The 63,640-nt window shown below is 46.4% G+C and overlaps 2 protein-coding genes across 4 annotated transcripts in view; both read left to right on the top strand.

Annotated features, from left to right (window-relative positions):
• Positions 1–4,192: 4,192 nt before the first annotated feature.
• On the top strand, positions 4,193–32,322 carry tnfaip1 (tumor necrosis factor, alpha-induced protein 1 (endothelial)). Of its 3 annotated transcripts, none has more exons than XM_084314171.1 (8): positions 4,193–4,399; positions 4,850–4,918; positions 5,062–5,423; positions 7,042–7,214; positions 20,590–20,673; positions 21,174–21,226; positions 27,239–27,434; positions 31,745–32,322. In XM_084314171.1, exons 3-8 carry the CDS (start codon positions 5,177–5,179, stop codon positions 31,970–31,972), a joined length of 981 nt encoding a protein of 326 aa, XP_084170297.1. In that variant the 5' UTR covers positions 4,193–4,399; positions 4,850–4,918; positions 5,062–5,176; the 3' UTR covers positions 31,973–32,322. The 3 variants fall into 3 exon arrangements, with proteins under 3 accessions (XP_084170297.1, XP_084170299.1, XP_084170298.1); XM_084314173.1 differs by having other exon boundaries at positions 4,850–4,966; XM_084314172.1 differs by having other exon boundaries at positions 4,193–4,405.
• A 7,793-nt stretch (positions 32,323–40,115) lies between these two features.
• LOC311224555 (small G protein signaling modulator 2-like) overlaps positions 40,116–63,640 on the top strand; it is a 264,091-nt gene continuing 240,566 nt past the window's right edge. Inside the window, exon 1 of the mRNA XM_084309586.1 lies at positions 40,116–40,211. Coding sequence (XP_084165712.1) covers positions 40,152–40,211 — 60 coding nt within the window. The 5' untranslated portion in view covers positions 40,116–40,151. The remainder of the gene's footprint in view (positions 40,212–63,640) is intronic.

Genomic DNA, 63,640 nt, shown 5'->3' with positions numbered 1-63,640 from the left:
TAAGGTACCGTTTACCTCCACCATCTGTTCCCTCCCCTCAAGGTAGGATTGCATCCAGCTCACTGATAGACTGTCACTCATGTTAATTGTTTTATTTATATGATGCATTGTATCCTGTTACAAAAGGTCAATATAGATCACGTCTTGTTGTTGGATCAGGATGTGTTTTGAACTTGTGATTGATTCTCAAACTAGTAATAATTAAACCTTCAACGTTCAAGTTCTGTGACTTTTATTTTGAAGGTTAAGTTACGAAATTGTTCCGGAAGCGTGTTTGCCGGAAAAGCTTCGCCGCGCCATGTTGGCTTTTTGTAGTTTTTAGTGCCCGACTGCCCGGCGTCTCTACAATTCGTAGCCGCATTTCTGCAGACCCCTCTCTGATTGGTTGAACTCCATTTTTGCAGACCCCTCCCATTTCTGCAGACCCCTCTCTGATTGGTTGAGCGAAGCCCCTCTCTGATTGGCCCCCCGCATGAGCCGAGACAGGCTCCTCTAGCCAGGAGTCGAAACTCCGTTAACTCCAGAGAGAGAGGCTGAACGCAATTTATACGCATGGAAGTATTGATTACGCCATAACGAATCATTAAAAGATATATACCGTTAACTGGAATATGTTGTGTGTGCCTTTACACATGTTGGATAGGATTATGTAATTGGTTTGTATAGCGTCGCGTATAACGTTATTTCGCGTGACTTCACGGTTTATTCACATTTCACAATTCATCGTCTTGTTTACATCAGGGTCCCCCATGTTCAATTCATGATAACATATATGACATACAGGTAGACAGATGGACAGTACTGCTACATCTAGACATTTATGATATACCAGATTTTGAACTTGTGGTAGGCCTAGACATTTTCAATTCATCGTCTTGTTTACATCAGGGTCCCCCATGTTCAATTCATGATAACATATATGACATACAGGTAGACAGATAGACAGTACTGCTACATCTAGACATTTATGACATACCAGATTTACAAATACAGTACTGTTTGTGATACAAAAAGAGTCCAGAAAAGAAAGGCTATACATTTGACGTAGAAACTGTACATTGGAGGAGGTTGGGTGGGTGGGGGGGACTATACATTGCTTCTTCTAAGTGTCTATGCTTTTTTTTGTCAGTATTTACTGGCTTTCAAAAAAATAACATCTTGTTGCTTGTGTGTTGAAGGACTTTTACCGAAGGGTTACACATATCATGTCTGCACCTACAGACGTGCGGTGAACCCATCCTGGACCTGCGTTGACCATACCTCTTTTGAGGCCACTGTGCGAATGACTCACCAGTCTGAGGAGGAGATCCTGGTGTGGGCAAGGTCGATGCAGGTCACCTGGAGAGTGGCCCATACATATATGTCATATATGTTATCATGAATTGAACATGGGGGACCCTGATGTAAACAAGACGATGAATTGAAAATGTCTAGGCCTACCACAAGTTCAAAATCTGGTATGTCATAAATGTCTAGATGTAGCAGTACTGTCCATCTGTCTACCTGTATGTCATATATGTTATCATGAATTGAACATGGGGGACCCTGATGTAAACAAGACGATGAATTGAAAATGTCTAGGCCTACCACAAGTTCAAAATCTGGTATGTCATAAATGTCTAGATGTAGCAGTACTGTCCATCTGTCTACCTGTATGTCATATATGTTATCATGAATTGAACATGGGGGACCCTGATGTAAACAAGACGATGAATTGAAAATGTCTAGGCCTACCACAAGTTCAAAATCTGGTATGTCATAAATGTCTAAATGTAGCAGTACTGTCCATCTGTCTACCTGTATGTCATATATGTTATCATGAATTGATAATTGGTTTTGATAGTTTATCAGTGAGCTGGATACAATCCTACCTGGAGGGGAGGGAACAGATGGTGGAAGTAAACGGTACCCTATCCCCCCCCCTCACAGTGAGCTGTGGTGTTCCACAAGGAAGCATACTAGGACCGCTACTATTCCTAATTTATGCAAATGACATGTCGTCAGCTTGTGACTGCAACTTGTTCCTGTTTGCGGACGACTCAGCCCTGCTGGTCTCTGACAAGAACAAGTTACAGGTTGAAAAAGCCCTCAGCTCGGAACTAGGCAAAATCTGCATATGGCTCGCCGACAACAAACTATCATTACACATGGGCAAAACAGAGTCCATTCTCTTCGGTTCAAATAACAAACTCAGCAAGACCGACGGCTTCTCGGTTACAGTGGGTGACAATATTATCACAAGGAAAGATGAAATTACCTACCTGGGTTCCATCCTAGAGGCTAATCTTTCCTGTGACAAAATGGCATCCAATGTAATAAAAAAAGTCAACCAACGAACGCGATTCTTGTACCGGATCTCCTCTCTGGTAAACAAGAATACCCTGAAGACTCTAGCAGGAGCACTCATTCAAGGGTACTACGACTATGCTTGCACCTCATGGTACCAAAGCACCTCAAAGGCACTAAAAAACAAATTACAAACATCTCAAAACAAGCTAGTCAGACTACTACTTGACCTGACTCCTAGAACCCACCTCACCCCTGCCCACTTTGACAACCTAGGATGGCTTAGAGTAGACGACAGAGTACAGCAACTTGCAATGGGCCTGGTCTACAAGATACACTACGCGACCAAGGTACCCATGTACATGTCAAAATACTTCCCAAAGGTCAGTGAATACCACGATCACAACACCAGAGGGAGCTCCACAAATCATGTAAAACCCAGATTCGGCTCAAACAAGGGACTAAACACGTTTCGCAATTATGCCACATCAATGTGGAACGCCCTGCCTAAAGCTGTAAAGGAATGTGAATCACTACCCACCTTCAAAAACACTCTCAAAAAACACCTACGTGAGACTGCAATTCGAAACTGGCCCCTACAAATGTCCTAACCTAGTTGTACAGTAAATGACCAAGTAAGGCTTTGTCAATATTCCAATGTACAGTGTAAAATGTGTGTGTGTCCCCTACCCAACCCCCCCCCCCCCCACCTCCAATGTACAGCCCTCACCCAACCCCACCCCACCAACCTCCTCCAATGTACAGTTTCTACGCCAAATGTATATACACTCCTTTTCTGGACACTTTTGTATCACAAACAGTACTGTATTTGCAAATCTGATATGTCATAAATGTATAGATGTAGCAGTACTGTCTATCTGTATGTCATGTATGTCATATATGTTATGATGAATTGAAAATGGGGGACCCTGGTGGAAACAAGACGAAAGTCTTTCTCTGGTCTGCATCCCCTTAACAATTGTATGTATTGAGATGTACTGTACTGTACCCATTCTGCAATCTGTTAATAAACTTTTCAATCAATCAATCAACATGGGGGACCCTGATGTAAACAAGATGATGAATTGAAAATGTCTAGGCTAATAAACAACTTGTGACAAATAACTCTTGACTTGACCACCAGCCTCTCTCTCTTAAGGCATTAACTGGGTTAATTAATCTAAATGTTATATTGTAACTGTCTAGTTATTGATTGATTGAATTGATTGAAAACTTTATTAACAGATTGCAGAATGGGTATACAGTACACAGTACAGCTCAATACATACAATTGTTAAGGGAATGCAGACCCCAGAGAAAGACTTTCGTCTTGTTTACATCAGGGTCCCCCATTTTCAATTCATCGTAACATATGACATACAGATAGACAACTGGGTTAATCTAAATGTTACATTGTACAGTAAGTGGGGAGTGTAAACAAGTTGACCGCTGGCTGTGTTGTGAAATGTGAATAAACCGTGAAGTCACGCGAAATAACGTTATACGCGACGCTATACAAACCAATTACATAATCCTATCCAACATGTGTAAAGGCACACACAACATATTCCAGTTAACGGTATATTTTTTTAATGATTCGTTATGGCGTAATCAATACTTCCATGCGTATAAATTGCGTTCAGCCTCTCTCTCTGGAGTTAACGGAGTTTCGACTCCTGGCTAGAGGAGCTTGTCTCGGCTCATGCGGGGGGCCAATCAGAGAGGGGCTTCGCTCAACCAATCAGAGAGGGGTCTGCAGAAATGGGAGGGGTCTGCAAAAATAGAGTTCAACCAATCAGAGAGGGGTCTGCAGAAATGCGGCTACGAATTGTAGAGACGCGACTGCCCGTCCTCTGGTGGAGTACCGTGTTGATGATGTTTGCTCATTAGCCAGCAGGTTAAATATTTGCCGTCAGCCAAATGACGAGCTTGATGATACTAGCAAGTTAAGCTTGTTAGCTAAACAAACGTTACCTTTAATGATGAGATACGTCCAACAATGGCAACTAAATGAGCTAACCGTTAGCTAGGATAACGTTGACTAACGTAGGTTAGCGTTAGCTCGTTACTGTTAGATCCAACGTTGCCAACAAACAAAAACACGACACAAAAGGTGCGGGTGAGTTACTTTGATCGTAACGCTAGCTAGCGAGCTAAGTTAACCTAACGACAGATTGGCATCAGTATAATGAAACCAGCTACCGTAGCTAACGTTGAGTAAAGTGCTCCAAAGTTCTAACATGCTCGCCACGAGTATGTTCTGTGTTAGTTCAGCCAGGCATGGACCCCGTCTGTCACCCAGGGAAAGGCCCACAACGTTACTTAGACATGGTTAACGTTAGCATCACTAGCTGTCTAGCTAAGTTACATTAGACTTTTGAGAAGTTTAGTTGGCTTGGCTCCACTAGTGCCTTTGTGGTGGAGAGCAACACATCTGGCAGTACCAAATATACAGCAGCCATGGCCACTACCAGTGGTCACCACTACACTAGTAATATCTGTCCTTTTTTCTCATAGCAGTCCCCCCCCCCCCCTCTCTCTCTTCTGTTCCCTTCTGATCTAGTTTCCTGTCCAGCCCCAGCCACATTCCATTCCAGGGGAAAGGGAAGTAAGAGGGGACGATACCGATTGGGTGTGTGTGGCTTCCTCCCTTCTATTGTGGGGCATGCTCCTAGCTACCGTGCGTTCTCCTTGACTACTGTAACTGTGTTTCATCAAACATTCCTATTTTAGCGTTGTACCAAAGGATGCTGTCTCTCTCTCTCTCGCCGGCAGGTACTGTAATGATCTGGAGCGGCGCGAGGCTGTAGTGGCCTCCCCGGGAGCCGGCACCACGGCGGGGGACCTGCGTCCCTCTGTCTGCACGGTGGTCATCTATCTCCAGAGGGACATGTCCGGGGAGAGCTGCCTGCACCGGCTTCACTCCCAGGCCGACTCCCGCTCCCCGACCCCCCCTCTGGCCTGTCCCAAGACCAAGACCTGCAGCTACAGAGGAGCCGGGGGCCTGGGGAGCAAGTATGTGCGCCTCAACGTGGGGGGCACCCTGTTCTACACCACGCTGTCGGTGCTGACCCGGCACGACTCCATGCTGAAGGCCATGTTCAGTGGCAAGAAGGAGGTCTTCACGGACAGAGAAGGTGAGCACAGTGACGGGGTACTTTTCATTCAGACGGAACTATGTTTTAGTTCTGAGAGAGGCACAACATTTCATAACACACAAATCTGGTGTCAAGGTTTCTGATGGTTCTGTAAAAGTGTGGGACGTACTATTTGATGTGATGTACTATGATGTAATATTTCATGTGATGTACTATGATGTACAGTACTATCTCATGTGATGTACTATTTCATGTGATGTACTATGATGTAATATTTCATGTGATGTGATGTGATGTACTATGATGTACAGTACTATCTCATGTGATGTACTAATGATGTACTATTTCATGTGATGTACTATGATGTAATATTTCATGTGGTGATTTATGTCCGATCATCTCTAAATCGCAAACTAATATCATAATTTTGATTGATCTCCTTCATCCTGTGGTGTATGTCTTTCCTGACAGAAATATGTCTTTCAGAACCCAGTGGTTTGAATAGCATGCTTTTGATAATCCATCCCTTCTCAAAAAACAGATATGAACGGTAAATGGACTGCATATATATATATATATACACACACAACTATTATCCGAACAGACGAACACACACATGTGATGGGCGACACATAAGAACACACACACACACACATGCATTTTGTTTTTGGGGTCGCAGATAAAATGTCTTCTCTGCACTTGACCCATCCCGTTGTCCTTCCCCAAGGGAAGCCGGGAGCAGACATGGGTTGCAGCCTGGGGCGTCTTCATCAGGGATCTGTTCTGCATGTTTGTCCATTGGGTTTATCTCTGTTTTCTGGAGGGGAAACCCTTGCGAGCACGGGGAGACGACATGCAAACTCCACAAAAAAAAAGGCCTAGGAGATACATCACCTGGGTACCTGGAAACCCGGCAACCTGGTCCCCAAGAATACTTTTGTACAAAATGCTTCTTACTGTCTCTGGAGCGCAACAGTAAGAAGCATTTTGTACAAAAGTATTCTGTACTTCTGTATGACAACTATTAAAGAAACTTGAAACAAGCAGGAGTTTAACCCAGGACCTTCTTGCTGTGAGACCACCGTGCTGCTGTAACATCGACAGGTTCACACAAGGTTCTTGAAGTGCTTAAAGTGCTTAATTTTGACCAAAAAAAGTCAAGGCCTGGAATTCCTTAAACAGCCAATTTTTTTTAACAAGGTGCTTAAAAAGTCCTTGAAATTCAAATCAACCATTCATTGAAAGTTTTGTTCATCCATGATAAAATTGTTCTGAATCAAGAAATTAATCTTTCATTTAAAGTGTAACTAATTGTCGGAAATTTGTTTTTTTTAAGCCATAAATATTGGATCCGATTTTGTTTTCTATAAAAACAGCATTTAAACGTGAATTGTATCCCTTAAAATGAAAAATTGCTTGGAAAAAGTACTTGAAAGTCCTTGAATTTAATTTTGCAATGTCTGTGGGAACCCTGCGTCGATATCGCCAAAATGAAGCGTCCACATGGCTACTCAGAATTGTTGTTGGTAGTGACAATCATTGACCTCCACCAGGCCAGAACAAGTACCTCCTAACCATCATCACAGACTGAAGGCCTTATGCTGGTGTGTGTGTCCGTTATTTGAACAACTGTTGCCGTCTGCTCTGCTCTGCCCAGGCTGGATCCTGATCGACCGCTGTGGGAAGCACTTCGGCAGCGTCCTGGACTACCTGAGGGACGAGGGCAGCGTCTCCCTGCCCAAGGGACGCCAGGCGGTGCTGGAGCTGCTGGCCGAAGCCAAGTATTACCTCCTGGAGGGCCTGGTGGAACTCTGCCAGGGCAGCCAGCAGGTCAGCAGAGCACACGGCACCCACACATGGGGGGGCATGGGCATGACATACAGTATAATTATCATAATGGTTTCACCCATCAGTATTCTTCAAGTACTGATATTCCTATTTACATGTTTCAGTATAATATAATAGTTTCACACATCAATACTCTTCAAAGTGACTATATTCTTATTTACATGTTTCAGTATAATATAACAGTTTCACACATCAATACTGTAACTGAGGGGTTACAAAACCCTGACTGTATTAAAGATTGTGATAGATTAAACTAGAGCCATATGAAATCCGCGTTCACGGAATCGCGGACGGAATCGCGGAATTAACCAATAAAAATGGAATCAACTGCAAAACGTGGAATATTGCAGAATTTGGCCTAATCTGGACTGAAATTTCGTTTTTGGGTGGAACGTTTGGTGTACACGCGACCGGGGAGGCGGGGACGCTACAGCGTGTTACACACAACACAGCCGCCGTGCTCAAGCGTCTGGCTGCTTGTGTTAACATCGTCAAGAAGCTAAACTATTCCACAATAAGCCCTCAATTCAGAGCAGAACAGTATCCTAATGACTTTTATGCCTCCGGTGATAAGGTGTTTTGCTAATTCTGTTTAATGCAAACGACTGCCCTTTATAAACTAAATACACTTAAATAGCTATGTAACGTTATAGGACTATCTATGGAAATGATAGCTTCTAGAAGTTCTAGCTAAATCTGGTGCACCCATCAATTTGTTTAATGCAAACGATTGTCATTATACACTGCCCTTTATAATCTAAATAAACTTAAATAGCTATGAAACGTTACATTACATAGGACTATAGATGGAAATGATAGCTGCTTGCTAAATCTAGTGCACCCATCCATTTGTTTAATGCAAACTATTGTCATTATACACTGCCCTTTATAATCTAAATAAACTTAAATAGCTATGAAACGTTACAGTACATAGGACTATAGATGGAAATGATAGCTTCTTGCTAAATCTGGTGCACTCATCCATTTGTTTAATGCAAACGTTTGCCATTATACACTGTCCTTTATAAACGAAATAAACTAAACTAAAGGTGCCTAAATTATGCATTACTATATTTCATCACAATATAATAGATATAGCTAGGTTACTGACATTGTCATTGTGATAATGTCAGTAGTAGCTAGCTGTATCTATTGTTTACACTTGAAATATGTATTTTTATTTTGTCACAATATTAATTGAAAAATATTGTGTAAAATTGAACTGTATTTCTGAGTTGAAGCACTTAAAAACATTAAATGGACTGTTATATCTTATTCAATTGTGGACATTTATTCATTCCCACTTATTAGACACTATTTCTGATGGTAAAATGAGCATAAAAGGCAAAATACAGAATTCTGAAATATTAAAACGGAAAAAATGGAATTTGGGAAAAAATTAAATGGAATTTGGAAAATAATAAAACGGATTTCATATGGCTCTAGATTAAACCACTGCTAGTTATGTACTTTAATTACTGGCCAGTCAGTACATCAAATATAGATAGTGAACACCCACAAGAACACGGCATTGACACAGAAATAGTATTTGAGGGTAATTTATTATTATTAGGCAACGTTAGGTTACAGAATGAGAATTAGGGTCGCGCTTGTATGGCGAAGAATATACGTAAAGTCAGTCAAGAGCATAAGTCACTAAGAATAGCAGGAATCCTACGATGGGTCTAAGTTGACGCCACCTGTTGTATAGTAGCAATTATATAGGGCAACACTGGTACCGACTGGAGACGATGGGTTCCCTCCGGGGTGTAAGGCCTGGAGGGTAGAGGAATGTTCGGGTACTCCGTCTGATTCAATGAGGAATAAAGAGACTCCAGGTACAGGAGTCGGTCCTTGTAAACTCCCTTGATCAGCAGCAAAAGCAATAGTTGTAATCCAAATGCCCGACAGCATTGATGACAGCTAGCCAGCCCCGTCCACGAGGCAGGCCCGAGTTGTAATCCTCACGAGGTTAAATCCCAAACGATAGTGGAAATCAACGATGCTCTTCTCCGGTGGTCACGTCCCAAATCAATATAATCCAACCAGGAATGGTTCTGCAATCGCCGACGCCGATTCTCCTGTGTACATGTCCAACGGTTCTCCGCCTAGGACTCCTCGGGTGTGGGCGACGTATTTAGGCCACACAGCCTGGTTAAGTACACTAGCTAAAGACACGACGAACCGCTGGGTAATGCTACACACGAAAGAACTGTGGCCGCACGATATACAATAAATGATCTACTATTTACTTCACATTAGATTAAGTCGAACTCAACGTTACTTCATTAAACTCTGACACTTTACCATTCTATTCGCACGCGGTTCTCAACGCTCTGTCTAGACGCAAGGTTGCTCACTTCACTGTTTACCGAACTTGATGAAACGGCTACTTAGACGAACTGCTGCTGTTCGCACATGCGCCAATATATATACTTAAGTGAATATCTAGTCCCAACCTCAGTCCTTGTCTCGTATTACTACGCTGACTCCGGGCATGTTCTGACATGCCTGCAGTTGTCTTTGAACTTGCCGTTGGGGGCTTGCGTGCTGGCGCCTGGGGGCGCTGTCCAATAGGAGAGCGAATATTACTCTGGTCTGAACGCAGGTAAAGGGATATTCCGTGTATATATATAAATAATATACAAAGTATATCAAACGATAAAGGGATATTCTCAGTTTAATCTGGCCCTTCACAACAAATACTCTTCAAAGTGACTATTCTTATTTACATGTTTCAGTATAATATAACAGTTTCACACATCAATACTCTTCAAGTAAAGATATTCTTATTTACATGTTTCAGTATAATATAATAGTTTCACACATCAATACTCTTCAAGTAAAGATATTCTTATTTACATGTTTCAGTATAATATAATAGTTTCACACATCAATACTCTTCAAAGTGACTATATTCTTATTTACATGTTGTCAGTATAATATAATTTCACCCATCCATATTCTTCAAGTACCAATATTCTTATTTAGATGTTTCAGTATACTATCTTAATCATTTCACACATCAATGCTCTTCAAAGTAATTACAGTATATTCTTATTTACGTGTTTCAGTATGATATCGTAATTTCACCCATCAGTATTCTTCAAGTATAGATATTCCTATTTACTTGTCAAGGCTGTATAAGGAAGATTAGTTCAGCTTTTTTACTGCAGTAAATCGGTAATGAATCAAATCAAATGACAGCATCTGATATCTGTGCACCATGAGCAGGTTGGGCATCAAAAAACACCCTTCCCTAAATGTGCTTTCATTCAAGAAAGAAATGTATTCGAAAAAAATATATTGTTTTCGAACTTCTATCGAATTTGAAGTATTGGAACCTGTGCCAAACATTTTCCAACGATAACCAACTCTAATTGTAAAAGGATGAACGGATCACAATATTATCGCATTATGCTTGAAGTATTGTGATATCTTACCCAGCACCTTCTGGCTATTTCTACAGGAGGTTGACATCAAGCGCTAACACAAGGATATTGTTTGTCTCTAAACGGGTATTGTTGCTTGAGGATTCACAGCTTGTTTTGGATCACTCAAAAACGACCACGGCTCGCAGTCCTCCGCAGACCTTGTTGCCCACCACTACACGGCTCACAGTCCTCCGCAGACCTTGTTGCCCACCACTACATGGCTCAGTCCTCCGCAGACCTTGTTGCCCACCACTACATGGCTCAGTCCTCCGCAGACCTTGTTGCCCACCACTACATGGCTCAGTCCTCCGCAGACCTTGTTGCCCACCACTAGAGTTGTTCCGATACCGATACCAGTATCGGAAATGCCGCCGATACTGCCTAAAATGCTGGTATCGGTATCGGCGAGTACACGTAAATTCTAGCCTCCGATCCCATGATGTAATAAATGCAGGGGGAGTCCTGCGGAGAGTGAGGATTATAAAATGAACATGTTTTAAAGTGTGATGCTGTGTCATTTTAACAGCAGATACACTTTCTTAAATTCCATTGTCCCCGACAGTGCGGTGTGACGGGGAGCTCGGACGGGAATCGGGATGTGTTTGGCTGGTGTTATGATAGCATTAGCTGGAAAGATAGCTAGTTGGAACAACATCCGCTTTAACGTTACATCAAATCAGATGATCGCCTGTCCTTTCTCCAGGACCTAACACTGTCCGTGACCGTCTATCAACAATAATGCACCCACGGTGAATTGTATTTAAGTTAAGTAGCTACGGACTAGCGTTAGCTGACTATTACTAACGTTATCAAATGTCAATGCGGGAAGACGAGCTAGGTCAGTTAGCTTAGCTTGATAACGTTACCGTGTCTAAAGTTGGTGCTACTCATAATCCAGCAATAATGGCTGCAGACCTGCAAGCAAAGTACAGCAAGTGCCAAAGGATAAGAGTCTGAGGCGGAGTTTCAAAAGAGAATGTTGAATATTTATTTTGCATCAAAAATCACAAAATGAACGTTCTATATGCCTCTAGCTTACAGACTGAATAGGGTATATCTGCAGAGCCACTTAGTAGCGAGTGCAACACCGTTTAATGTCCGTGTGGATCATTGGAGTAGGGTATATCTGCAGTGCTGCAGCCCATACTCATTGATTAATGATACTAATACAAATCTATACAATCACCTGTTGTTGACTAAATACCATACGTTCTAGTTATTACTAAAAAACAGTATAACAGTATCTGAAAAAAAAAAAAAGGTATAATTTATATAATTTTTTTTTTTTTTTTTTTTATGCACTGGTATCGGATAAATATCGGTATCGGCCGATACCCAAAGCTTAGGTATCGGAATCGGATCGGAAAGGGAAAAATGGTATCGGAACATCTCTACCCACCACTACATGGCTCAGTCCTCCGCAGACCTTGTTGCCCACCACTACATGGCTCAGTCCTCCGCAGACCTTGTTGCCCACCACTACACGGCTCTCAGTCCTCCGCAGACCTTGTTGCCCACCACTACACGGCTCTCAGTCCTCCGCAGACCTTGTTGCCCACCACTACACGGCTCTCAGTCCTCCGCAGACCTTGTTGCCCACCACTACACGGCTCACAGTCCTCCGCAGACCTTGTTGCCCACCACTACACGGCTCACAGTCCTCCGCAGACCTTGTTGCCCACCACTACACGGCTCTCAGTCCTCCGCAGACCTTGTTGCCCACCACTACATGGCTCAGTCCTCCGCAGACCTTGTTGCCCACCACTACATGGCTCAGTCCTCCGCAGACCTTGTTGCCCACCACTACACGGCTCTCCTTAGGTCATTCGCTGCGGGCTCCTTTCATCATCTACTCATCACTTAACAACACTTTTCCAAACTCTGCAGTACTTTGTTCCACAGCATTAACAATAAGTGCTATTCAGCGAGGCTGCAGGTCCTCCTCAGCCGGGCAGTTTTGATTGGCTGTGGACCCCTGTGTGTGTGTGTGTGTGTGTGTGTGTCAGCGTTTCCGTTAGCCGGTAATTACCGGTATTTGACCGGCAAAATCTGTTGAAGTCCGACATATTTAATCTCTCCGGTCATAGTGTCCGGTGAAAATAGTTCCCTCTGGGCACAGTTTGATTATTTGAATTGTATTTGGATGGGCTGGAGTTGGGTGGCCTATGCGATGAACGAAACAATCATTGCGTTTGTTGTCGTTGCTTTGCTCAGCGAGAGCTTGCTGCTGGATTTGCGGAAGGCATGCAGCTGCAGACCCACAGAACCCACCAGCTTTGCTGGCACAGTGCGGTCCCCAGACCTGGAAAGCTGCTCTGCGGGTCTGCAGCTGGATGCTTCTTGCAAACTAACTGCGGCCGGCTCGCGCTGATAACAGCTTTCATTGTTGGACCGGCTGCTTGGTGGAGCAACGATGAAACGAATGTAATGAATCGTTCGTCGCATGGGCTATTTAATTTTGGCCTGTTTTGGTACGGTTCGGGTGGTCAAGTTGTGCTTGGAGGGAGTTGTTTTCACCGGACATTATGACCAGCACCAAGTCGTTGGGAGGTGGAGATATACATCACGCAAACCCACGATAATGTTGCCGTCTCTCTCTGCAAAATTTCTCAGTTCTTCGCTTGATATAATTAATACAAATGTCCAATATAACGGAATTCGTTAGCTCATAAAAATGTGATTATAACAGACTGCTGTTTAGTGTCGGACCGACTGCCCACATACGCGGTCTATTTTATTTCAAGTCAGCAGCAGCACGGAGTATCGAGGGACTTATTTTATTTGGAATATATTAATGACTGTATACGCAAAAGTAGCCTCGTTTTAAGTAATAATATTATAAATCTACATGCCTTGAGGATGACATTCTTTATATAGCCTGCCTATCAATTGTTTTAAAGCTCAATAAACTATGACCGGAATTAATCTCATTTGTCCGGTAGATTGAAATCTTGCAGGTCACGGAGACCGGCAACAATTTTTTCTAACGGAAACCCTGGTGTGTGTGTGTCCTCACGCCTGCAGGCCGGGGCGTTAGGGCTGGTTTCTGTGCCATCTGCGCGGGAGACGGAGCAGCGCTTGTGCATCACGTTGACAGATGTTCATAGTAAGGCCTGCTGGACGCTGAGCTCAGTGCTCAAGCCGGCGAGCCAAGGTTCAGGCGAGTCTTGTTTCCATGGGGACAGATTGCACGGCAGCGAGCGTCATGGAATCGGGCCCACTTTTGAATCGGTATCTCTCGTTCAGCTCGTCCCAACGCGTCCCCGGTAATTTATGAATGAACACGACAGTGTATATATATTTTTTAAAGGCAAGCGATTCATTAGTGTCTTTTAGACTTTTCCTCAAGGGGATTCACTTTGAGCATTATGGGCACGGACTGCTGCCAGCAGCTGGAGAACTAACGGCTGCAGAACTCTGACCCTTGACCCTTACCCAACAAAACCTGCACAGACTATAATGTATGACGTATATAATATCAGTTAGGGTACAGACCCTCACCTGCACCTTGTGTATACTGTAAATCTTTCAGAGTTAATTATATTGTTTACACTGCTTATTCTTCTCGTATTTCTATATTCAGATACAATTTTGTCATCTATTACCCTGCCCATACCCGGAGAGGAGACGCAGGGGGAGAGAGGAGACGCAGGGGGAGAGAGGAGACGCAGGGGGAGACGCAGGGGGAGAGAGGAGAGGCAGGGGGAGAGAGGAGAGGAGACGCAGGGGGAGAGATGAGACGCAGGGGGAGAGAGGAGAGGAGACGCAGGGGGAGAGAGGAGAGGAGAGGCAGGGGGAGAGAGGAGAGGAGACGCGAGAGGCAGGGGGAGAGAGGAGAGGAGACGCAGGGGGAGAGAGGAGAGGCAGGGGGAGAGGAGACGCAGGGGGAGAGAGGAGACGCAGGGGGAGAGAGGAGACGCAGGGGGAGAGAGGAGACGCAGGGGGAGAGAGGAGACGCAGGGGGAGACGCAGGGGGAGAGAGGAGACGCAGGGGGAGAGAGGAGAGGCAGGGGGAGAGAGGAGACGCAGGGGGAGACGCAGGGGGAGAGAGGAGAGGCAGGGGGAGAGAGGAGACGCAGGGGGAGAGAGGAGACGCAGGGGGAGAGAGGAGAGGCAGGGGGAGAGAGGAGACGCAGGGGGAGAGAGGAGACGCAGGGGGAGAGAGGAGACGCAGGGGGAGAGAGGAGACGCAGGGGGAGACGCAGGGGGAGAGAGGAGACGCAGGGGGAGAGAGGAGAGGCAGGGGGAGAGAGGAGACGCAGGGGGAGAGAGGAGACGCAGGGGGAGAGAGGAGACGCAGGGGGAGAGAGGAGACGCAGGGGGAGACGCAGGGGGAGAGAGGAGACGCAGGGGGAGAGAGGAGAGGCAGGGGGAGAGAGGAGACGCAGGGGGAGAGAGGAGACGCAGGGGGAGAGAGGAGAGGCAGGGGGAGAGAGGAGAGGCAGGGGGAGAGAGGAGAGGCAGGGGGAGAGAGGAGACGCAGGGGGAGAGAGGAGACGCAGGGGGAGAGAGGAGAGGCAGGGGGAGACGCAGGGGGAGAGGAGAGGCAGGGGGAGAGAGGAGACGCAGGGGGAGAGAGGAGACGCAGGGGGAGAGAGGAGAGGCAGGGGGAGAGAGGAGACGCAGGGGGAGAGAGGAGAGGCAGGGGGAGAGAGGAGACGCAGGGGGAGAGAGGAGACGCAGGGGGAGACGCAGGGGGAGAGAGGAGACGCAGGGGGAGAGAGGAGACGCAGGGGGAGAGAGGAGAGGCAGGGGGAGAGAGGAGACGCAGGGGGAGAGAGGAGACGCAGGGGGAGAGAGGAGACGCAGGGGGAGACGCAGGGGGAGAGAGGAGACGCAGGGGGAGAGAGGAGAGGCAGGGGGAGAGAGGAGACGCAGGGGGAGAGAGGAGACGCAGGGGGAGAGAGGAGAGGCAGGGGGAGAGAGGAGAGGCAGGGGGAGAGAGGAGAGGCAGGGGGAGAGAGGAGACGCAGGGGGAGAGAGGAGACGCAGGGGGAGAGAGGAGACGCAGGGGGAGAGAGGAGAGGCAGGGGGAGAGAGGAGACGCAGGGGGAGAGGAGAGGCAGGGGGAGAGAGGAGACGCAGGGGGAGAGAGGAGAGGCAGGGGGAGACGCAGGGGGAGAGAGGAGAGGCAGGGGGAGACGCAGGGGGAGAGAGGAGAGGCAGGGGGAGACGCAGGGGGAGAGAGGAGAGGCAGGGGGAGAGAGGAGAGGCAGGGGGAGAGAGGAGACGCAGGGGGAGAGAGGAGACGCAGGGGGAGAGAGGAGAGGCAGGGGGAGAGAGGAGACGCAGGGGGAGACGCAGGGGGAGAGAGGAGACGCAGGGGGAGAGAGGAGAGGCAGGGGGAGACGCAGGGGGAGAGAGGAGACGCAGGGGGAGAGAGGAGAGGCAGGGGGAGAGAGGAGACGCAGGGGGAGAGAGGAGAGGCAGGGGGAGAGAGGAGAGGCAGGGGGAGAGAGGAGAGGCAGGGGGAGAGAGGAGACGCAGGGGGAGAGAGGAGACGCAGGGGGAGAGAGGAGAGGCAGGGGGAGAGAGGAGAGGCAGGGGGAGAGAGGAGAGGCAGGGGGAGAGAGGAGACGCAGGGGGAGAGAGGAGACGCAGGGGGAGAGAGGAGAGGCAGGGGGAAACGCAGGGGGAGAGAGGAGAGGCAGGGGGAGAGAGGAGACGCAGGGGGAGAGAGGAGACGCAGGGGGAGAGAGGAGAGGCAGGGGGAGAGAGGAGACGCAGGGGGAGAGAGGAGACGCAGGGGGAGAGAGGAGATGCAGGGGGAGAGAGGAGAGGCAGGGGGAGAGAGGAGACGCAGGGGGAGAGAGGAGACGCAGGGGGAGAGAGGAGACGCAGGGGGAGAGAGGAGACGCAGGGGGAGAGAGGAGAGGCAGGGGGAGAGAGGAGACGCAGGGGGAGACGCAGGGGGAGAGAGGAGACGCAGGGGGAGAGAGGAGAGGCAGGGGGAGACGCAGGGGGAGAGAGGAGACGCAGGGGGAGAGAGGAGAGGCAGGGGGAGAGAGGAGACGCAGGGGGAGAGAGGAGACGCAGGGGGAGAGAGGAGAGGCAGGGGGAGAGAGGAGAGGCAGGGGGAGAGAGGAGACGCAGGGGGAGAGAGGAGACGCAGGGGGAGAGAGGAGAGGCAGGGGGAGAGAGGAGACGCAGGGGGAGAGAGGAGACGCAGGGGGAGAGAGGAGAGGCAGGGGGAGACGCAGGGGGAGAGAGGAGAGGCAGGGGGAGAGAGGAGACGCAGGGGGAGAGAGGAGACGCAGGGGGAGAGAGGAGAGGCAGGGGGAGAGAGGAGAGGCAGGGGGAGAGCCATATGGAATCCGCGATCACGGAATCGCGGACGGAATCGCGGAATTGAGCAATAAAAATGGAATCCACTATAAAAAAATAAAATAAAAAAGATTTTAATTTTTTTTCCCTTTTTTTTCCTTTTTTTTTATGTTGTGGGACTTGTACAGCACTTTGTTCAACTTTGTCAGTGCTGTAAAGTTTAAACCTTTTAAAATCTTAGACAAACAAAACACTTTGCTTTCATGAAATATTGTAAGCCGTCATTTGAGGCTTTATAAAAGCAGCACAATGAACACAAATCTGTCAGCGCCGAGTCCGACCTCATCTTAAATAACAAACAGCATTGCTTGTTGTAGTTAACAAAGAGAGGCAGAGTTGATTTTGCAAAAATATATATATATATCTTTTTTTTAAATAATCAAATTTTATTTTCATATTCGAATCCCATGCCTATCGAACGAAGCTTCAAAGTATTTAAGACGGCCCTATTAAATGGAAGAAAGAGGCAGGGGGAGAGAGGAGAGGAGACGCAGGGGGAGAGAGGAGAGGAGACACGAGGAGAGGAGAGGCAGGGGGAGAGAGGAGAGGAGACGCAGGGGGAGAGAGGAGAGGAGACACGAGGAGAGGAGAGGCAGGGGGAGAGAGGAGAGGCAGGGGGAGAGAGGAGAGGCAGGGGAGAGAGGAGAGGCAGGGGAGAGAGGAGAGGAGACACGAGGAGAGGAGAGGCAGGGGGAGAGAGGAGAGGCAGGGGAGAGAGGAGAGGCAGGGGAGAGAGGAGAGGCAGGGGAGAGAGGAGAGGCAGGGGAGAGAGGAGAGGCAGGGGGAGAGAGGAGAGGCAGGGGGAGAGAGGAGACACGAGGAGAGGAGAGGCAGGGGGTGAGAGGAGAGGAGACGCAGGGGGAGAGAGGAGAGGAGAGAGGAGAGAGGAGAGGAGACGCAGGGGGAGAGAGGAGAGGAGACGCAGGGGGAGAGAGGAGAGGAGAGAGGAGAGGAGACGCAGGGGGAGAGAGGAGAGGAGACGCAGGGGGAGAGAGGAGAGGAGAGAGGAGAGGAGACGCAGGGGGAGAGAGGAGAGGAGAGAGGAGAGAGGAGAGGAGACGCAGGGGGAGAGAGGAGAGGAGACGCAGGGGGAGAGAGGAGAGGAGAGAGGAGAGGAGACGCAGGGGGAGAGAGGAGAGAGGAGAGGAGACGCAGGGGGAGAGAGGAGAGGAGAGAGGAGACGCAGGGGGAGAGAGGAGAGGAGACACGAGGAGAGGAGAGGCGGGGGGAGAGAGGAGAGGAGAGGAGAGAGGAGAGGCAGGGGAGAGAGGAGAGGAGAGGAGAGGCAGGGGAGAGAGGAGAGGAGAGGCAGGGGGAGAGAGGAGAGGAGAGGCAGGGGGAGAGAGGAGAGGAGAGGCAGGGGAGAGAGGAGAGGAGAGGCAGGGGGAGAGAGGAGAGGCAGGGGGAGAGGAGAGGAGAGGCAGGGGAGAGAGGAGAGGAGAGGCAGGGGGAGAGAGGAGAGGAGAGGCAGGGGGAGAGAGGAGAGGAGAGGCAGGGGAGAGATGAGAGGAGAGGCAGGGGAGAGAGGAGAGGAGACGCAGGGGGAGAGAGGAGAGGCAGGGGGAGAGAGGAGAGGCAGGGGAGAGAGGAGAGGAGAGGCAGGGGGAGAGAGGAGAGGAGAGGCAGGGGGAGAGAGGAGAGGAGAGGCAGGGGGAGAGGAGACGAGAGGCAGGGGAGGAGAGGAGAGGCAGGGGGAGAGAGGAGAGGAGAGGCAGGGGAGGAGAGGAGAGGAGAGGCAGGGGAGAGAGGAGAGGAGAGGCAGGGGAGAGAGGAGAGGAGAGGCAGGGGGAGAGAGGAGAGGAGAGGCAGGGGAGAGAGGAGACGAGAGGCAGGGGGAGAGAGGAGACGAGAGGCAGGGGAGAGAGGAGACGAGAGGCAGGGGGAGAGAGGAGAGGAGAGGCAGGGGGAGAGGAGAGGAGAGGCAGGGGGAGAGGAGAGGAGAGGCAGGGGGAGAGGAGAGGAGAGGCAGGGGGAGAGAGGAGAGGAGAGGCAGGGGGAGAGAGGAGAGGAGAGGCAGGGGAGAGAGGAGAGGCAGGGGAGAGAGGAGAGGAGAGGCAGGGGAGAGAGGAGAGGCAGGGGGAGAGAGGAGAGGAGAGGCAGGGGGAGAGGAGACGAGAGGCAGGGGAGAGAGGAGAGGCAGGGGAGAGAGGAGAGGCAGGGGAGAGGAGACGCAGGGGGAGAGAGGAGAGGAGAGGCAGGGGAGAGAGGAGACGAGAGGCAGGGGAGAGAGGAGAGGAGACGCAGGGGGAGAGAGGAGAGGAGACGCAGGGGGAGAGAGGAGAGGCAGGGGGAGAGAGGAGAGGCAGGGGGAGAGGAGAGGCAGGGGGAGAGAGGAGAGGAGAGGCAGGGGAGAGAGGAGAGGCAGGGGAGAGACGAGAGGCAGGGGGAGAGAGGAGAGGAGACGCAGGGGGAGAGAGGAGAGGCAGGGGAGAGGCAGGGGAGAGAGGAGAGGCAGGGGAGAGAGGAGAGGCAGGGGGAGAGAGGAGAGGAGAGAGGAGAGGCAGGGGAGAGAGGAGAGGAGAGAGGAGAGGCAGGGGGAGAGAGGAGAGGAGACGCAGGGGGAGAGAGGAGAGGAGAGAGGAGAGGCAGGGGGAGAGAGGAGAGGAGACTCAGGGGGAGAGGAGAGGAGAGAGGAGAGGCAGGGGAGAGAGGAGAGGAGAGGCAGGGGAGAGAGGAGAGGCAGGGGGAGAGAGGAGAGGAGACGCAGGGGGAGAGAGGAGAGGAGAGAGGAGAGGCAGGGGAGAGAGGAGAGGCAGGGGGAGAGAGGAGAGGAGACGCAGGGGGAGAGAGGAGAGGAGAGAGGAGAGGCGGGGAGAGAGGAGAGGAGACTCAGGGGGAGAGAGGAGAGGAGACGCAGGGGGAGAGAGGAGAGGAGAGAGGAGAGGCAGGGGGAGAGAGGAGAGGAGACGCAGGGGGAGAGAGGAGAGGAGAGAGGAGAGGCAGGGGGAGAGAGGAGAGGAGACGCAGGGGGAAAGAGGAGAGGAGACTCAGGGGGAGAGAGGAGAGGAGACGCAGGGGAGGAGAGGAGAGAGGAGAGGCAGGGGGAGAGAGGAGAGGAGACGCAGGGGGAGAGAGGAGAGGAGACTCAGGGGGAGAGAGGAGAGGAGACGCAGGGGGAGAGAGGAGAGGAGAGGAGAGAGGAGAGGCAGGGGGAGAGAGGAGAGGAGACTCAGGGGGAGAGAGGAGAGGAGACTCAGGGGGAGAGAGGAGAGGAGACTCAGGGGGAGGAAGGTCAGGAGGCACCTGGACCCCACCTGACGTGTGTCTCCAGCAGCCTGAGAGTAATACTCTCGGTCAGTGTGACACGGTGATGTATCTGACCCCAGGTCAGCCTGTGCAGGGCAACTGACACACTCAAGAGCAGCCATCGCAAATAACGTCCACCGGAATGAAAAGCGGGAGTCCTTCCTTCCTCTGGGGTAATGCCCCCCCCCCCCCCTCCCCGCCTTGGGGTAGAGAGAGACTAGGCTTAGATGGGAGCTTGCGAGCGGAGACTCACTGACATCGGTTCACTGACATCGGTTGACTCGGTGACGGTCGTCTCGGAGAGGTCTGTAAAAAGCGCCCGTGGGTCTTCTGCTCTTCTCTGTGATTGACAGGGCAATCAGGAGCAGGCGCTGTGTGTCATCCCGGTGGTCACCTCCGTGGAGGAGGAGGAGAGACTCATCCAGGCTTGTGCCAAGGTGAGGCTGAGGAGGTGGCGGAGGGGCTCACGGTAAAATATTGACAACAGCGCTTACGGCTTTGATTTGTGATCTATTCGCAGCGAAAGGTGACATTTATTTACTTTCTGTGTTAATCTACAGTATATTTACTTAGTTGTGCAAACATTAGTGTGTGTGTGTGTGTGTGTGTGTGTGTGTGTGTGTGTGTGTGTGTGTGTGTGTGTGTGTGTGTGTGTGTGTGTGTGTGTGTGTGTGTGTGTGTGTGTGTGTGTGTGTGTGTGTGTGTGTGTGTGTGTGTGTGTGTGTGTGTGTGTGTGTGTGTGTGTGTGTGTGTGTGTGTGTGTGTGTGTGTGTGTGTGTGTGTGTGTGTGTGTGTGTGTGTGTGTGTGTGTGTGTGTGCGTGCGTGCGTGCGTGCTTTGTTGGCTTGCTAAATGGTTAATGCTTATGTTAGTGCTATCAGTATTCAGAATATATGATATTACAAAGCCATTTATCGATATTTCTCCCTCTCCACTAGCCTGTGGTGAAGCTGGTGTACAACCGAAGCAACAACAAGTACTCCTACACCAGGTGAGTCAAGCTAATCAGGGCTGTACGCTAAGCTTTTTCACTAGGGGCACACTTGCCCCTAAATGAGACATTTAGGGGCAAAAAATATTTTTTAGGGGCAAATTTTTAAATAACAATTTTACCATTATTTATATCGATTGTTTTTGATTTAAAAAAAAAATGAAATATATTTCTTTAATAAAATATATATATTATATAATCATACTTGTAGTTGTATTATCTGCGAGACATCGCCACCACGCAACAAGTCAAAATGCTCGCTATATGCAACCAGCTCCACTGTCTGTGTGTACTCGAGTAGCCTCCAGCTACGGCCAGGATTCTCCGGAGCTGCAGCTGGACCCTATACTGTAGCCTCCAGCTACGGCCAGGATTCTCCGGCGCTGCAGCTGGGCCCTATTGACTATATTCAGCGTGCCCTCAGCTCGAATACGCATCGACTCAGTGTTATAACTTATAAGACATTGATATCAGGAGCTATCTGAACTATTTAGTTTAATGGGACGTTTCGTTTTGAACAGTAAGCTAACGCGAGCTATCATGCACTACTAGACTTGCTGGAGGATTTGTTGATATCAGTAGCTAGCCGGCTGGCAGGCTCACCGAGGTCCCAGTGTCCCACTAGAGACTAGTGTTTACAACAGCCACGGGTGCGGGAGGGAGGAGGAGCAGACGCCGCAGCTCTCTCCGTGTGTCTGAGTTCAGTTCAGTTCGGCTCACTATAGGTCGATCGCGTCGAAAATATGAAGCAATACTAACTTTACTTTTCTTCATAGCTAAATCAGACAGTCAGCCAGTCTATCAGAGTGAGTGCTCAGTCGATTGTTCCCGCTGATCATACCTGCTGAGTGCTCACTGCTCAGCTCGTGTGAGTGGCGTCATCACACGCCTTGGATAATTTAGGAGTGAAATGCGAATGCAAGGCTTGAAAGCACTGCTCGCAAGCCCGCCCCCAGATAATATTTACCAATCGCAACGGCCAATTAAAGGCCAACCTCCAGCTTAAACCCTACTGATCAATTATGGGTAGTTTACATCATTGGTATATAATTTCATTATTTATTTTTTTCCATTTGACACCGGAAATGCCACTCTGAAAGAGTTAAAAAGGTCCACGCACGAATAACATGCATGCGCGAATCAAAAAAGCGTATCAAACACCGACGTCACAACAAGACACAGGTGCATATTAATGAGCCGAATCTAATGTTGCTTTTCCACTAAAATAAAGTACTCAGTTTGTCTCCGTGTGGGGAGGCGGGGCTGCTGGTGATCAGCATGAGAGCTCCAGAAATGTCACGTGAAAAACTGCAGACCACTGATTGGTCAGAAGAGAGACGCGTCACTGTCTGGAGAGTCTGAACGAAAACAGAACGCCGCCATCTTTAATGTCTCGCGTAGGATGTCTTATGTATGTTTGCAGCACGAAACAAGTGCAATTAAAAAAGGATACAGTCACTGTGTATTCTGCCTCATTTATTGATGAAACAAAACCGACATCAACACAATTTGCCACCGAGCGGAGAGTTTAGTCTGACAAAAAGATCGCTGATTAGTTACGCTTGTTGTTGGGGTTGGGGACGAGTGGTAACGTTAGTTAGCCTAATGCTAACGTTAGCAGATAGACACGAGAGGCTAGGTAACGTTAAAGCTTGTAGAATAGACACAATGAGGTAACGTTAGCGTTAGCATAATAGACACAACGAGAGTCTGGTTAATGTTGTTATTGATTGAATGAAAACTGTGTTTACTCTGGCTTGCCAAGCTCATCATAGCCCCTTTCGTGACTGATGCACCGAGTGAATCCACAGTCACTTGCTCCTTAATAGGAAACCAACCTAGATTTACCATGAAGGACTGGTTCTGGCCGAACCGTTCGTTATACAAGTATCACAGAGACATTTCAAATGTACTCACAGTTGCACGAGGGTTTCGGACAGAGATACGGGATGGTTTGAAAGCTCTGCGTTGCTAATAAACATTTTAAATATTTTTTATAAACTGCTCAAAACGGCATTATTTCCGGCGTTGGCTGCCTGGTGTGATCACAGCGCATGCGCATCATGCACCCAACGCCGGAAATAATGCTCCGCCTCCTTGCTACTGCCTGTGACTCACAGAGCCCCCTGGTGACCAACACCTGTTGTGACGACATTACACGCGCACGTTATGAACCATTGATTAAAATATGCACGTGCGTGGTGATTGTGTTGGGCAGACAAAATGTTTTGATAAAAACGCTAAAACTGGGTCAATTTCAATACTTTTTTTTCCAATTCTTCATGAAAGTCACTGTTGGCCTAGTCCACATTGTTTATTGAACAAAAATACAACGTGGAGGTTGACCTTTAAAGGGGCAATTCGCGACCATCTCGTCGCACTGTACAGCCCTGCTAATGCCGTTCAAGTTCTAACTAATCAAGTCTGAATCAGCCACGTCCCTGGGAGTGGAGTGAATCACCAAGCACTTAACCATCTCTCTCCCTCCTAACTCCTCTCTCTCTCTCTCCTAACTCCTCTCTCTCTCTTAGAGCCATATGAAATCCGTTTTATTTTTTTCCAAATTCAATTTAATTTTTTTCCAAATTCCGTTTTTTCCGTTTTAATATTTCAGAATTCTGTATTTTGCTTTGTACGCTCATTTGACCGTCAGAAATAGTGTCTAATAAGTGGGAATGAATAAATGTCCACAATTTAATAAGATATAACAGTCCATTTAATAGGGCTGTCTTAAATACTCCGAAGCTTTGTTCGACGGGCATGGGATTCGAATATGAAAATAAAATTTGATTTATTAAAAAAAAAAAATGATATATATATATATTTTTTTTGCAAAATCAACTCTGCCTCTCTTTGTTAACTACAACAAGCAATGCTGTTTGTTATTTAAGATGAGGTCGGACTCGGCACTGACAGATTTGTGTTCATTGTGCTGCTTTTATAAAGCCTCAAATGACGGCTTACAATATTTCATGAAAGCAAAGTGTTTTGTTTGTCTAAGATTTAAAAAGGTTTAAACTTTACAGTAGTTGATTCCATTTTTATTGCTCAATTCCACGATTCCGTCCGCGATTCCGTGAACGCGGATTCCATATGGCTCTACTCTCTCCTAACTCCTCTCTCCTAACTCCTCTCTCTCCCTCCTAACTCCTCTCTCTCTCCTAACTCCTCTCTCTCTCTCCTAACTCCTCTCTCTCTCTCCTAACTCCTCTCTCTCTCTCCTAACTCCTCTCTCTCTCCTAACTCCTCTCTCTCTCTCCTAACTCCTCTCTCTCCCTCCTAACTCCTCTCTCTCCTCCTAACTCCTCTCTCTCTCCTAACTCCTCTCTCTCCTAACTCCTCTCTCTCTCTCCTAACTCCTCTCTCTCTCTCTCCTAACTCCTCTCTTCTCTCTCCTAACTCCTCTCTCTCTCCTAACTCCTCTCTCTCTCCTAACTCCTCTCTCTCCCTCCTAACTCCTCTCTCTCTCCTAACCTCTCTCTCTCTCCTAACTCCTCTCTCTCTCTCCTAACTCCTCTCTCTCTCTCTCCTAACTCCTCTCTCTCTCTCTCCTAACTCCTCTCTCTCTCTCCTAACTCCTCTCTCTCCTAACTCCTCTCTCCTAACTCCTCTCTCCTAACTCCTCTCTATCTCCTAACTCCTCTCTCTCCTAACTCCTCTCTCGCCCCCCTAACTCCTCTCTCTCTCCTAACTCCTCTCTCTCTCTCCTAACTCCCTCCTAACTCCTCTCTCTCTCTCCTAACTCCTCTCTCTCTAACTCCTCTCTCCTAACTCCTCTCTCTAACTCCTCTCTATCTCCTAACTCCCATCTCTCTCCTAACTCCTCTCTCGCTAACTCACTCTCCTAACTCCTCTCTCTCTCTCCTAACTCCTCTCTCTCTCTCCTAACTACTCTCTCTCCTCTAACTCTCTCTCTCCTCTAACTCCTCTCTCTCTCCTAACTCCTCTCTCTCTCTAACTCCTAACTCTCTCTCTCCTAAACTCCTCTCCCTCCTAACCTCTCTCTCCCTCCTAACTCCTCTCTCTCTCTCTAACTCCTCTCTCTCTCCTCTAACTCTCTCCTCCTAACTCCTCTCTCTCTCCTAACTCCTCTCTCTCCTCCTAACTCCTCCTCTCTACTCTCCTAACTCCTCTCTCTCTCTCCTAACTCCTCTCTCTCCCTCCCTAACTCCTCTCTCTCTAACTCCTCCTCTCTTCTAACTCCTCTCTCTCCCTCTAACTCCTCTCTCCCTCCTAACTCCTCTCTCTCTCCTAACTCCTCTCTCTCCTCCTAACTCCTCTCTCTCCCTCCTAACTCTCTCTCTCTCTCCTAACTCCTCTCTCTCTCCTAACTCCTCTCTCTCCCTCCTAACTCTCTCTCTCTCTCCTAACTCCTCCTCTCCTCCTAACTCCTCTCTCTCTCTCCTAACTCTCTCTCGCCTAACTCCTCTCTCTCTCTCCTAACTCCTCTCTCTCTCCTAACTCCTCTCTCTCTCTCCTAACTCCTCTCTCTCTCCTAACTCCTCTCTCTCCCTCCTAACTCCTCTCTCTCCTCCTAACTCCTCTCTCTCCCTCCTAACTCCTCTCCCTCCTAACTCCTCTTTCTCTCTCCTAACTCCTCTCTCTCTCCTAACTCCCCTCTCTCCCTCCTAACTCCCTCTCTCTCTCTCTCCTAACTCCTCTCTCTCCCTCCTAACTCCTCTCTCTCCCTCCTAACTCTTCTCTCTATCTCCTAACTCCTCTCTCTCTCCTAACTCCTCTCTCTCTCTCCTAACTCCCCTCTCTCTCCTAACTCCTCTCTCTCTCCTAACTCCTCTCTCTCCCTCCTAACTCCCCTCTCTCTCCTAACTCCTCTCTCTCTCCTAACTCCTCTCTCTCTCTCCTAACTCCTCTCTCCCTCCTAACTCCTCTCTCTCTCCTAACTCCTCTCTCTCTCCTAACTCCTCTCTCTCTCCTAACTCCCCTCTCTCTCCTAACTCCTCTCTCTCTCCTAACTCCTCTCTCTCTCCTAACTCCTCTCTCTCTCCTAACTACTCTCTCCCTCCTAACTCCTCTCTCTCCCTCCTAACTCCTCTCTATCTCTCCTAACTCCTCTCTCTCTCCTAACTCCTCTCTCTCTCCTAACTCTCCTCTCTCTCTCCTAACTCCTCTCTCTCTCTCCTAACTCCTCTCTCTCTCTCCTAACTCCCTCTCTCTCCTAACTCCTCTCTCTCTCCTAACTCCTCTCTCTCTCTCCTAACTCCTCTCTCTCTCCTAACTCCTCTCTCTCTCTCCTAACTCCTCTCTCTCTCCTAACTCCTCTCTCCCTCCTAACTCCTCTCTCTCTCCTAACTCCTCTCTCTCCTAACTCCCCTCTCTCCTAACTCCCCTCTCCCTCCTAACTCCTCTCTCCTAACTCCCCTCTCTCCCTCCTAACTCCCCTCTCTCTCTCTCTCTATCTACTAACTCCTCTCTCTCTCCTAACTCCTCTCTCTCTCTCCTAACTCCTCTCTCTCTCTCCTAACTCCTCTCTCCCTCCTAACTCCTCTCTCTCTCTCCTAACTCCTCTCTCCCTCCTAACTCCTCTCTCTCTCTCCTAACTCCTCTCTCTCTCCTAACTCCTCTCTCTCTCTCTCTCCTAACTCCCCTCTCTCCTAACTCCCCTCTCTCCCTCCTAACTCCTCTCTCCTAACTCCCCTCTCTCCCTCCTAACTCCCCTCTCTCTCTCTCTATCTACTAACTCCTCTCTCTCTCCTAACTCCTCTCTCTCTCTCCTAACTCCTCTCTCCCTCCTAACTCCTCTCTCTCTCCTAACTCCTCTCTCTCTCTCCTAACTCCCCTCTCTCTCCTAACTCCCCTCTCTCCCTCCTAACTCCTCTCTCCTAACTCCCTCTCTCTCTCTCTCTCTCTCTCTCTCTCTCCTAACTCCTCTCTCCCTCCTAACTCCCCTCTCTCTCTCTCTCTCTCTCTCTCTCTCTCTCCTAACTCCTCTCTCCCTCCTAACTCCTCTTTCTCTCTCCCCCCTAACGCGTCTTTCTCTCTCCCTCCCGACAGCAACTCCGACGACCACATGCTGAAGAACGTGGAGCTGTTCGACAGGCTGTCGCTGAGCTACAACGGGCGCGTGCTCTTCATCAAGGACGTGATCAGAGACGAGATCTGCTGCTGGTCCTTCTACGGCCAGGGCCGCAAGCTGGCGGAGGTCTGCTGCACCTCCATCGTCTACGCCACGGAGAAGAAGCAGACCAAGGTGAGCACGGCCACCTCCGGACACGTCGGGCCGAGTCTCTCTCTGTTTGGAGAGCAGTGGGAACTCTCTCCCCTGGAAGCATTATGTTGTCAGTGTGAACGATGGAGGGAGGGAGACGAGTGGGTAGAAAAGTGCTTCTCGGTTTCCCTCCTTCATAGTTGGACAGGAAACCTGCCGTTGGCTCTATATATATATATCGGTCTCAATAGGTTTGTTGCTTCTTCTCCAGCACGTTGATTCTGGCCCGTTGTTTGAGTTCTGTGTCTTTTAGGGGCTTCAGATACTCCATTCGACTACCTGCCAGTTCAATTATTCTGGGCTATTATCTGATCAATTATTGATACAAACCATGGAGCCTAATGATAAGCAAGTGGAGTAAATCGACACTAGAAATGATTCATAAATGTTAGGCTTCAGCTTAAGTGTAGGCTCATCGTGGTTACGCTCCACCCGTTACCACGGTTACTGTTCTGAAGGATCAGATTAAACCGAATATATATATTTATTTATATATATATATTTAATTGTATTTGTATATCCCCTGATATCCCTTGTATATTCCTTGTACAATATGCATTGAATATCCCTTCTAGTCTACTGAACATCCCATAATAGTCTCCATTCTACCATTGGACGAGACCTTGGTGCCAGGTCGCCATACCCCTCAGACCAGGTTCAATCGTACCGCTCAACATGTATGGGCAAGTCCTAGTTCCGCGTAAGAATATGTCTACCGCACCACTAATGGTACTATTTGTTCATAGTGCGTATATATACTGCGCTATTAAAGTAGAGCTTTCTTTTAGTCCAGTTCCTTACCCTCCAACAGAGTGACAGACGCAAAAGCCTCCCCGCGAACCACGTGTGGGCAGTAAGGCCAATTCGGCCCAGTATCGGCATTGAGACATCGTGTATATTAATATTTGAATAGTCATATTTGGCACTATATCGTCGAGTTGGACGTATTCTATTAAGCTAATAATAGTCTATTCATATGTAGTGCCTCGTGCGGTAAGAGTTCTATAGTAATCAGCACCCCCATCGTTTCGGGCATCAGCTGGACGCTTATCCAGGGTGGTTGACCCCACGTGAAGCTGCACCCGAGGAGCTCCAGGCCAAAGAGCGAGTGGACCTGTATATTGGATTATTCTACCGACGACGGCTAGCCTTCCCCGGCTTGGATTATGCTTTGAGTACTTTGATTATTCTATGGATAAAGGCCAACACTGCGGTGTGTTGGAAATACCCCCCCCCGGAGAGGACGACAGGTGAGAAGACGCTCTACACGACGAGGTCGCCTCACGTCTCTCCATCGTGGACCGGAGGACGCCGGCCACAGAGAGTCCAACTGCTTTCATCTGTGGATCGAGGATCGCTGGGCACCGGGTCGCACGACTGTGGGCTCTCCCAGGATACCCTCGGCCAGACGGGATACAGCCAGACTCTACCCCCCCCCCCCTCCAGCTGTCCTACAAGCAGTCGGAACCTCCCCCTAGTGTATCCAGCTATATAATCATTCAAGTATCATTGCTATTGTTCCCTAAATATTCCAGGTTGTATATTTGCTTCCTGCGCAATCAGAGATTGGACATTCGATATTGATCTACCTACAAATACTCATTTGCCATAAAAGTGCATACTATTTCAAATCATAAATGTAATTAAGTGATCGTTGTACATACCTTTTGCTATGTATTATTATTAAACGCAGACTTTCGACTTGGTACATTTGTGTTGGATCCGTTTCATCAGGTGGGAGTGTTTATCATAATTATTTATACCTAGTACTGGGTGGCCAGAGTCTAAAGTACAAGAGGTAGTGGTAGTAAGTATCATATCTAACAATACAGTCAGGGAATTGTACCCCTCAGTTACAGTTACGCTGTGACTCTACCAGCAGGGATTGTCCACCAATCGCAGCAATTTTCGAGCAATCGCTGTATGTTCCATATATGTTGAGAAGTGGGCGTGTCTTGTTAATGTGTGTAAATGGTCTCGTCCCGTGGATGATGCGCCCGCCTGAGGTAACGGCCGACGTGATGGACATTTCCCCCGGTGTCCGCGAGGTCGATGCATTGTGGAGTACGTTAGTGCAGCTGCATTTTACACACAAATATACTCCCCTGCGGGCGCGGCCGGGTACCACAGCGGACTAAGCGTCTGTCTACCACCGCAGAGACACTGGTATCGAATCCAGCTGTCAGTGGTGCCTCTGGCTTGGCCGGTCATCATACTGGCACAATTGTCAGCGGGAGGGAAGCCGTGGGTGGTATTCTGGTCGTTGTAAACAGCGACTCCTACAGGTCGGTCAGGGCGCCTGCACAGCGAGGGAGGGAAATGGTGACGGTAGTGTGAGCCTCCCACGCGTTACACTTCCCCAGTGAGAGTCCTCGCTGCCAGGTGAAAAGAGGCTGCTGGCTGTCTCCTATGTATCGGAGGAAGCATGTGATAGACTTCAGGGCTCCCTAGACCGACCAGTGGGGGGCACATGCGAGCAACAACCAGGAAGGGGAGGAGGGAATTGGCATGAGCGACTAAATTGGGATGGGAGGAAAAATACCGAAAATAGGAGGAGAAGGGCGGCTACGTGGTGCAGTGGGAAAGGCGCTCACCACGAATACTGGAGACGCTGGGTTCGCCTGTTCGAGCCCAGCGCTCCACATTGCTTTCAGTTTAGCTGGTCGTCCGTACTACATACACATTGGCAGTATTAGGGGGTGGGAAACTGATGGGTGGGGATCGGGCGTTGTGAACAGCGACTCCTACAGGTCGGTTGGTGCGCCTGCGCAGTAGAATCAGGAAGCGATGGGGGCGGCGCTGAAAGATCGCGCCGCGCAGGTGAAAAGATGCGACTGCTGTTACCTCGAGTATCGGAGGGGACTCGTGCTATGTATGACTTAGTCCACATTGCAGCCGGCTTGTGGGAGGCAAGAAACAGCGTTCGAGACAGGGGAGGGTTGAATTGGATGATACGAAATTGGGATGGGAGAAAAATAGAAAATGGGAGAAAAAGTGGATAAAAAAAAATAGGAGGAGAAAAAGTGGATCAAAAAATAATATATACTCCCCTGCCTGAAGAGGCTGGTGAACTAGCCAAGCGTACCGAGCACAACCAGAATCTACCACCATCCGCTACTGGCTAGTGTTAGTTCCCCACACTGTACACAAGCCAAGAAGGGCATGTACTATTATGTTTCTAGTGTGGAGATAATCTCTTTAGATGTACTATATGTTTCTAGTGTGGAGATAATCTCTTTACATGTACTATATGTTTCTAGTGTGGAGATGATCTCTTTACATGTACTATATGTTTCTAGTGTGGAGATGATCTCTTTACATGTACTATATGTTTCTAGTGTAGAGATAATCTCTTTACATGTACTATATGTTTCTAGTGTGGAGATAATCTCTTTACATGTACTATATGTTTCTAGTGTGGAGATAATCTCTTTACATGTACTATATGTTTCTAGTGTGGAGATTATCTCTTTACATGTACTATATGTTTCTAGTGTGGAGATAATCTCTTTACATGTACTATATGTTTCTAGTGTGGAGATAATCTCTTTACATGTACTATATGTTTCTAGTGTAGAGATAATCTCTTTACATGTACTATATCAGTGGTTGGCAATAGGCGGCCTGCGGGCCGAAATTGGCCCCCCAGCAATAATATCTGGCCCTTCAGATTATTTTGAGAATATGTTCTCTTTTTTAATATATATCAGACTGACTATAGGCTGCTAGGCTATATATTTAAGCTATAATATCCAAACAGAGAAACTACCACCACCTAAAGAATGCTTATTATACTTAGTTTTATCCATGTTGTGCAACGTAGTGCTTGCTCAACATGAAAATAAATAAAGTTGGTGGACAGCGCCTGGTGCTGAAAAAGTTTATTATGCGGCCTATGCAGCTCACTTATTTTGATCCATTCTCTGCCTCTGCCACAAATGTATGTCTTAGTTATAAGGTGGTCTTGTCACAGAGTTAACATTATTTCACAATAACTTTATAAAATTAGCCATGGTTTTTGGTTCTGGCCCACCATATAATGGCTTGGAAAACATTTGGCCCGAGGCCAAACTTAATGGCCGACCCCTGTCCCTGAGCAAGGCACTTAACCCCTAACTGCTTCCGATGAGCAGGTTGGCACCTTGCATGGTCGCCTCTGCCATCGGTGTGTGAACGTGTGGGTGAATGTGAGGGACAAAAAGATTGCAAAGCGCTTTGGATGAAAGAGTTCTATAAATGCCCCATTGATGTAACCTTACCGAGTGATCCCTAATCCTCTCTCCTGTCCTCAGGTTGAGTTCCCTGAGGCGCGCATCTACGAGGAGACTCTGAACGCCCTGCTGTACGAGACGCTGCCCGTGCCCGACACCACCCTGCTGGAGGCCACGCGCTGCCGCCACGCCCCCTGCGGCTCTCACAGCGAGGAGGAGGAGGGCCCGGGGGCGGAGCTACGAGAGCGCGTCCGCCGCATCCACGTCAAGAGGTACAGCAGCCACGACGAGCGGCCGCTGGGGCACTGAGTCTCACTCTCTCTCACTCCTCCTCCTGTCTCACCTCCTCACGCCAAGCAGAGGACCTGTCTCACCTCCTCACACCAAGCAGAGGACCTGTCTCACCTCCTCACACCAAGCAGAGGACCTGTCTCACCTCCACACCAAGCAGAGGACCTGTCTCACACCAAGCAGAGGACCTGTCTCACCTCCTCACACCAAGCAGAGGACCTGTCTCACCTCCTCACACCAAGCAGAGGACCTGTCTCACCTCCTCACACCAAGCAGAGGACCTGTCTCACACCAAGCAGAGGACCTGTCTCACACCAAGCAGAGGACCTGTCTCACACCAAGCAGAGGACCTGTCTCACCTCCACACCAAGCAGAGGACCTGTCTCACACCAAGCAGAGGACCTGTCTCACCTCCACACCAAGCAGAGGACCTGTCTCACACCAAGCAGAGGACCTGTCTCACCTCCACACCAAGCAGAGGACATGTCTCACCTCCACACCAAGCAGAGGACCTGTCTCACCTCCTCACACCAAGCAGAGGACCTGTCTCACACCAAGCAGAGGACCTGTCTCACCTCCACACCAAGCAGAGGACATGTCTCACCTCCACACCAAGCAGAGGACCTGTCTCACCTCCTCACACCAAGCAGAGGACCTGTCTCACACCAAGCAGAGGACCTGTCTCACACCAAGCAGAGGACCTGTCTCACCTCCACACCAAGCAGAGGACCTGTCTCACCTCCACACCAAGCAGAGGACCTGTCTCACACCAAGCAGAGGACCTGTCTCACCTCCACACCAAGCAGAGGACATGTCTCACCTCCACACCAAGCAGAGGACATGTCTCACACCAAGCAGAGGACCTGTCTCACACCAAGCAGAGGACCTGTCTCACACCAAGCAGAGGACCTGTCTCACACCAAGCAGAGGACCTGTCACACCAAGCAGAGGACCTGTCTCACACCAAGCAGAGGACCTGTCTCACACCAAGCAGAGGACCTGTCTCACCTCCACACCAAGCAGAGGACCTGTCTCACCTCCACACCAAGCAGATGACCTGTCTCACCTCCACACCAAGCAGAGGACCTGTCTCACCTCCACACCAAGCAGAGGACATGTCTCACACCAAGCAGAGGACATGTCTCACACCAAGCAGAGGACATGTCTCACCTCCACACCAAGCAGAGGACCTGTCTCACCTCCTCACACCAAGCAGAGGACCTGTCTCACCTCCTCACACCAAGCAGAGGACCTGTCTCACCTCCTCACACTGTGGCGATGGACATTGACTTTGAAGTCTGCTGTTCATTCCTTTTTTTCCTCTTGAGTTTGAATGAGATTAGTTTTTATATATCTCCTTGTGAGTTGTGATTCTCTCTCTCTACCACTACATGATCTCACGGTAATTATTGTCTTCCAACGATCCAAACGGTGGCCTTTCACAGCATCTCGCTTCATCACTAGAGATAGTGCCGTTGACTCCCATCATGTTTTGTGAGTGGATGATTCACAGGCTGTCGAGCAGCTACTTTAGATATCCGTCGATGCCTCATCTGGACTGACTGCCAATAAATATACGGACGCATTATATTCACGGAGGAACGCGATCGCTGTCACATTACAGGATGAAAGGAATACTGAGGCGATCAATAACAATCATAGCACTTACCCACAGTCTGTGAATTGATGGGGGAGAATGTTTTCATATTTTTTTAAGAGTGTTATATTTTCATATAGCCTAAGATTTATAGCGGGTAATTACTGTATAATTATTGTCCGCCAAAGATAAACCACAAAATGAAATAGGACACATATTAAACGATTTGTGGTCAGATGTTATTTGCACAAGGTTTTCATAATACAAAAAAAGTTGAATTTGTTCTCTGAAGAACAAGATGGTTGAATCATAACGTTTGTTCTCTGAAGAACAAGATGGTTGAATCATAACGTTTGTTCTCTGAAGAACCAGATGGTTGAATCATAACGTTTGTTCTCTGAAGAACAAGATGGTTGAATCATAACGTTTGTTCTCTGAAGAACAAGATGGCTGAATCATAAAGTTTGTTCTCTGAAGAACAAGATGGTTGAATCATAAAGTTTGTTCTTTGAAGAACAAGATGGTTGAATCATAACGTTTGTTCTTTGAAGAACAAGATGGTTGAATCATAAAGTTTGTTCTCTGAAGAACCAGATGGTTGAATCATAACGTTTGTTCTTTGAAGAACAAGATGGTTGAATCATAACGCTTGTTCTCTGAAGAACAAGATGGTTGAATCATAACGTTTGTTCTCTGAAGAACAAGATGGTTGAATCATAACGTTTGTTCTCTGAAGAACAAGATGGTTGAATCATAACGTTTGTTCTCTGAAGAACAAGATGGTTGAATCATAACGTTTGTTCTCTGAAGAACAAGATGGTTGAATCATAACCTTTGTTCTCTGAAGAACAAGATGGTTGAATCATAAAGTTTGTTCTCTGAAGAACAAGATGGTTGAATCATAAAGTTTTCTTCTAACATAGTTTTTTACAAGATTTTACCTTAATGCCTTTTTTTTCTTCATTTAGTCTTTTAAATAAAAAAAATCCTGATTATGGAATATTATGTTTTTGTTGGCAGTCTGTTAATCTAACGGCCTTTTCAGCGGGTACAGTCCCAGACCAACCTATCCCTCGTCCACAATCTCCTCCAAGTCTTTCTCCGAAAGATGGGCGTGTGGTTTGGAGACGGGTGAAACCCAGATGGTAGATATGAACTTGTATCAGCCAAGCCAACATCATAATGTGCTAACTAGTAAATGAGGCAATTGCCAAATTAAAACCGATACAAAATCACATAACATTGAAGTTTAAGTACCACACCGCTATGCGTTCTTAAAGGCTCCTGTCAATGTCACTGACCAAGTTATTTTTACATATGTATTTTCTTTACAATTGAAGTTTGTGAAGGAAATTATATAAAAAATAATATATATATATATATATATATATACATATACATTTTATATATAATATCAAATTTATATATATATTTTTTTATATAATACAAATTGAAGATCCCTCAAAAGCACCCAAGGTCTGTGCTGGGTCACATACATATAAAAAAAATTGTTTACACACCTGTTGCTGTAGAGCCTCTAAACCTAAAAAGGGTTCCTTGGACACCATTTTGATAAACATGTTTGAAGCCTATGAGATGGTTTGTTTGTGTATAAATGTTGATATGTTGTGCATGGATGATGTTGTGTAGTTTAGTTTATGAATGCTGCTGTGCAGTGTATAGATGTTGATATGTAGTGTATGAATGATTGTGTGCAGTGTATAGATGTAGTTGTGCAGTATATAAATGTTGATATGTAGTGTATAGATGTTGTGTAGTGTATGAATGATGTGTAGTGTATGAATGGTATGTAGTGTATATATTTTGTGTAGTTTATATATTTTGGGTAGTGTATGAATGTTATGTAGTGTATATTGATGTTGATATGTAGTGTATGAATGATGTAGTGTATGAATGGCAAATTGATGAATGATGTGTATATACATGATGATGTGTAGTGTATATATGATGTGGTGTAGTGTATGAATGATGTTATATAGTGTATGAATGATGTAGTGTATGAATGATGTAGTGTATGAATGATGTGTAGTGTATAGGCTTGGGCGGTATTACGGTATACCAGGGTATTTAGAAATCCCGACGGTATTGAAAATCAATACCGTCAAAATCACAGATGCGCTTCAGTTTCTATTACAGTGAAACAGAGTTTTGAGTGTAGTGCACACACGCGCCAGCAGAGGGCGAGACCAGTCCTCACTAGTGCAATAGGGTCCATCATAACGGTGTTCACGTTTTACGGTAATGTTGCGACAGTGCTGTGAAAATACCGTAAAGCGTTGTGGTAACGAGAGCTGGTGGCGTCTAGTTGGTGTGTGTTGTTGTGCATTGGTGGAGCAAGCAAATAATCCGTCTCTTATATGTGAACTAAAGAGTACAAGGTTTACACAACAGCCCCCACCCGCTTTTTTATTGTATTTGTACCTGTACTATCCGCTGTCGGCTGTTTATCTCTCTCTGTGAGCTTGATTAACTAGCGTTAGCTCACGTTAGCTAGCGTTAGCTCCGCGGCTAATATTAGATTACCCTGAACTAAATCAATGACTATGTTATAAAGCATTCGAGTAGTTTTCACTGCACATAGAAGTAGCCAAACAGCGGGAGCATTTCGGGAGCATATGACCAAAACCCAGGCAATCTTCGAGCCCTTAAGGAATCAAATAGTCTGCCATGGCTAGGCTACATGCTAACGCTAACGTCGATAGTAGCACTAGATGCTGCGGGCTTCTGGCTACCATTCTGAGAGCTAACGACGTGATTTGTTTACTTGGTAACACGGGTTGCCACCCACCCCCCCCCCCCCCCCCCCCGCTGATGAAAATGAAAGTCATACCGTCATATACCGTACACCGGGGTATTATGTCAGCAAGGTATGACGGTGTGAAAAAATGATACCGCCCAAGCCTAGTAGTGTATCCCTTTTTTTTTTCTATCCACTTTTTCTCCCATTTTCTATATTTTCTCCCATCCCAATTTTGTATCATCCAATTCAACCCTCCCCTGTCACGAACGCTGTTTCTTGCCTCCCACAAGGCGGCTGCAATGTGGACTAAGTCATACATAGCACAAGTCCCCTCCGGTACTTGAGGTAACAGCAGTCGCATCTTTTCACCTGCGCAGCTCGATCTCTCAGTGGCGAGGAGTAACGCGTGGGAGGCTCACGCTGCCCCCGACACTTCCTGATTCTACTGTGCAGGCGCACCAACCGACCTGTAGGAGTCGCTGTCCACAACGCCCGATCCTCACCCATCAGTTTCCCACCCCCTAATACGGCCAATGTGTATTAGTATGAACGACCAGCTAAACTGAAAGCAATGTGGAGCGCTGGGCTCGAACAGGCAAGCCCAGCGTCTCCGTCATTCGTGGCGAGCGCCTTGCCCACTACGCCACGTAGCCGCCACCTAGTAGTGTATACATGATGTGTAGTGTATAGATGATGTAGTGTATGAATGTTTGTTTTTGACAGTCTCTCTTGAAACCATGCCCATCACGGGAATAAATGAAGACGCTACACGCTCCACTCACTCCTCACATAGAAGAGCTAAATGAAGACGCTACACGCTCCTGTGTAACTCAGTCCTCGCATGGAAGAGCTAAATGAAGACACTACGTAACTCACTCCTCACATGGAAGAGCTAAATGAAGACACTACGTAACTCACTCCTCACATCTACACTTGGTCTACAAGATACACTACACGACCAAGGTACATTTACATTTAGTCATTTAGCTGACGCTTTTATCCAAAGCGACTTGCAAGTTCTGTACGACAAGCCATCAGGAAGGGCACAACTCTTATCAGCTGAGCAACAATGTTCATCAAAGTGTTGAGTGCTACAGTGTAGGTTAGTTTATTAGGACAAGTGCATGACAGTACGGTTAGTTAGGGTTCGATATTTTTTTAATTGAGATAATGGTTGAAGAAGTGCGTCTTTAGTCGACGGCGAAAGATTGGACGTGTTTCGGCTGTCCTAACTGGGGTGGGTAGTTCATTCCACCATTGTGGGGCAAGGACTGAGAATAGGCGACTTCTCTTTGATGACCCTCCCGGAGCTTGGATAGGAGTAGGTCTGAGGCGGCCAGAAGATTCAGAGCGTAGGGGTCTTGAGGGTGTGTAGTTAGAGACCATTGACCGGAGGTAGGCGGGAGCGGTTCCCTTTGCCGCGCGGTATGCTAGGTCGAGGGCCTTGAAGCGGATTCGTGCAGCAATGGGGAGCCAGTGCAGGTCCCAAGAAGTGGTAGGTAGGTTTGAGATCAGGCGGGCCGCTGCGTTCTGAATGAGTTGAAGAGGCTTAGTGGCGGTGGCCGGGAGGCCAGCGAGCAGTGCGTTGCAGTAGTCGAGGCGGTAGATGACTGTTGATTGGACAAGGAGTTGGGTGGCTTCTTTTGTCAGGAAGGGGCGGATCCTTCTGACGTTGCTCAGGAGGAATCGGCAGGTTCTGGTTGTCACTGCGATGTGAGCAGAGAAGTTCAACTGGTCGTCGAGGACAACACCAAGGTTCTTGGCGGTCGGGGACACGGTCACAGCTGCATTCTCGACTGATGGAAAGGTTGGTGAGGGGGGAGGATTTGGCCGGCAGGTGAAGCAATTCTGTTTAGCTTAGGTTCAGTTTGAGGTGGTTGGTCGTCATCCAGGCGGAGATGTCGGACAGACAGGCCGAGATACGCTCGGAGACGTGGATATCTGAGGGAGGGAAGGAGAGGAAGAGTTGAGTATCGTCGGCATAACTATGGTAGGAGAAGCCATGAGACGTGATAATGTTACCCAGTGATTTAGTGTAGAGGGAGAAGAGAAGGGATCCTAAAACCGAGCCCTGGGGGACACCCGTCCGCAGGGGGCGGGTGGCCGACAGGGTCCCTCTCCATGACACTTGGTAGGAGCGGTCATTGAGGTATGATGACAGCCATGTCAGCGCAGAGCCAGCCACTCCCATTCCTGCGAGGGCCGCAAGGAGGATCTGGTGGTTGACTGTGTCGAAGGCTGCAGATAGATCTAGGATAATCAGGACAGAGGAGAGGCCTTTCGCTTTTGCTAAGTGAAGTGCCTCTGTGACCGCAATGAGGGCTGTCTCTGTGGAGTGACCAGTCCTGAAGCCTGACTGATTAGGGTCTAGGAGGTTATTCTGTAAGAGATAAGCAGTAAGTTGGTTGGATACAGCACGTTCAAGTGTTTTAGAAAGGAAGGAGAGAAGAGAGACAGGATGGTAGTTGCCTATGACGGTAGGGTTCAGGGTTGGTTTTTTTATGAGCGGCGTGACTCATAAGGTACCCATGTACATGTCAAAACACTTCCCAAAGGTCAGTGAATACCACGATCACAACACCAGAGGGAGCTCCACAAATCATGTTAAACCCAGATTCGGCTCAAACAAGGGACTAAACACGTTTCGCAATTATGCCACATCAATGTGGAACGCCCTACCTAAAGCTGTAAAGGAATGTGAATCACTACCCACTTTCAAAAACACTCTCAAAGAACACCTACGGGAGACTGCAATTCGAAACTGGCCCCTACAAATGTCCTAACCCAGTTGTACAGTAAATGACCAAGTATGGCTTTGTCAGTATTCCAATGTACAGTGTCCCCCCCCCCCCACCCCCCTCCAATGTACAGTCCCGTCCCATCCCCCCCACCCACCCAACCTCCTCCAATGTACAGTTTCTATGTCAAATGTATATACACTCTTTTCTGGACACTTTTTATATCACAAACTGTACTGTATTTGCAAATTTGGTATGTCATAAATGTATAGATGTAGCAGTACTGTCTATCTGTATGTCGTGTGTGTCATATGTTATGATGAATTGAAAATGGGGGACCCTGATGTAAATAAGACGAAAGTCTTTCTCTGGTCTGCATCCCCTTAACAATTGTATGTATTGAGCTGTACTGTACCCATTCTGCAATCCGTTAATAAACTTTTCAATCAATCAAACATGGAAGAGCTAAATTAAGACGCTACGTAACTCACTCATCACACGGAGGAGCTAAATGAAGATGATGTGTAACTCACTCATCACACGGAGGAGCTAAATGAAGATGATGTGTAACTCACTCATCACACGGAGGAGCTAAATGAAGACACTACACGCTCCTGTGTAACTCACTCCTCACATGGAAGAGCTAAATGAAGACACTACGTAACTCACTCCTCGCATGGAAGAGCTAAATGAAGACACTACGTAACTCACTCCTCGCATGGAAGAGCTAAATGAAGACACTACGTAACTCACTCCTCGCATGGAAGAGCTAAATGAAGACACTACGCGCTCCTGTGTAACTCGCTCATCACACGGAGGAGCTAAAAATACCTCCCTCTGAGCTTCAATGGGGCAGGGAGGGTGAAGTGATTTACCCCATTGATCAACACCGTGAGGCGGACCGTGCTCGTCGCTCTCGCGTCACGCGGCTGGAGGGCTGTGAAGATGGCTCCTCGATGCGTCAGCGCACAGCTGTCAGCCAGGGAGGCTTCTCTGCCGTGAGAGGAGAGGGAGGACATTAGTAAATAGTAGAGAGAAAATATCATCTAATAGCGGACAGTGGGATCTCGCCTGCTGTGCGACTCGGGAGCCAGGAGAGCCATGGGTTCATCCACAGACGAAGATTTCAAAGAGAAATTATTATGGACTGTGAAACGAGAGGTAAGGAGGTATTATTATTATGGAGTGTAAAACGAGAGGTATGGTATTATTATTATTATTATGGAGTATAAACGAGAGGTGAGCGCGCTGGTTTCACGCCCCTGTTGCGCGCATCCCGAGCGCTGCTGCTGAATACGAGCTGAAATTGGCTTAATTATAGCAAAATTGCAATTAATGTTTAACCGCAATGGTTGATATTGTATTTGATAATAATTGCCGTGTTAGGGAGGTGGATGTTATGTTACAATAACATGCCCCGAGTGAGTCCGAGTGTAATAAAGCGGGACTAGTGTAAAACAAAATAGGACTATATAATAATATAATACAGCGCGCACGACATTGTCTGTATTATTATAGTCCTATTTTGTTTTACAATATGTCCCGTTTTGTATTACGTGTTAATGTGCATGCATTGCACTGTATAGGAACAATGTGTCATGTTCTGTTGAGTTTGATAAGTTTGCCAAACAGTTTATTATTGGGGGAAATGTCAGGAAGGCACTGTAAACGAGGAAAGGGCTTATTATAGTTTTCAGATTTTATTTTATTTTGAGATCCGAGCCGGAGTATGAATGAATGGCTTTTTATTTTTTATTCGTAGGCTTACAGTACTGATACATTTACTTTAAATAATTATGTTTTATTCCACTTTTATTCCACTCTTCTTCAATATGAGAAAACAGGTGCATGTGTCTCGACACCATCCTCCAGTCCAGGAGGCCTATGTTTAGTCCGCGGTGTACATTCTACTAGTAGGAGCGCGGGCGGCTTTTAGCACAAAGTGTCAGTGTTATTTCCACCACTAATCAGTAATTACTAAAGAGCCCTTTTGTGAAATGCAATCTTTTGTTCTCTCTGGGTAAGACTTTGTTGCAGCTGCACTCTCCCCAGAGCCCCCTAGTGGCGAGATAAGTCATGACTCTAATAACCTGTTACCTCGTCTCTGTTGGTACATGATGATGATGATGATGATGATGATGATGGACCCAGTGGGTCGTAACGATGTGGATCTTATCTGAACGATCTGTAACCAGAGCAATCGGTCGATACATGCTCTGTCTGAAAATACGCCAGCATAGAAGACTGCTTTGCCCAACCCCCCCTGTCTAGGTGAATAAATAGAAAAAGCTATTTGAAGCAACTTCTTACATAATTTCTTTTTTATAAAATAAAAAGATAAGATAAGATATTCCTTTACATTTACATTTAGTCATTTAGCTGACGCTTTTATCCAAAGCAACTTACAAGTTCTGTACGACAAGTCATCAGGAAGGGCACAACTCCGTTATTGATCCCCTTGGGGAAATTCAGGGGTGGGGGTGGGTGGGTACAGGTACAGTTATGGGCAGGGTAATGGTACAAAGACATAAATACAGGCAATATAATTATAGTACAGTAGAAAAGTTAAAATAGGCAGTGTAAACAATATAGTTAACTCTGAATATAAGCATTCAAACCCCAGATTCGGCTCAAACAAGGGACTAAACACGTTTCGCAATTATGCCACATCAATGTGGAACGCCCTACCTAAAGCTGTAAAGGAATGTGAATCACTACCCACTTTCAAAAACTCTCAAAAAACACCTATGTGAGACTGCAATTCGAAACTGGCCCCTACAAATGTCCTAACCTAGTTGTACAGTAAATGACCAAGTAAGGCTTTGTCAGTATTCCAATGTACAGTGTAAAATGTGTGTGTGTCCCCTACCCAACCCCCCCACCCTCCAATGTACAGCCCTCACCCACCCACCCAACCCCATCCCACCCAACCAACCTCCTCCAATGTACAGTTTCTACGCCAAATGTATATACACTCTTTTTCTGGACACTTTTGTATCACAAACAGTACTGTATTTGCAAATCTGATATGTCATAAATGTATAGATGTAGCAGTACTGTCTATCTGTATGTCATGTATGTCATATATGTTATGATGAATTGAAAATGGGGGACCCTGATGTAAACGAGACGAAAGTCTTTCTCTGGTCTGCATCCCCTTAACAATTGTATGTATTGAGCTGTACTGTACTGTACCCATTCTGCAATCTGTTAATAAACTTTTCAATCAATCAATCAATCAGCATCTGAGCAAGTAGGCAGTGTAATTAAAGGTGCAGATGAGGGTGTATGCCCTATCAGTTATATTATACATTACAATAAATATGGTTACAATAAACACTAAAATCTAAAAATATACTATGAGTAAGTAAAGTATACAGTATTTACAGGTGCAGTATACATAAGGTACCCTAACTGGCATGATATATGTCGTGATTTGTTATGCGTTCGTGCAGTTTCGGTGGGAGTCATTGATCAGACATTCCTAGTAGTTCTCGAGTTCTGCTGCCGTGTATAAAAAGATTTATACACTATTCTGGAAATGTTAGTTGAAATGTTTGCATTATCTTTTCCTCACAGCTTTAATGTGAGCTTTCTAAATCATCCTGGCGAGTCTTTAACCCTTTCACTGCGACAATACAGAAGGTTAACCCTTTCACTGCCACACGACAAAGGGTTAACCCTTTCACAACCACACTACCAAAGGGTTAACCCTTTCACTACCACACTAGCAAAGGGTTAACCCTTTCACTGCGACAATACAGAAGGTTAACCCTTTCACTGCCACACGACAAAGGGTTAACCCGTTCACAACCACACTACATAAGGTTGACCCTTTAACTACCACACTACCGTCAAAACAATTATTGTGCCACATGCCGTGTTTCTCTCATTTTGTCTTGTGTTGTAAATGCAGCGCATCCTTCCTTCACCGCAGTGTGCTCCGACCCCCCCCCCCCCCCCCTCGAGCCCAAACAGTATAGTCTCAGCTCGTGTTGAGAGGGAGGAGCCACGACACGTTTCTCAATCTTTTTTTTTATCCACTTTTTTCTCCTTTTTTCTGTTTTTCTCCCATCCCAATTTAGTCGTGCCAATTCCCCCCTCCCCTGTCTTGATCGTTGCTTGCATGTGCCCCCCACTGGTCGGTCGTAGGGAGGGTTGAAGAATCTATCGCTTGTCCCCTCCGATACATGCGGAGTCAGCCAGCCACATCTTTTCACCTGCCAGCGCGGACTCTCATTGGCGAGGTGTAACGTGTGGGAGGCTCACACTATCCCTCGCCATCTCCTGTCCTTGCTGTGCAGGCGCCCCCTGACCGACCACCTGTAGGAGTCGCTGTTTACAACGACCAGATTACCACCCATCGACTCCCCTCCCGCTGACTCTGCCAATTGAGTCAGTATGACGGCCGGCCCAAGTCGGAGGCAACGCTGACAGCCGGATTCGATACCGGTGTCTCTCGCGTTGGTGACGAGCGCTTAGACCGCTGCCCCACCCAGCCGCCTATCTCCAGTTATTTATTTATTTATTTTGAATCCTCTCTTTCTCAGATTTTTCTCTTTTTCTCCCCATCCCAATTTAGTCGTTATGCCAATTCCCCCCCCTCCCCTACCTGGTCGTTGTGCGCATGTTCCCCCTACTGGTCGGTACAAGGGAACCCTGAAGTCTACCGCATGCTTCCTCCGACACATGCGGAGACAGCCAGTGGCTCTCTTTTCACCTGGCAGCGAGGACTCTCATTGGTGAAGTGTAACGCGTGGGAGGTCACGCTGCCTTCACCACTTCCTGCCTTTCGCTGAGCAGGCGCCCAGACCTGACCTGTAGGCGTCGCTGTCCACAACGCCAGATTACCACCCACGACTTCCCTCCCGCTAACTCAGCCAAACGAGTTAGTATGACGATCGGCCCAAGCCGCAGGCAATGCTGACTCCGGGAGTCGAGACCGCAGCCTCTTGCATTGGTGACAAGCGCAATCTCCGCTACGCCACCTGACCGCCCTATCTCCAGTAATTTTTTTTTTGTATCCACTTTTTCTCCCATTTTCTATATTTTCTCCCATCCCAATTTCGTATCATCCAATTCAACCCTCCCCTGTCACGAACGCTGTTTCTTGCCTCCCACAAGCTGGCTGCAATGTGGACTAAGTCATACATAGCACAAGTCCCCTCCGGTACTTGAGGTAACAGCAGTCGCATCTTTTCACCTGCGCAGCTCGATCTCTCAGTGGCGAGGAGTAACGCGTGGGAGGCTCACGCTGCCCCCGACACTTCCTGATTCTACTGCGCAGGCGCACCAACCGACCTGTAGGAGTCGCTGTCCACAACGCCCGATCCCCACCCATCAGTTTCCCACCCCCTAATACGGCCAATGTGTATTAGTATGAACGACCAGCTAAACTGAAAGCAATGTGGAGCGCTGGGCTCGAACAGGCGAGCCCAGCGTCTCCGCATTCGTGGCGAGCGCCTTGCCCACTACGCCACGTAGCCGCCCTATCTCCAGTTATTTTTAAACATCTTTGGTAAAGTAGAACATGACAGAAAGGCAGCCCTTTGGTCGAGAAGAAAGGTGAAACTAATTCAGTCGTCGTCATTATATGATGTTCTCAAATCAAATCAATAATTCTATATCAATCAAAATAATAGTGATTATTATTTTTGCCATAATCTAATGGTAAATAAATGGCTGCATTTATATAGCAGCTTTTATCCAAAGCGCTTTACAATTTGCTCCTCACATTTGACCCATTCACTCACACATTCACACACCAACGGCGGAGGCAACCATGCAAGGTGCCAACCTGCTCATAAGGAGTAATTAGGGGTTAAGTGTCTTGCTCAAGGACACTTCGACACGCTGCCCGGGAGGAGGGGGAATCGAGCCGGATACTTTCGGATTACCAGACAACTGCTCTACCTACCGAGCCACTGTCGCCCCAACCCTATGGTGATGTCATTTATAGACATGCTCCTGTTTCCACTCTTAACCCTTTCACTGCCATACAACAAAGGGTTAACCCTTTCACTACCACACTGCAGAATGTTAACCCTTTAACTACCACACTACCGTCAAAACGATTATTGTGCCACATGCCGTGTTTCTCTCATTTTGTCTTGTGTTGTAAATGCAGCGCATTGCAGCGGACCGTCTGTAGTGTGGTGATATTGTCTATCACTCTGCCCTCAGATTCATTACTGGTGATGGCTATGATACTCACCATTGTCTCCTGTGTGATAGGGTTGGTTGGTCTTCTCTTACATTTACACTTACATTTAGTCATTTAGCTGAATGCCGTTATCCAAAGCGACTTACAAGTTCTCTACGACAAGTCAGCAGGGAGGGTGCAACTCTCTCAGCTGAGTAACAATGTTCATCAAACAGTGCTGAAACGTGGGTGCTGCAGTGTTGAGTGCATAGTAGTAGAGACATATTAGTAATATTAGTAGTAGGTAGTAATATATAGGCAAGGAAGATTATTTAGTGGCAAAGTGCATGATGGTAAAAGACGGTACAATGTTTAAATTTCTTTTCAGATATTGATTGAATAAGTATGAGGCGCAATAATCATTGGCATTTGTTTATTTACAAAGCACCTACCCTCATTCAGCTACTGTACCACCTTACATCACAACAGTGCTGGATTGGAAATTTGGACCTTATCTTAATTGCTAAAAATGACTGGCTTGTGCTTAAGGTTCCTCCAGCGTGTTCTGATCTTGGAAGGTCTGTCTGACTCGGAACATCCTTTAACACACTTTCCAGATCAATACCCTTGCAGCCTATACTGCACAGTTCAAAGCTGTCAGTGTTTTAGTTGATTTTTATTTTATTTTACTAGTTAGCACATCATCATGATGTTGTTGGCTGATGATACAACCTCTCAGAAGAGCCTTAACCAAATTCACATCTACTATCTGGGAGTGTCGGAGCAGAATCGGTACACTATGACAACATTATCAAGTAGGGCTGTTTCCGCATAGTCGTCATGGCAGGTGAATTGGTTGATTTGGTTTTAGTTGTTCTCCTGTGCAGAGAATTGGACGACGTTCCTCTGTCAAAACATCTCTGCACAAAGGGGAAGTAAACTAGCCAGTGCTACCTTTACATGTAATATCTTTCCTTAACATATTGGGTTAATAATATTATTATATTGTTCCCCCCATATTGTTAGTCTCTTTTATGAATACAAACTGAAAAAAAGTGAAATAATAAAATGTCACAGCGTCAAGAGGTCTGGTTTCCTTACACAGAAAAGACATAGCACTACAATAGTCTGTTTACTTTTCATGATAACGACATCCAACTCGTAAATGTTCAGACAAGTACAATTTTTGTTTCTTTGTGATTCTCTGTATGCATCCAATTCAAAGTAATATTCAGCTGCATTTTCTTTCAAGCTAACTTGTCCCGATTTGGTAATAGTTTTTGCTCTCTTGGGCAGAGGCTTAGAGATGGGAGCTCAGCTGACAGCTATGGCATCGGGTGTGGCTGGAGCAACAGCAGCTCTCCTAACTTTTATCTTGTTCTTAAACATTGCGGGGTTTCTTGGCTATACCCCTCATGATTTTAATTGCAGATTCTTAAAGGAATGTAAATCACAAATTGATGATACTCCTTCGAACGGAATGAACGCCAAACATTTTGGCTTCGGTAAAGCGGCGGTGTTGACTTCATTTGTTTGTCACCTGGGGCAACTCAGCGTCAAATTAAAATCAAACAAGCGGAACGTAAACGCTGGGAGGCTTATTATAGCAATTTGCCTGCTATTGTCCGGGGATATTCATCAGTGTCCTGGCCCGGGGAATTCAACTTCAAATGGGGAAGGAATCAATTTAACGGATCTGCCGAGGAGCGACTACACCTCCCCTCAGGTAAGCTCGGGGTTCGGGGAATCTGCGGGCGTTACCTGTGACATCTTCACTGATCCGTCTGCACTTCTCTGCCTGGGAGCTGTTCCGAGGGCCTTAGGAGATGACGCCGGGCGATCCGAGTGCGGAGCATCGGGAGAAGGAGACGGTGAAGCAGGGAACGACATCGGGTGGAGAGGCAACTTCGAGCGGATTGAGGAAGCTGGAGCCACCGTTAAATCGTTACCTGACGCGGGCAGTGAAGAAAGACGGGGCCGGGATAGTCGGGAGGATCCACATCGATCACCTCTCCGTGATGGTGAAATTACAGCGGGATCATCAATCTGTACCATTGAAAATGGAACTATAAAGGACGCAGGTAATCTGGATTCTGTCTTTGATTCCAGAGGATTACACCTGATACACGTAAATACTAGGAGTCTCCTCCCCAAACTCCACGAACTTCGACTGCTTGCTAGTAAGAATAATCTTTCAATAATCTGCTGTAGTGAAACATGGCTAGATGATTCTGTACCAGATGCTGAAATTGAAATAGAGAATTTCACGGTGATAAGGAAAGATAGAAATAGAAATGGCGGTGGTGTCTGTATTTTTGTGAGGTCAGATATTGATTTTAATGTTAGAGATGATTTAAATAATGATCAAATAGAGGCAGTCTGGTTGGCTATTTCTCTCCCCAAAAGCAAACCAATCCTCGTTGGGGTGTGCTATCGTCCCCCAAATCAGAGTGATTTTTATGATTTATTGGGAGAGACCTGCTCTAATTGTGATGACTTTACCACAGCAGAGATTATTGTCCTTGGGGATTTAAACACTGACTTTCTCAAGAAGGACTCTACTATTTTCAAAGCTTGTGATACCTTTTGTAGATTGTTTGATCTTCATCAGATGATTAAGGAACCTACTCGTGTTACACTCACATCCCAAACCATTATTGATCTGGTTTTGGTATCGGATAGGACCAGGATAAGCAAAAGTGGAGTAGTAGAATATACTATCAGTGACCATTCCATGATCTTTGTGACTAGGAAGATACAGAGAAATATATTTAAGTGTCACAATACAGTGAAAATTAGGTCTCTGAAAAACTACAGCAAAGCTGCTCTCATCGAGTGTTTTAATAATGTAGATTGGGCAACTGTACTGAAATGTAATAATATTGATAACGCCTGGATATGTTTTAAATCTATTTTTCTAAATGTAGTGGAGAAACTAGCACCAAGCAAAGTGGTAAGGATCAAGCGTAGAACAGAGCCCTGGGTTACTGATGACATTTTAAAACTGATACATTTAAGAAATCTAAGTTTTTCAAAATTTAAGAAATCAAGGGATAATTCAGACTACCAAGAGTTTAAGAAACTAAGAAGTGAAGCGAACAGGGAGATTATGACAGCCAAAAAATCCCACTTTTCTGAAAAGATAGTCGAATACAGGAACAACCCCAGTAAATTGTGGAAATCATTAAAGGATCTAGGCTACAGCAAAAGGCTAAAAACCAAACCTAGCAGCCTTAGTTTGAACCACGAGGGTAAATTGACCTCAGACAAAAAAGAGGTGGCGGAGGGGCTGAACACGTACTTTACATCAGTGGCAAGTAATCTGGTAAAAGATCTCCCACAGCATTCAGGGCGTTTTGGAGAAGCACAGGTTAATGAGTATTACTCACAACTAGAGCTGCAAGAGGACTCCTTTTCTTTTAGTAAAGTGACAGAGAGCGCAGTCCTCAAGAGACTAAATCAACTTAATTCCAGTAAAGTGACAGGATTAGATCAGATGCCTGCTAGGTTTCTTAACGACGCAGCAGAGAGCATCACACCTGCTATTACCCACCTAATCAATCTCTCCATTGAGCATGGGAAGGTACCAGCAGATCTAAAGAGTGCTAGAGTAATCCCACTCTATAAGAAAGGTAATAAGTCAGACAAGGGTAACTATAGACCAATTAGCATTTTAAGTATACTATCAAAAGTCATGGAAAAAATCATTCATGAACAGATCAATACATATTTAGTGAGTAACAATATCCTATTTGAGCATCAGTCAGGCTTTAGACAATCTCATTCCACTGAGACTTGTCTGGTGTATTTGACTGACTGCATCAGAAAGGAGATTGATGCAAAGAAATTCTGTGGAATGATCATGTTGGACCTACAAAAGGCCTTTGATACGGTTGACCATAGTGTCCTTTTATTTAAATTGAAGGCGATTGGGTTTAGTTGGTCAGCGTTGAACTGGGTCACCTCATATCTATCAGGCAGGTCTCAGATGGTAGATGTAAACGGGACCTACTCCTCAGCCAAGGCGATCACCTGCGGGGTGCCTCAAGGGAGTGTCCTGGGGCCGCTCTTCTTTCTCATTTACATAAATGATATGAAGAATGCCTGTTCATCAGACCTTTTTCTTTATGCGGATGACTCAGCTATTCTGGTCTCCCATAAGGACTTGGCAGTAGTGGAGAGGACCCTTAGTGAGGAGCTATCAAATGTGCAGATATGGCTGTCAGATAACAAACTATCTCTTCATTTAGGAAAAACAGAGGCCATCCTGTTTGGATCAAAGAAACGGCTTGGTAAAGATATTGAAATGAAGGTAAGAGTAGGTGAGAAGCAAATAACAAACAAGGATTCTGTTGTATATCTAGGCTGCATACTGGACAAACACCTTACAGGAGAGGCCATGGCTAAAAAAGCCCACACTAAAATCTGCCAGAAAACAAAATTCCTAGCTAGACAAGGGAAACTACTGGACCAGGCAACACTTAAAATGCTAGCGGGCGCATTAGTACAGAGTCACTTTGACTATGCTGCCACCTCCTGGTTCAGTGGCGCTCCACAGGTCCTGAAAAATAAACTTCAGACAGCTCAAAACAAATTAATTAGAGTAGTCCTTAAACTACCTCCACGCACTCACCTAGGGCCAACTTTCTTTAGGCAACTAAACTGGCTTCCGGTCAATAAAAGGGTAATTCACATCAAATTAGGTCTCACACACAAGATAGTTCAAAATACAGGTCCGAAATATCTATCTAATTATTTTAATCGATTCCGTGACAATCATTCATACTCTACTAGAAGGAGCAGTACGGATTTTATTCTGCCAAGATTTAACTCCCTAATGGGCACAAATACATTTTTATATTCTGCAGCACTGGAGTGGAACAAGCTTCCAGTGGCCCTGAAAAACATCGAAGAGGGGGGAAGTTTTAGACGTGCCACAAAGAAATGGCTAGCCAGTGAAGCATAGAATAGCCATAGGAAGGAGAGGGTAGGAAGTGCTTTTTTTTGTATGGGGTTGCTATTATGTTTTATTCTGTTTTTTATTATGATGATCTTTGTTTTATTATGATGCTCTATGTTTTATTATGATGCTCTATGTTTTATTATGATGCTCTATGTTTTTATTATGATGCTCTGTTTTAGTATGTTTTATTATGATGCTCTATGTTTTATGATGTCTGTCCATGTCCAAAATCAGGGACCATGATGGAAATAAGTGCTTGCACTTTCTCATGTTTTTATCCCTTGGATGCTGTCTTTTACTCCACAATAAAAATCAATCAATCAATCAATCAGTAGGAGTCTGGGTTTTATAAAAAAGTTCAAGGTGCTGTAAGAAGCAGCATTTCCTTGTTAAAATAAGTTTTAAGCAGCTGTATATTCCAACAGCCATCACTGATATCGAGTGTCCCCCCACTCTGGTATCCCATTCCCACTTTATCCAATCAGGAGAGAGAAGGAAGAACCCTCTTAATTTTTACTTATTTATTTCAATAAGTCTTGCCAAGCCAAATTTGCTGGCAGATTATTTGACTTGTTTCAAGCACATATTATTTGCTTAAAACTAGTTTGTATTTCTTACTTTTGTCAGACCATTTTTGCAGAGTGGAGTTCTCTCTCCTGATTGGGAACGGATACCAGGACATTTATTTTCTGTTTACTGCAGAGCTGAGGGACTGGGAGAACCATGTTACTGACCAGACACTCTATATCAGTGATTGCTGTCGGAATGTAGAGCCATTACATGTAGACCACTCATTTTAACAAAGAAAATATTACCTATAGCACATTTTAATGCTGCAAGATGATCAGCACATCTCTGGTAAGCCCTAGATTTAAAGAGGTCCTTCTGCATTACTGCATGTGGAAAACTCAGATTTGTCAATGAGATCAACTAATCGATTAGTCGACAAAGTCTAACTGTTAGGTCCTGACTGAATTTGGTCGTTAAAGAACCCAGGACGCCTATCGTAAAGAGTAGGGGGTTCCCCGACTTTCCTGGCCAAATTCCTAATCAGGTCTCTGACATCAAGGCCACCTAATCATCCCTTCCCCTTAATTGGCTGATATCAATCCCTGTCTCCTGAGCCTTTCAGCCATTGTGTAGTGTGATGTGGGCCTGGTGCCAGTGTATGGTAGTCATTGTGTAGTGTGATGTGGGCCTGGTGCCAGTGTATGGTAGTCATTGTGTAGTGTGATGTGGGCCTGGTGCCAGTGTATGGTAGTCATTGTGTAGTGTGATGTGTGCTTGGTGCCAGTGTATGGTAGTCATTGTGTAGTGTGATGTGTGCTTGGTGCCAGTGTATGGTAGTCATTGTGTAGTGTGATGTGTGCCTGGTACCAGTGTATGGTAGTCATTGTGTAGTGTGATGTGTGCCGGGTGCCAGTGTATGGTAGTCATTGTGTAGTGTGATGTGTACCTGGTGCCAGTGTATGGTAGTCATTGTGTAGTGTGATGTGTGCCGGGTGCCAGTGTATGGCAGTCATTAAGCCTGCATAGCCCAAGGTTGGGTGCTACCAGTGGTGGTGAAGGAGGCAATTTCCCTAACCCTACGCTGTAAAGCGCTTTGAGTCTGAGAAAAGCACTATATAAATGTAATGAATTATTATTAATTAATAATTATTAATTAGTTCAGGATAATACCTTGATGGAAACAAGCCCGGACGCAAACCCTCTGTTTTAGAATGAGAGCCCCAGTCTGACGGGACTGGCTCATGCTGCCTGGGGTATTAATGATCAATTTATGCAATTTAACGTCTTAGGTAGAGGCTGATGCTTTCAGTTGCCGGGCGATACCTAGGTAGCTGACCGCAGCTTAAAGAGACAGGGACCTTCCCAACCTAAAGCTGGTTGCCACTGCCTATAGGTAGCTGACCACAACTTAAAGAGACAGGGACCTTCGCTACCTAAAGCTGGTTGCCACTGCCTAGGTAGCTGACCGCAACTTAGACGGGGACCTAAAGCTGGCGGGCTTCGCTTGACCGACTCTTACGCATGGCTCCGTTCCGCTGTTTTAAATGTCAAAAAGCACTGACGTCAGCCCCGAGGATGAGCTGTGTTCCGTCAGGCCATTGATTTTACACACGTAACGGATGGGGAACACGAGAACTAGCAACACAAACGGGAAACAAAAGGTTACAAGAATTTGTCAAAAACGGATGGACATGCTTTTCTTACCGATTACCTATTGGTGGACAGATTGATCTCCGCTTTCAGAACAGGATTAAGTAGCTCCCAGGCTTATAGGTCAGCGATATACATCACCAAGGTTTCTGGCCTTGCCTTCTGCACCACAGAAACAACCACTCTGACATCCTGGTGTCTGTCTGGACGAGCCGTGCCCAGGGCACATAAGGAAGGGGGGGGGGGGGGGGGGCAAGAGGTGTTAGAAGACCAGACAAAACATGATGTGTCATATGGCCTCAGATGGCCCAGTACCGTAGCCTTAAGTATTGTCATATATAACCTCAGATGGCCCAGTACCGTAGCCTTAAGTATTGTCATATATAACCTCAGATCTCAGATGGCCCAGTACCCTCCTAGTATTGTCATACTTTATATAGCGCCAGATGGCCCAGTAACCTGGGATGGAACGCTCTTCACCATTTCCCCTGTTTGGAAGAAAAGATGACAGAAACCCTGCTGACAGCGCTGCTCCTGTGGCTCTATTTCCAGCATCACAGACGTTGTGATGACTCAATTATTTATAAAAGAAGATATATAGAGGATATATCGTAGGTGGAGACAGGATGGGGGTTGGGGATGGCGTCTACGAGGGGTATCCATTGATGTGTACAAGATGGGACTTGTACAGAAGGTCAAGAAGAGTCGACCTGCTGAGATCCAGCAGACATCTTTATACCTCTTTGCGCAGGCCCCCCCCTAGTGGCTGGGACGACGGCGTCCCGGATTAATGAACCGTCTTACATAGGATGTGGCGGGCTCAGTTTTAAAGCTAAGAGTGAAGATGCTGGCATCATATGAAACTAGACAACCATGGGAATCCACGGACACCAATGTCACGCTAGCTTGGCTAAATAACACTCCCTAAAGTGAAACTCCCCACTCCTAAAAGAGCTCCAGTGATACCTACAGAGCTCCAGTGAGACCTACAGAGCTCCAGCAAGGCCTACAGCGCTCCAGTGAGACCTACAGAGCTCCAGTGAGACCTACAGAGCTCCAGCAAGGCCTACAGCGCTCCGGTGAGGCCTACAGAGCTCCGGCGAGGCCTACAGAGCTCCGGTGAGACCTACAGAGCTCCGGCGAGGCCTACAGAGCTCCGGTGAGACCTACAGAGCTCCAGTGAGGCCTACAGAGCTCCAGCGAGCGTCAAGTCAATGACGAGCCGACGCGGACGCGTGTTTTTTGCCGTCAACTAACGGAACGTAGACCAATCTCAGTCACTCTTATTGTCTGGGACCAAATTCGGTCACGCCCCAGGCTTTTTTTACCGTCAGCGTTTGGGAATTTCATGTCGACAGGTAGATGAAGTGAAATTATACTTATTTTAGAATATATATATCAAATTTCAAGAGTATTCATCTATATTTAGTCATCTAAAGACTATTAGATATGAACCTATGTACCAGTAAAAAGTGGGAATCTCTAGAATGCGTTTTGGGCGATGGTGTTTACGGAAGTGCGGGTAGCCTCTCAAGTTGACGATACACAACACTTTCTGTTGTCAGTAGATGGCAGCATTGGTTTAAAATTAAAAGGTGAAAATGTTATGACTACAACATGAATACAATTCCCAAGACCTTTAGCACAGGTCGCAGGTCACTGGTCAGCACCAGATTAGGAAAACGCGATCTGAACAGCGTTAAACTATTAACACTTTGATTGCCTAAGGCTAAATTCATGATATACCATCCCTTGCCAGCTCTATTTGTCTATGGAGAAGTTCCCCTTCTTTGCAGGGCTATAACTTTTTAAATTCTATTGTTAAATTGCCATTATTAGGGCCCATTCAATGTCCTATATGTATTGTTCAGGGTGTATGAACGTTAAACTTTTTCATTCACATATTCATACTAAAATATGATCTAAAGTATAAGTATGTTTTCATCTCTTTCTGCAGCTTTCTCCAGAACGTGATTTATAGCCCCAAATGCATTATATTGATGATCAAATACAGTTTGATAGCAATCGGCGCGATATAAAAAAATCCAACTGGACGGACTTCTGGAAGTTACTACACGTCATCTGATGTTGACCGGATGGGCGAGGGGGCGTTTATAATTCCATGGGCAGCGTTATACCATTCATCTAATGTGGGTCAAATGTTCATCATAGCAGTTAGTGTCGAACACGGTAATATTACACGCTAAAACTCACCCCAGTCTCCGCGGGCCGTTGGGCGATCAGCGTGGGGTAGACAGTTTTCCATTATGGGATGTCGAAATACCCGGTCCATTTCCAGGTTGTATAATACTATATACGTCCAAATCATGTTGTTTATCGAATTATTTGCAACCGATCGATGTCCAGTGTATCAAGATGGAGTCCCGGGACCTATAGCGAGTGCCCGGAAGTAATATGGGTGATCAGCACTTCATCCACATAACTTCCTGTTTGGCGCTTCTGCCGATCGGCCACCAGATGGCGCTCTTGAACCGCTAGAGGATTGAGAGGAGCTCAGAACTGTGTGTGAAGGCTGCGGATGGAAAATATGATTCCGATCACAGATTTTTGAAATATTGATATTAAAGACGAGTTACGGCGTCCTCGGCAACTTGAGCATGGCGGGGAAGGACGCCTAAACACGTTTTCGGCACTTAAAGTGTTAATGGGACCGGAGTACAGTGATCGAGAATGGTCACCCAATTATCTTAACAAAAGTGCATCATTAGCATTATGTTTGTTGTCTAAACGGGAACATAATGGTACAATTTAAGATTTGAATGTTATCCGCATATAAAGGACAAATAAAACATCTGTAATTTGTAAGAAACCTCAATGAAAACGGCGCAGTTATATTCGCTATTGTTATGAAAATGTGATAGAATCCTATAAAAATTTGGATGCATTTGGTCACCGTGATGTTAAAGACACACTTCTTCAATCATCTGAAAATTTTTTAATAAAAAGAAATAATAAAATTTTAAAGAATAAGTCTCGACTGCCGGAGAGTCAGCATTGCCTTGGCTTGGGCTGATCGCTATACTAACTCGTTTGGCTGAGTTAGGGGGAGGGAAGCCGTGGGTGGGTCCTGGGCGTTGTGGACAGCGACCCCTACAGTTCGGTCGGGCCGCCTGCACAGCGAGGGTAGGATCTGGAGAAAGGTAGTGTGACCTTCCACACGTTACACTCTCCCGGTGAGAATCTGCACTGCCAGGCTGGCTGCCGGCTGGCTGCACATGTGTCGGAGGAAAACATGTGACCGTCTCCGGCCTCCCGGACCAACAGTAGGGGGGGGGGTGCGCAACAACCAGGAAGGGGGTTGGGAATTGGCATAACGACTAACAGTGGGATGGGAGAAAAATCGGAAAAAGGAGGGGGAAAAAGATAATAAAAAAAAAAATTAAATAAGAATAAGTCTAACCCTAACTAACCTTACACTTGTCCTAATAAACTAACCTACACTGTAGCACTCAACACTTTGATGAACATTGTTACTCAGCTGATAGAGTTGTGCCCTTCCTGATGACTTGTCGTACAGAACTTGTAAGTTGCTTTGGATAAAAGCGTCAGCTAAATGACTAAATGTAAATGATTGGCCTTCGCCTTGGTCCTCTGACGTACCATAATCATCTTGTTGGGTGGATTTGGCAGATGGGACGGATATTGTTGGTTGTGAGTGAGATAGTAGAGAAAACACAGTGGGGATGCAGGAGGAAAAGATTTGTGAGTGAATGGGTAAAATGTGAGGAGCAAATTGTAAAGCGCTTTGGATAAAAGCGCTATATAAATGCACTATATAAATGCAGCCATTTACCATGTATTCATTTAACATTTCTAAGCCCTGGGGCATTTATCTCTTTATTTATACTTTCTCCTTTTAACAAACGAGTGAGATGACAGATTCTTCCTCAAAGAAAGGCGGGAACCTCAAGAACAGCCTGTTTAGCTTAATGATGTGTAGATATACAGCGATGACGTGAGACACAGCGGCTACTTCTCGTGACTAAATTACCTCATCTGAGAAAAAGGTTTTCAAACCGAATAAGATAAGATAATAAACTGTGTACACGAGGCAGTGTTGTAGTCGAGTCACTAAATATCGAGGTCGAGTCTCGAGTCCCCAGTCCGAGTCACCAAAGAGCCAGAGTTGAGTCCCCATTACCCTAGTCCGAGTCAGAGTCCAAGTAATCAAGGTTGAGTCCACTCTGGCAGTCAAAGAGCTGACATACAAATAAAAAAAAAGGTCTTACATTAAATATAAATGACACAGCGGTCACCATTTCAAAGGGAGTTTATTTACTTTGTGACACAATAGCCAAACAAATGCACTAGCCATCAATATCTTATGCCAAATGATTAGGGCCGGGGTAGGCAATTAAGTTTGGCCGAGGGCCAAATTTTTTCCAAGCCATTGTATGGGGGGCCGGAAACAAAAACAATGGCTAATTTTATATATTGATAGTGAAAAGATTTTAACTCTGACTAACCACCTTATAACTAAGACATACATTTGAGGCAGAGAATGGACCAAATAAACTAGTTGCATAGGTGGCATAATAAACTGTAATAAATGACATACACATTTGCACTGAACATTATACCTTTGTCTTTTTGCCATTTTATTATAAAACCAGACAAGCGCCTCTCTCTTATCGGTCTATCTTACATTACGCGCAACCAGCCCGTCTATCTGACAGCCCTTTCTGTGGAGCGCACTGGACTATTGAGAAACAATAGGAATTTTCCATTGGTTCTCCCAGTCCACGTGACCATTTCTAGCATTTCCATTGGCTATAGTGACAGACATTCTTTGTCATTGCCGCCATCTTTAGTGTTACATCCCCTCACACTCCAGTTCTCAGGCGGCAGCTGGTTTAAAAGCGAAAGTAAACTGGCTTCTCTGCTGGCTGTGGCTCCAGGGGAGTTGAACAGTTCTGGCTCTGCTAGTTTATTTTCGATCTTTTGGCGCTTTTTTGGTGGACAAACCACCGCACATGTGCACCGTGACTCGTGACTGGAGTCTAGTTCTGCTAGCACACATAGCCTACTGTGTACAGACGGTTTCAAACTGTATTTTAAATTAGAAAGCAAACAAAATAAATGGACAAGAGAAAAATAAATCTCAATTTGGTCAGTATTGTCATTTGGACAAGCAAAGCCATTACTTTAAGTTGCAGGCAAGAAAGACAAGTCTGTCCACTGTCTCTGGTTTTAAAACTGCCCTGTTGCAGGTCACAAAAAAAAAATATATATATATATATATATAAAAAAAAAAAACTATTTTTCGATTTTTTTTTAATTTCGATATTCGATATCGATTATTAAAATATATCGCGATATTTATCGTTATCGTTATATCGCCCAGCCCTAGCGGATTAGATGCAGTCCAGAGAAAACAACCAATCTAGATATTTCAAGATTCTATGCTTTACATCTGCGCATTCTCTGAGAGATGCACACAATTTTAGATGACAATCGATTCCGATACAATAAAGCAAGTCTTTATCACAAACAAATCCAAAGATATTTAATGTTTTACAAAACATGTCTAGTGTTGCGCCCGGCTTTAGAGGATTAAAAGCCTAATTGTATTTTTTATTTAGTTAATAAATGTCTTGTTGTAATTCCTTATATACCTAATGTAGCGCATCTTCTTGAAGCAGATTCAGCTTTTTTTGCTCTGATTTGACTTCAGTTTAATTGCATTGTTACTGTTCACTGTGTGGTGCCATCAGTCATATAAGTAAAGATAAAGTTTGAATGACTTACTGAACTGGTGTTTTAATTTCACACCACACTGCTTGTTTGTTATTTCAGCACCAGGCCTGTCCACCGACTTTTTTCATGTTTCATGTTATTCACTCTCACATGGATAAAACAAAGTATAATAAGCATTCTTTAGGTGGTGGTAGTTTCTCTATTTGGACATTATAGCTAACATATAGCCTAGCCTAGTTGGTCGTAATGAAATCTTTTCTTTATTTTTTTTTTTTTTAATAATCTGAGGGGCCAGATATTATTGCTGGCGGGCCAATTTCGGCCCGCGGGCAGCCTATTGCCGACCTGTGTTAGGGCATATTACAAAAAAGAAAAGAAAAAGGAAACTATTTATCAATTAACAAGTCGTCGTCTGCACCTTCCGAATGCAGTCAATGCTCGAGTCCGAGTCCTAGTCCGAGTCTGAGTTATCAGTGCTCAAGTCCAAGTCGAGTCCTGAACATTCCTTATAGTTCTCAAGTTCTGCAGCCGTTAGTTGACGACGTGATGTATGTATGAATATTAATGTACAACACATTGATTTGATATATTATTTATGTGCAACACATTTATTTGATACATTATTTATGTGCAACACATTGATTTGATATATCAAATCAGACTATAATTGCCTCCACAGAAGCTATTGTCCGTGTGCCTGTATAGCCTCCACAGTCAGAGGGGTGGAGTAATATAACCGCATGTACTGCCACTATAACGAGTGGGGATTTTAATGAGCTTATACGTCAGTGTTAGTTACAAAGGAGAGTGTGAAAATATTTTATTACAGTGATGCTTCTCTGCAGTAGATTACATTTTTATTCCTGTTTATTCATTAGTTTAATTTAACCACATTTCATTTAGGTTTTGTGACTATAATTTCGTTATTTTATGCATTGATGAAGTCCCTAATGAAATCTGGGCATGTACTAGTTTGTCCTGGACCACGTTGAATGCTTCAAATAATAGTATTTATATTTTTCTGGGCGTCCACCCAGCACCAGGGCCGACCTCACAGTTAACAGAGTTTGCTAGCTTAGGCTTCCTGCAGTTTTATTTATAGTAGCCTCCCGTCTGCATAACCAGAATGGTTTATTTATAAAGATATTTATAAATGAATACGATTAAAATCAGCATGTTCATGATTACGTTGATGTGCAGTTATATAGTCCACCCAGCGTCGCTACATCCGGTTCACTCACCAGATATTAAGAAAACATTGAGCTGAATTAATCCTCTCTCCGTGTGTCAAGTACAGACGGTTAACCCTTTCACTGCCACACTACAGGCGGTTAACCCTTTCACTGCCACACTACAGACGGTTAACCCTTTCACTACCACACTACAGGCGGTTAACCCTTTCACTACCACACTACAGGCGGTTAACCCTTTCACTGCCACACTACAGGCGGTTAACCCTTTCACTACCACACTACAGACGGTTAACCCTTTCACTGCCACACTACAGGCGGTTAACCCTTTCACTGCCACACTACAGGCGGTTAACACTTTCACTACCACACTACAGACGGTTAACCCTTTCACTGCCACACTACAGGCGGTTAACCCTTTCACTGCCACACTACAGGCGGTTAACCCTTTCACTACCACACTACAGACGGTTAACCCTTTCACTGCGACACTACAGGCGGTTAACCCTTTCACTGCCACACTACAGGCGGTTAACCCTTTCACTACCACACTACAGACGGTTAACCCTTTCACTACCACACTACAGACTGTTAACCCTTTCACTACCACACTACAGGCGGTTAACCCTTTCACTACCACACTACAGGCGGTTAACCCTTTCACTGCCACACTACAGGCGGTTAACCCTTTCACTACCACACTACAGACGGTTAACCCTTTCACTGCCACACTACAGGCGGTTAACCCTTTCACTGCCACACTACAGGCGGTTAACACTTTCACTACCACACTACAGACGGTTAACCCTTTCACTGCCACACTACAGGCGGTTAACCCTTTCACTGCCACACTACATGCGGTTAACCCTTTCACTACCACACTACAGGCGGTTAACACTTTCACTGCCACACTACAGGCGGTTAACCCTTTCACTACCACACTACAGATGGTTAACCCTTTCACTACCACACTACAGGCGGTTAACCCTTTCACTACCACACTACAGGCGGTTAACCCTTTCACTGCGACACTACAGAAGGTTAACCCTTTCACTACCACACTACAGACTGTTAACCCTTTCACTACCGCACTACAGGCGGTTAACCCTTTCACTGCGACACTACAGGCGGTTAACCCTTTCACTGCCACACTACAGACGGTTAACCCTTTCACTACCACACTACAGGCGGTTAACACTTTCACTACCACACTACAGACGGTTAACCCTTTCACTGCCACACTACAGGCGGTTAACCCTTTCACTGCCACACTACAGACGGTTAACCCTTTCACTGCCACACTACAGACGGTTAACCCTTTCACTGCCACACTACAGGCGGTTAACCCTTTCACTGCCACACTACAGGCGGTTAACCCTTTCACTACCACACTACAGGCGGTTAACACTTTCACTGCCACACTACAGGCGGTTAACCCTTTCACTACCACACTACAGGCGGTTAACCCTTTCACTACCACACTACAGGCGGTTAACCCTTTCACTACCACACTACAGGCGGTTAACCCTTTCACTGCGACACTACAGGCGGTTAACCCTTTCACTACCACACTACAAACGGTTAACCCTTTCACTGCGACACTACAGGCGGTTAACCCTTTCACTACCACACTACAGGCGGTTAACCCTTTCACTACCACACTACAGGCGGTTAACCCTTTCACTGCGACACTACAGAAGGTTAACCCTTTCACTACCACACTACAGGCGGTTAACCCTTTCACTACCACACTACAGGCGGTTAACCCTTTCACTACCACACTACAGGCGGTTAACCCTTTCACTACCACACTACAGACGGTTAACTCTTTCACTACCACACTAGATACGGTTAACCCTTTCACTACCACACTACAGGTGGTTAACCCTTTCACTACCACACTACAGGCGGTTAACCCTTTCACTACCACACTACAGGCGGTTAACCCTTTCACTACCACACTACAGAAGCTTAACCCTTTCACTACCACACTACAGGTGGTTAACCCTTTCACTACCACACTACAGGCGGTTAACCCTTTCACTACCACACTACAGAAGCTTAACCCTTTCACTACCACACTACAGGCGGTTAACCCTTTCACTACCACACTACAGGCGGTTAACCCTTTCACTACCACACTACAGGCGGTTAACCCTTTCACTACCACACTACAGGCGGTTAACCCTTTCACTACCACACTACAGGAGGTTAACCCTTTCACTACCACACTACAGGCGGTTAACCCTTTCACTACCACACTACAGGCGGTTAACCCTTTCACTACCACACTACAGACGGTTAACTCTTTCACTACCACACTACATACGGTTAACCCTTTCACTACCACACTAAAGACGGTTAACCCTTTCACTACCACACTACAGACGGTTAACCATTTCACTACCACACTACAGGCGGTTAACCCTTTCACTACCACACTACAGACGGTTAACCCTTTCACTGCGACACTACAGACGGTTAACCCTTTCACTGCCACATTACAGGCGGTTAACCCTTTCACTACCACACTACAGACGGTTAACCCTTTCACTGCGACACTACAGAAGGTTAACCCTTTCACTGCCACACTACAGGCGGTTAACCCTTTCACTACCACACTACATGCGGTTAACCCTTTCATTTACATTTACATTTACATTTAGTCATTTAGCTGACGCTTTTATCCAAAGCGACTTACAAGTTCTGTACGACAAGCCATCAGGAAGGGCACAACTCTATCAGCTGAGCAACAATGTTCATCAAAGTGTTGAGTGCTACAGTGTAGGTTAGTTTATTAGGACAAGTGCATGACAGTACGGTTAGTTAGGGTTAGATTTTTTTATTGTTTTTTTTTTTTTTTTTTTAAATTCAGATAATGGTTGAAGAAGTGCGTCTTTAGTCGACGGCGAAAGATTGGACGTGATTCGGCTGTCCTAACTGGGGTGGGTAGTTCATTCCACCATTGTGGGGCAAGGACTGAGAATAGGCGACTTCTCTTTGATGACCCTCCCGGAGCTTGGATAGGAGTACCACACTACAGACGGTTAACCCTTTCACTACCACACTACAGACGGTTAACTCTTTCACTACCACACTACATACGGTTAACCCTTTCACTACCACACTACAGACGGTTAACCCTTTCACTACCACACTACAGACGGTTAACCATTTCACTACCACACTACAGGCGGTTAACCCTTTCACTACCACACTACAGACGGTTAACCCTTTCACTGCGACACTACAGATGGTTAACCCTTTCACTGCCACACTACAGGCGGTTAACCCTTTCACTGCCACACTACAGGCGGTTAACCCTTTCACTACCACACTACATGCGTTTAACCCTTTCACTACCACACTACAGACGGTTAACCCTTTCACTACCACACTACAGACGGTTAACCCTTTCACTACCACACTACAGACGGTTAACCCTTTCACTACCACACTACAGGTGGTTAACCCTTTCACTACCACACTACATACTGTTAACCCTTTCACTACCACACTACAGCAGGTTAACCCTTTCATTACCACACTACAGGCGGTTAACCTTTCACTACCACACTACAGGCGGTTAACCCTTTCACTACCACACTACAGACGGTTAACCCTTTCACTGCGACACTACAGATGGTTAACCCTTTCACTGCCACACTACAGGCGGTTAACCCTTTCACTGCCACACTACAGGCGGTTAACCCTTTCACTACCACACTACATGCGGTTAACCCTTTCACTACCACACTACAGACGGTTAACCCTTTCACTACCACACTACAGACGGTTAACCCTTTCACTACCACACTACAGACGGTTAACCCTTTCACTACCACACTACAGGTGGTTAACCCTTTCACTACCACACTACATACTGTTAACCCTTTCACTACCACACTACAGGCGGTTAACCCTTTCATTACCACACTACAGGCGGTTAACCTTTCACTACCACACTACAGATGGTTAACCCTTTCACTACCACACTACATGCGGTTAACCCTTTCACTACCACACTACAGGCGGTTAACCTTTTACTACCACACTACAGACGGTTAACCCTTTAACTACCACACTACAGACGGTTAACCCTTTCACTACCACACTACATATGGTTAACCTTTCACTACCACACTACAGGAGGTTAACCCTTTCACTACCACACTACATGAGGTTAACCCTTTCACTACCACACTACAGACGGTTAACCCTTTCACCACCACACTACAGACGCAGGGACCGAAACTAAAGCCTGCCGCCCGCCAGGGGCGCTCAGTTTTTACCTTTGGCGCTTGACACTTAGAGGGCTGCCCGCCGTGTGGCGTGTAGACGTGTAGTTCATAACGATACTCTTATTTTGATTGTGCGAGTACAGATTATAGCCTCTCGTCTTTTTTTTCTCCGCCGC

This window comes from Notolepis coatsorum (assembly GCF_963971535.1).
Source record: "Notolepis coatsorum genome assembly, chromosome: 1".
Taxonomy (NCBI): Eukaryota; Metazoa; Chordata; class Actinopteri; order Aulopiformes; family Paralepididae; genus Notolepis; species Notolepis coatsorum.
The sequence above is the reverse complement of the archived record's forward strand: the minus strand, read 5'-3'. Positions and strand labels throughout refer to the sequence as shown.

Bases quoted from the DNA above. Each gene is read 5' to 3' on its own strand.
- tnfaip1 (XM_084314171.1), top strand. From the start codon at position 5,177: ATGTCCGGGGAGAGCTGCCTGCACCGGCTTCACTCCCAGGCCGACTCC. The intron at 7,215-20,589 runs GTCAGCAGAGCA...TGTGATTGACAG, and splicing joins TCTGCCAGGGCAGCCAGCAG to GGCAATCAGGAGCAGGCGCT. The intron at 27,435-31,744 runs GTGAGCACGGCC...TCCTGTCCTCAG, and splicing joins CGGAGAAGAAGCAGACCAAG to GTTGAGTTCCCTGAGGCGCG.